At 46.6% G+C, this 72,089-nt stretch overlaps 1 protein-coding gene across 1 annotated transcript; it reads right to left on the bottom strand.

The window, feature by feature from the left end:
* Positions 1-29,657: 29,657 nt before the first annotated feature.
* LBH (LBH regulator of WNT signaling pathway) lies at positions 29,658-52,703 on the bottom strand. Its single transcript, XM_068232771.1, has 3 exons — positions 52,512-52,703; positions 42,134-42,230; positions 29,658-32,343 (listed from the first exon to the last, which is right to left on the bottom strand). Exons 1-3 carry the CDS (start codon positions 52,535-52,537, stop codon positions 32,155-32,157), a joined length of 312 nt encoding a protein of 103 aa, XP_068088872.1. The 5' UTR covers positions 52,538-52,703; the 3' UTR covers positions 29,658-32,154.
* Positions 52,704-72,089: the final 19,386 nt, after the last annotated feature.

Below are 72,089 nucleotides of genomic sequence, written 5' to 3'. Positions count from 1 at the left end.
GAGGTGAGGGAGAGGGAGGAACTACCCCTCTCCCCGCCGACTGTGGGCAAGGCTTTCCCCTCATGCTGCCACCCCTCCAGCACCCACAAAACGGCCGCGAGCGGGCCCCGGGGGGGGGGGGGGCCCGCTCAGAAAATCTGCAGGGGGGCCCGGTGGGGCCTAGTTACGCCCCTGGTCATCAGGATCTTCACATCTATACAGTGAACCTGTATAGATGTGAAGGGAACCTAATCACAGTAAACGGGACCCTGAAAAAAAGAGGATTCTCAACGACAACATCAGACAGTCTGCAGAGAAACTTGGCCTTGGGCACCAGTGGGCATTTCAGCATGACAATGACCCAAAACACACAGCAAAAGAGGTGAAGAGATGGTTAGCAGACAACAACATTAAAGGGAAGGTTCAGGGAGGGTGGGTAAAAAATAAAAATCAATTTCCACTTACCTGGGGCTTCCTCCAACCCGTGGCAGGCAGGAGGTGCCCTCGCCGCCGCTCCGCAGGCTCCCGGTGGTCTCCGGTGGCCGACCCGACCTGGCCAGGCCGGCTGCCAGGTCGGGCTCTTCTGCGCTCCAAGGCCCGGAACTTCTGCGTCCCACGCCGGCGCGCTGACGTCATCGGACGTCCTCCGGGCTCTACTGCGCAGGCGCAGTAGTTCTGCGCCTGCGCAGTAGAGCCCGGAGGACGTCTGATGACGTCAGCGCGCCGGCGTGGGACGCAGAAGTTCCGGGCCTTGGAGCGCAGAAGAGCCCGACCTGGCAGCCGGCCTGGCCAGGTCGGGTCGGCCACCGGAGACCACCGGGAGCCTGCGGAGCGGCGGCGAGGGCACCTCCTGCCTGCCACGGGCTGGAGGAAGCCCCAGGTAAGTGGAAATTGATTTTTATTTTTGACCCACCCTCCCTGAACCTTCCCTTTAACGTTTTGGAGGGGCACAGCCAGAGTCCTGACTTGAATCCAATTGAGAATCTGTGGATGGAGATAAAGATCAGGGTGATGGCAAGAAGACCCTCCAACCTGAAAGATTTGGAGCTCATTACTAAAGGTGAATGGGCAAAAATACCTGTGGAGACATGCAGGAAGCTGGTCTGCAATTATAGGAAGACTTTGATTGCTTTAATGGCCAATAAAGGCTTTTCTAATGATAATTGAGAAGGGTATGAATATTTTTGGACTGGACACTTTTTGCTCAGAAGTAAAAAAAAGCTGATAAATGTTTTTTTTCCCCACAATAATGGCTCTTGTACATCGTCTTATTATCTTCTGGGGGACACCTATGTCATTTCCCTTAAAAAAAAAGTACTTGCTGGTTGAATAAAAGTAACCTTAAAGAGACTCTGTAACAACAAAAACCTCCCCTGGGGGGTACTCACCTCGGGTGGGGGAAGCCTCCGGATCCTAATGAGGCTTCCCACGCCGTCCTCTGTCCCACGGGGGTCTCGCCGCAGCCCTCCGAACAGCCGGCGACTGTGCCGACTGTCAGTTCAATATTTACCTTTGCTGGCTCCAGCGGGGGCGCTGTGGCGACTTTCGGCACGGAAATAGACGGAAATACCCGATCTCCGTCGGGTCCGCTCTACTGCGCAGGCGCCGGAAACTTGCGCCTGCGCAGTAGAGCAGACCCGACGGCGATCGGGTATTTCCGCCTACTTCGGCGCCGAGAGGCATCAGAGCGCCTGCGCAGGAGCCAGGAAGGTAAATAATGACGTCACCGCTGCCCGGACTGCACGGAGGGCTACAGCGAGACCCCCGAGGGACGCAGGACGGTGTGGGAAGCCTCATTAGGATCCTGAGGCTTCCCCCACCCGAGGTGAGTACCCCCCAGGGGCCGTTTTGGCGTTACAGTTCCTCTTTAAGTCAAAATTTGCCAGGGGTATGAATAATTATGGGCCACACTGTAACTAGTGTAGCCACAAAATACCTGATCTGGAGTATTAGAGGGAGAGTAGGTTAGTAGTTGGGGCCCTCCCATACCTCTGGGCCCCCATGCAGTTACAGGAGCTCCCTTGTAGTTACGCCCCTGTAACCAAGGTTCTCCAACCAGAGAGAGTGGACATCCCAATTCCCCTGTGGTATCTTAAGATCATTTTCCTTAATCCCCACTTGCCTACAAAAAAACAGACCTCAAAACACATGCTAAAGTTTCTTCAGAACCAATATATAGAAGGGTCCAAGTTGAATTTTTTTGTGGTTTCAAGTTTTCAACTTCAAAGGATCTGGATTCCGCCTGGCTTAAACTATCTTCTTACTGGTAGTGGTGCTTGGAATAGCCCTGAGGTGACTTTGTGCTTCTCCATCTACTGGTTGGGGTTTCATCAGGGCCGGATTTCTGGAAAGGCCACAAAGGCCACGGCCTAGGGCGATAAAATCAGATAAGATAAGAAGGGCGGCATGACTTGGAGAGAGAAGAGGTCATATGTCAAAATTAATCACCTCTTCTGGTCCCGCAGCGCAGCCAGCCAGCGCCCTGCTCTGCACTAATAGCTAAATTCCAGAGTTCCCCAATTCCAGCAAGTCTCTCTCTCAATCAACATCTGCTGTCACCTCATCTGATGATCAATTCCTCTTATCATGATCATACAAGTTGATGTGAGAAATACCAGGGATTTACATTACAAAGCAGATAGAACTAAGTTCCGCTGAGTTTTAATGCAGGTATTCAAAGACATCAGTGAACCCTGATAATTTCTTCACTTTCTCCTTTACAGTTGTGACACTGACCCCAGCAGCTGTAAATTACTCTTTCTTATCTCTAGTCTACTTAAATTTATGGCTTTAGGGGTTTTTTTTTCTTCCTAGCCAGCAGTGGTCTCAGTTAACTCTTTCCTGGCTCATTTTCTGTTCCTACCATCTATGAGAGGAATAAAAATGCTGTTTGCTTTACTTTCATTGCTAAACTGTCACTGTCACCTGAGCTGTTACTACCTCTATGCTAGTCTGTATAGTTTGGCATCCTTCTCCTTTCCTGTAGCAGTAAAGCATTGTACCATTTTAGCCACAGCGAAAGCAGAGAGTTTTGAATGAGGATGATACTATTTATTGGCTTAAAAGAAAAAAAGTAATCTTTCTGTGAATAAGCCTTCTTAAGACTTTGTTCCTGTATACTGTCAATATGTTAGAGTACACCATCATATGTACTTTCAACATTCAAAAGAGATACATAGATTTTTCAAATATAAATAAATATCATTCAGATGCTTTAAAGTGGAGCTGAACTCTTGCACAGGACAGAAGGAAAACATAGAAAAATCTACCTTGTATTTTTTTAGAGAGCCTGTGTAATTCCCCCTCATCTGTGTCTAATCTGACGTTGTAATTTGATCTCTCCTGTGTCCCGTGACTGCCACAACATCTAAGCTAATTTGAAAGGACAGGATGTTAACAATATGTCTGCTTCCATGAAAGCAGGAAGTAGACACTGCCGATTTATTGCAGGATTTGTATCAGCTGTAACAAAGAAATGTTTTTTTTAAAGGTTATTATGTTATTGTGTATCTTTTGAAGCAGAGAGAAAGTTCTGAGTTCAGGTCCGCTCTAATTACAACCAAACATCCAAAGTGGGTATTGACAGGATGTTTGCTACTTACCTGTTCTCTGTTTCTCTCCATTGAGCTGTCCTGTCACCTGTTTGTGGCTATGACTGCAGCCAGTCACACAGAGGACAAAGAAGCAGCGCATGCTCTGGCCACTCACGCTCCCTGTCACCTGTTTGTGGCTCTGACTGCAGCCAGTCTCACAGAGGACAAAGAAGCAGCGCATGCTCTGGCCACTCACGCTCCCTGTCACCTGTTTGTGGCTCTGACTGCAGCCAGTCACACAGAGGACAAAGAAGCAGCGCATGCTCTGGCCACTCACGCTCCCTGTCACCTGTTTGTGGCTCTGACTGCAGCCAGTCTCACAGAGGACAAAGAAGCAGCGCATGCTCTGGCCACTCACGCTCCCTGTCACCTGTTTGTGGCTCTGACTGCAGCCAGTCACACAGAGGACAAAGAAGCAGCGCATGCTCTGGCCACTCACGCTCCCTGTCACCTGTTTGTGGCTCTGACTGCAGCCAGTCTCACAGAGGACAAAGAAGCAGCGCATGCTCTGGCCACTCACGCTCCCTGTCACCTGTTTGTGGCTCTGACTGCAGCCAGTCTCACAGAGGACAAAGAAGCAGCGCATGCTCTGGCCACTCACGCTCCCTGTCACCTGTTTGTGGCTATGACTACAGCCAGTTGCACAGAGGACAAAGAAGCAGCACATGCTCTGGCCATTCACGCTCCCTGTCACCTGTTTGTGGCTCTGACTGCAGCCAGTCTCACAGAGGACAAAGAAGCAGTGCATGCTCTGGCCACTCACGCTCCCTGTCACCTGTATGTGGCTATGACTGCAGCCAGTCGCACACAGGACAAAGAAGCAGCGCATGCTCTGGCCACTTGCGACTTGCGCAAGTTTTCTGCTCCTGCCCAGATGTGCACAGCAACCAACGCCAGTATAGTGTTATGCATTCTTGACAAGTACATATATATCAGCGTCATTTCTCAAGTATGCATTCCCAGAACACTATTGGCTGCTGTGCACATTCGGGCAGGAGCACAAATTGCAGGAATTATTGAGCAGACAGAGCATCCTCTGATTCTTGGCTGAATGGGAGGCAGAGCAGCACAACTGAAATGAGCCCATTCAAACCAATGATCGATAGTCAGTGTTGGTCAGAATGTTTTTGGTAGTGGTGGTGGTGGCGGGGGGGGGGGGGGGGGGGGGGGGGTAGATGACAGCAGGCCTAGGGCACTGGAAAGTACAAATCCGGCCCTGGGTTTCATAGAATTCTAGAAGCTGACAATCTGGGGTAACTATGAGTAGCAAAAAATGTTACCCCTCCTCACGCCAACATTTGCCAACAGTTCCTGTATATACATCAGGAAACCCTTTGTAACAGAAGCATCTTGATATTTCTGATGTGAATACTGATGATGGTCTACATGCTCCCACTGGGCAAAATAATCCAGAACTATGGCCTAGGATACCATTGTTATGCAGATGAGACACAACTGTCTGTCCTTCAAGCCTGGCACCCAAGACCCATCAGCATCCATAAATGCGTGTCTAGTGGATTTACAAAATTGGATGAACACCAGCTTGTTGAGGCTGAACTCTGACAAAACAGAGGTGTTGGTGGTAGGTGGTCCACACATGATGGATAAAGTTCAAAACGCTCACCACCTCAAACTAGCAATTGGGGGAGATACTGTACAGTATAAAGACTCTGTGCGAAACCTTGGGGTGATCCTGGATGGAAATCTAAAATTCAGACAGCAGGTATCAGCTGTCGTCGTCTCCCTTCTTCCATCTTCCATCTAAGAAATATAGCGAAAATCAAAGACCTTATCCCATCTGAAGACCTACCTGCCCTGGTTCATGCATTTGTATCCTCCCGCCTAGACTACTGCAATGCCCTGTTCATCGGATCTACAGATAAGGTTCTGCGCCCCTTACAACCAGTGCTGCTCAAGGCCGGACCCGGTAGACATCCGGATAGTTCTATCTGGATATCTTCCAGCTACCTTCTTCAGTCCATCCCTCGGCGCCTCCCACGATGCGGTCCAAGCGGCGGTCACGTGATTACAAACACTTCCTCCTTCCGGGTTGAAGGAGGAAGTGTTTGTAATCACATGACACGCGTGGAGCGCATCATGGGAGGCGCCGAGGGACGGACGAAGAAAACGTCAGACAGGTAAGATTGACCCCACCGCCCAGGTTTACTGGGAGATATCCGGATAGCAACTATCCGGGTATCTCCTGGATCCGGATTTGAGCAGCCCTACTTATAACTAGTACAGAATGCAGCAGCCAGACTTCTAGCCAATGACACCCTCAGCTCACACATCACCCCAGTACTGCAAATGCTTCACTGGTTGCCAGTAAAATGGAGAATTCATTTTAGGATCTGCCTGCTGACATTCAATTCTCTAAACCACATGGGACCCAAATACATAGCGGATCTATTGGAACTTTATGCCCTCCCACACACCCTCCGCTCTGCCAACAAGATGAATCTGGTTATTCCCAGGAAACACTTAACATTTGGTGCTCGGGCCTTTTCCTATGCAGCCCCCACTCTATGGAACTCACTTCCACAATCAATACGAGAGGCTCCTTCTCTGGACAGCTTTAAAAAAAGGCTAAAAACTCGCCTCTTTTCCCAAGCCTTTTAGACTGCATAATGCAGGGTCACAGCGCTTTGACTCCCCAGGGAGAAAAGCGCTATAAAAATATTGTTGTTGTTTCTAGATATCACCTACTCAGAGGAGAACGGGTACAAAGTGACTGTAAAAACTCACCATTTGTTCTGTGGTTTGGTGGTCCCATTATGTCCATATTAGGCGGCAAGTCAAGTGGCGACCATTTACACAACCAATCCAAGTCCCCGTAGCTCAGAAAACACCACTCAGCATGCTCTAGGCCTGTGTTTCTCAAAATTGTAGCAGCATGTATTTTTTTATGAATAATTGTATTGGCCAAGTACTATTTTACTAATTCACATATTTACTAATTTTACTGTGGTGACATCAACTCATGAACCCATTAATACATATATATGTATTAGAAGTTAGAAGTATTCCATCATCCTACCAGATAAAAGCCCTGGGATCTGCGCCCATGCGCTGCGCCCTTGTCAGCCTGAGAGGGCAAGCGCAGAGCTATGGCTGCTTTCTCACGTATGGGCGTCGCAGGGGCGTTCATGGGCATAGGCATGAACTGGCAGTCACAGGCATACATTCTAGTGCCCGTTTTCTAAACTGGCCTAATTGTCTATAATAGTTTAAAATGATTTTTGCTTTCAATTACCATAAACACTTACTGTATATACTCACGTATAAGCCTAATTTTTAAGCATAAAAATGTGCTGAAAAGTTACCCCCTCGGCTTATATGCGAGTCAGTGGAGCAAAACAGATGGTGGAGCAAGTCTTGTTAATGGCAGAGGAGCGAAAGAATTGTGCACTAGTGATCCTGCTCTTACCAGCTTGTGCCCTGCTGTGTCCGTGCCCCGCATCCCCTGCAACATGGTGTGCAGAGTGCACTGCTATCTGTGTCCCCGGCTTGTGGAGCACTCACGCTCTGTGCAATGTGTCAGCGGAGCAATGATCTGGGATTATTCCTGTGTGGCAAACGCTGTGTATCATATCTATAATGCCATCTAGTGGCTTCTTCAGACACAGCTGTATCATCCTGGGGCACATCTGGCTATGGGGAGGGGGGCTGACTTGTACTGGGCGAACATCTGGCTACTGTGGAGGGGGCTATACTGGGGGGGCTTATACTCGAGTCAGTCGCTTTTTCCTGGTTTCTGAGGGAAAAGTGGGTACCTCGGCTTACACATGGGTCAGCTTATATGCGAGTATATACGGTATTCAAGTTTGTTTATAGAGGATTTTTTTTTTAAATCCCAAAACATTCTACAGGATAATGATTGACTATGATTAGTTCACGTACCCCCTGAGCCCAACGAAAGCACACCCTGGTGGGGCACACACAGAATGTGTTTGAGAGCCTAAGCGTGAGTTTTTAGATATATTTTAGCACCCCCTGAATGGTGCAAAGATGTGGATAATACATTGTCCACTTTTACTCACCCTATAGATTTTTAAAGAGTGTTGGTAGAGTCCTGTTATGGTAATTTCAGCAGTAGAGTTGCTGGAGTGGAGCAGAACTCAGTACAATATCATATCACGTGACCAGTGTGATCAGGTGACAGATCTGTAAATCTCCAATTTGTGTTCACTACCTGTTTCAGCCCACACAAGAAACAGATGTACAACATGCTAATGACTATCAAATCAGAGCCTTACAAATCTATTGCCAGATCACATGCTTGTTAAAGGCAACCCCTACAAAGCGATCTCTGTGTACTGTGCATGCACAGAGCACTCCTGGCGGCGGCCAGGGTGCACGTGGCTTGGGGCCACGTATGCGCAGTAGCCACCGCATATGAAGAGATGAAACCGGCACCATCGATGTAAATATAAGCCCTTTTATTGGCACATAACAGCTATCATAACGACGTTTCAGGGCAGCCGCCCCTTTATCAAGCTAAGCTGTTTGCCATGATTGCAAACAGCTTAGCTTGATAAAGGGGCGGCTGCCCTGAAACGTCGTTATGATAGCTGTTATGTGCCAATAAAAGAGCTTATATTTACATCGATGGTGCCGGTTTCATCTCTTCAATTCTACAAGTGAGCCAGTGTGCAGTTGGCTTAACCGAGGCACGTTAAAGATATTTTGAGGAGTACTCCACTACTACTACTACTCAGTGGCCACCGAATGGCGGCGACAGGCCAACTTTGGGAAACGGAGGAAGCGGCCCTGGTGTTGCTACCACAAATACATGTATATACACTTTTTGGCCACATTTTTTTTCTTTAATGGATTTTGCTACCCAGGATATTCTCGTATATCCTCTTCAGGACTAAAAATGGAAAGCATACACACCATACATCAGATTTGAATCTTGGCCAAGACACTGTCTGATGTTTTTACATTACATAGTTACATAGTTATCTCAGTTGAAAAAACAGGGATCTATGAAAGTTCAACCTCTTGAGCTTCACTGCACCTTTATTCAGAGGAAAGAAAAGCCACAGAAACGATGTCCCTGTCCGGATCGTGGCATCACCTTCCTATCTCTGACAATCAGAGCTCAAAATGTCTTTCAAGGAAAATATCTTTTCCTTGAGCTCTTTTATTTATTAACTAGTAGACCTAAGCCCATTTAAAAACGGGCTCTAGGTCTATGTCAAAACCCTGCCTCACCTCTCCTCCCTTCCCCTTTCTTCCCTCTCATGTCCGTGTCCGCCGCACGCCTGCCGCGCACACACATGCCCGCCCCTTCTGGCCCCGTCCTCCCGCAACTCTCCTCAGTCTCTGTGTCCCTCCCTGCACATGCGCTGTAGTGCAAAACACACACAGGAAGTGCAGGGATGGGACACAGAGACAGTTAGGTTTTATTATAGAAGATATGTTTAGAATTTTCCACAAGTCTTCTATGTTCACTACTCTTATTGTGAACAACCCCTTTCTAAACAGGTGGAAAAATCTCCTTTCCTCCAGACTCAGTTCATGCCTTCTTATTCTTTGCGCAGACCTGAGGATAAGAATCTAAATGGCCACGCTTATATATTGCCCTTGCATGTATTCATCCATTTTAATCAAGGTAGGTCTAGGCTGTTAATTTCCCAAGCTAAATGAGCACAGTTTGCTGTCAGAGTCGGGTTACTGGAAAGGCCACAAAGGCCCGGGCCTTGGGCGGCTGCAGCCTAAGGGGGCAACCGGGCATGCAATAGGGGTTGCTGAATATTGAATGAGAAGGCTGCAAATGGGTAGCAGCACATGAAAATGTAAGTTGAAGCTCAAGGGAGCGAGCTGTACATAAAAGTGTGGGGTTGCAGTACATAAATGTTACACATGGAATGGGAGGGGCTGCAGTACATAAATGTTACACATGGAAGAGAGGGCTGCACATGGAATGGGAGGGGCACAGCTGCACATGGAAGGGGAGCCACAACATACTTGGCCTAGGGGCAAAAAAAAGTATAAGTCCGGCCTTGCTTGCTGTGTGGAAACCATCGCTGGGAACGTACAGGTCAAGCACAGTTCAGTTGGTTTCTAAAATGTGCATGCTCGGGAGGCTATTGGCCACGGCTGCTGTGCACAGGCTTATGGGAGCGCAACGCATGGGCGCACAGAGTGAAAAGCACGTCAGGCTCTGACTAGTCCCAATTGGAGCTACAACAAGGGCTACAGCAGCATGAGGGAGGGGAGGCAAACATTTCTGATTGCGGCTCTGATTTAGTCACTGTAGTTACCAATTCTGTATTTTGTACATTGTATTATTCTGTACACCATGTTTGTTGCTTACTTTGTACAGTATCACAGAATATGTTGGCACTTTATACAGTAAATCAATAATAATAATAGTTTGACAGTGATGCTACATAAATTCCAAAGTTCCACTACAGCCTCCAGCTCGCAGATGACAGGATCATTCCCATGATGCTCTGGGAGAGTGGCAGGATCTGTATGGCTGCAACGAGCAATGGGTAGCATCTCCTAACATAACAAATAATGGGGGGAGGTGGGGGGGGGCAGTGGGTGATGTTGTGTTCCAGACGCTCACGCTGCCCGCAGGATGGATGAAAGCGCAGACTGACCACCAGGGGCCAGGCAGAGTTTACATTCCAGAGCCTTGATGAGTTTTACAGGGTCTCTCTATGGAATGATATTTTACCAAGTATGGCAACAAAGGTCTGCATGGCGAGACTCCAACTTGACCGCAGTGTATTCATCACAGCAGGCTGTACAAATAATATACAGGTTGAGGCAGAACTCCAGGTAAAATATTAACTTTTCTGGCCGTCTGATTCTTTACGGATTTTAGGGTCTAAAAGCGGTGCAATTTTTTGCATGCTTTTAGACCATAAAACTGGGGATGGGGGGGGGGGGGGGGAATCACACCGCAGAGAGCTCTGCAGCAGCGCCAGCACTAATTCACCTCCCTGGGATCCAGTGCTGCAGTTTTATCTCTGACCTCCAGGTGGCGCTGTAACCCTGTAGTGACATGACAGACTCCCTGTGCCACCTCTGCCTCCTTCTGTCCCCCTGTGCCTCCATATGTTCCCTTGTGCCTTTCTTAGCCCCCCTGTGCTTCCTCTGTCCCCGTTCCTCCTTCTGTCCTCATGTGCCTCCTTCTGTCTCCCTTTGTGCCTCATTCTGTCTCCATCTGCCTCTTCAGTCCCCATGTGCCACCTCTGTCCCCTACGCCTTCCTCTGTCCCCCTGTGCCTCCTTCTGTCTCCCTGTGGCTTTCTGTCCCTCTCTGCCTCCTTCTGTCTCCCTGTGCCTCCTTACACCCCCTCTGCCTTCTTTTGTCACTCTTTTGTGCCTCCTTCGGTCTCCCTTTGTGCATCCTTCTGTTCCCCTTTGTGCCTCCTACTGTCTTCCTGTGCTTCCTTCTGCCCCCTTTGTGTTTTTTTCTGTCCTCCATTGTGCCTCCTTCTGCCCCCTTTGTGTCTCCTTCTGTCCTCTGTGTACCTTCTTAAGTCCCTCTGTGTCCCCTTCTTTCCTCCTGTGACTCCTTTTGCCCCCCTTTGTGCCTCAATCTGTCCCCATTGTGCTTCCTTATGCCCCCCTTTGTGCCTCCTTCTGTCCCCCTGTGCATCCTTCTGGCCCTCATGCCTTCTGTCCCCCTGTACCGCCCGCTGCCCCTGTGTACCTCATTCTGTCCTTCTGTGCCTCCTCCTGTCCTACTTTGTGTCTCATTCTGTCCCCCATTGTGCCTCATTCTGTTCTCCTTTATGACTTTTTCTGACCCTCATGCCTCCCTATGTCACCCTGTGTGCCTTAGGCCCCGTTCACACTTGCGGTTTTGCGAAAACCGCACCGGATGTCCGGACCGCACCGGAGCGGACCTGAACCGTACGGTTCCTGTCCGGATCCGGTCCGGATCCGGTCCGGTTGCATACGGTTTCCGTGCGGTATGAACACGGTTGCGGTCCGGATCCGGATTCTTAAAGAGATAACAACCTGTATAAATACCTGGGGTTCTGGGAGGTCAGCAGAAGCTCTGGGGTCATTGTTGGAGACAGCTGGACGTGTGGAGACCATCCTTGGATACAGAGACAGCAGTTGGGACCATGGATCCAGTCATTTTTTACGCTTATTACCTGGGAATTCTCTCCTTCCTGTTGTTTACCTACTACTATGTGGGGAGAAGGCGTGCTCCTCGCAGGAGATGGTGGGTGCACCCTCTACTAGCCAGGAGGCAGAGGAAGGGAGAGTTCCAGGCCCTCTACCGGGACCTCAGACGACACCCACAGAAGTTCTACAGCTACACTCGGATGTCTATTCCCCTGTAAGTATATAGGCCTAAATACACCAACCCCCACCATTCCTAAACACCCCACCCTCACCCCCACAACACCTCATCCCTGTATACCTAGCTAAACACACCACCCTGACCCCCACACCCCTGTATACCTAGCTATACACTACACCCCCACCCTCCACAACACTCCCAAACCTCTGTAAACACACCTCCCCCATCCTCCACCCAACACCTTGTCCCACAACATACTTTACAGCTTCTTCCTTTACATCTCCTGACAGGTTTGATACCCTTTTGGAGATGGTGAAGGATGACCTTAGGAAGAAGGATACCACGTTCAGGAGAGCAGTCACACCACAAGAACAACTACTCATCACACTGAGGTATGTAAAAACAAATTTTTTTATTGCAAAAACAACCACTTTCCAACTTGGAAACATTCTTCCAACATGGAAGACAAAAAAATAACATATCTATGGTATAGCCCGGTCAGTTTTAAGGAACACCAACCACCAACTTTGTGCTGGAAGAGTTGCAGGGCATAGCTGCCCAAGTGTCTTTCGGGGACACCAGGCCCTAATAAATTGAAGTGCTTTAAAAACCTAACCACTGGCACATGACCCTCTGAGCCATGGATGAAGGACACAGGGCAGTGAAAAGGCTAGGCCTCTCACCGACCAGTCAAGGTGTCCTTCATCCATGGCTCCAAGGGTCTTGTGCAAGTGGTTAGGAACAAGAACAAAGTGAGGAGCAAGAGGAACCGATGGCAGAGGTGCATGACTACAGGTGCAGTGCAACAGGCACAAGGTTGTGACCCAGGTAGTGTCTTTCGGGGACACCAGGCCCTAATAAATTGAAGTGCTTTAAAAACCTAACCACTGGCACATGACCCTCTGAGCCATGGATGAAGGACACAGGGCAGTGAAAAGGCTAGGCCTCTCACCGACCAGTCAAGGTGTCCTTCATCCATGGCTCCAAGGGTCTTGTGCAAGTGGTTAGGAACAAGAACAAAGTGAGGAGCAAGAGGAACCGATGGCAGAGGTGCATGACTACAGGTGCAGTGCAACAGGCACAAGGTTGTGACCCAGGTAGTGTCTTTCGGGGACACCAGGCCCTAAAATTGAAGTGCTTCAAAAACCTAACCACTGGCACATGACCCTCTGAGCCATGGATGAAGGACACAGGGAAGTGAAAAGGCTAGGCCTCTCACCGACCAGTCAAGGTGTCCTTCATCCATGGCTCCAAGGGTCTTGTGCAAGTGGTTATGAACAAGAACAAAGTGAGGAGCAAGAGGAACCGATGGCAGAGGTGCATGACTACAGGTGCAGTGCAACAGGCACAAGGTTGTGACCCAGGTAGTGTCTTTCGGGGACACCAGGCCCTAAAATTGAAGTGCTTCAAAAACCTAACCACTGGCACATGACCCTCTGAGCCATGGATGAAGGACACAGGGAAGTGAAAAGGCTAGGCCTCTCACCGACCAGTCAAGGTGTCCTTCATCCATGGCTCCAAGGGTCTTGTGCAAGTGGTTAGGAACAAGAACAAAGTGAGGAGCAAGAGGAACCGATGGCAGAGGTGCATGACTACAGGTGCAGTGCAACAGGCACAAGGTTGTGACCCAGGTAGTGTCTTTCGGGGACACCAGGCCCTAAAATTGAAGTGCTTCAAAAACCTAACCACTGGCACATGACCCTCTGAGCCATGGATGAAGGACACAGGGAAGTGAAAAGGCTAGGCCTCTCACCGACCAGTCAAGGTGTCCTTCATCCATGGCTCCAAGGGTCTTGTGCAAGTGGTTAGGAACAAGAACAAAGTGAGGAGCAAGAGGAACCGATGGCAGAGGTGCATGACTACAGGTGCAGTGCAACAGGCACAAGGTTGTGACCCAGGTAGTGTCTTTCGGGGACACCAGGCCCTAAAATTGAAGTGCTTCTAAAACCTAACGACTGGCACAGGACCCTCTGAGCCATGGATGAAGGACACAGGTCAGTGAAAAGGCTAGGCCTCTCACCGACCAGTGAAGGTGTCCTTCACCCATGGCTCCAAGGGTCTTGTGCAAGTGATTAGGATCAACAAAGTAAGGAACAAGAGGAATCAAAGGCACAGGTGCAGGACTACAGGTGCAGTGCAACAGGCACAAGGTTGTGACCCAGGTAGTGTCTTTCGGGGACACCAGGCCCTAAATTATTAGTGCTTCTAAAACCTAACGACTGGCACAGGACCTTCTGAGCCATGGATGAAGGACACAGGTCAGTGAAAAGGCTAGGCCTCTCACCGACCAGTGAAGGTGTCCTTCACCCATGGCTCCAAGGGTCTTGTGCAAGTGATTAGGATCAACAAAGTGAGGAACAAGAGGAATCAAAGGCACAGGTGCAGGACTACAGGTGCAGTGCAACAGGCACAAGGTTGTGACCCAGGTAGTGTCTTTCGGGGACACCAGGCCCTAAAGTTCAAGTCCAGCAAAACCAAAAGTTAAAAAGCCCTGTGATGGTATCCTTCCTCCGAGGATCGGAGGTATTCAGAGGAGCATGTCCAGGAACAATTTGACTTTTTTTTTCAAATTGTATCGGCACCACTACTAGAAAAGGTGGGAGTTGCTGCCTGGAAATCTGTACTCTCTTGGGTGCTGGTCGTGGATGAGCTGGACCCTGACAGCGGTGGCCCATATTGACTGCCTCTGTAGCCGGTGTACATCTGTGATGATTGCCAGGTGGGCACCGCTGTTGGTTGTGGGGGTCTAAAAATTGGTGGTTGCAATAATGGCGTGTCCATGTGCTGTTTAATCACCTCCAGCAAATTGGAATGGCACGCCATCAGGTTTTGTGAAGGCACCTTTTCAAGATATGGTATTAGAGACATCACAGTGTGAAAACACGGGTGTGCCTGCAATTTCAGTAGTTCCTTGCTTTGTTGATGCATTTGCTGCATCATGTTCTGCAGCTGGCCCACCGACTGATGATGCTGCGCACGCAGTTGGTCGATTTCTCCTCTGTGCATCTCATGCATCATTTTAAGCTCGTCCCTGTAGTGCCCATGTACAGCGTCGAGCTCACATTGCAGTGTAGTGATGTGGGACTTGTACTGCTCCATGATATGACCCCTGTCCTCATCTTGCAACTGCCGGGTTATGAGAGTTTGGTGGCTCTGAAGAATCCCGAGAAGTCCGGAGACAGCCCCGGACATCTCGGACTCTGTCTCTCTCCTTGTTGGGGGGAGGGTACCTCGACGCCTCACTGGTGTGGTGGTCCTCACTGGTGGTGTGGCAGCATCTTCCCGTCCTCTGGCCTGTGTCGGGGTTGCCCTGCGCGCTGGTTGTGCTGCAGTCTCTCGGTGCTCCTCACTTTGTTCTTGTTCCCCTGGAGCTTCCATAGCGGTCGATTGTGGAGGTTCAGCTTCTTCCACACTCGGTCCTGCAACCTCAACATCCAAGCTCTCTTCTGCCAAGTCATCATCAAAGGACGGAGTTGTGATTAAGGACTCCCTCCTCCTACTCCTCGCCTCGGGGCAATAGGTTACATCGGCGACGTCATCATCCACCAAGCTCTCCTCACTGCTGAACCGTGCCTCCTGGGTCGGTTCCTCTTGCTCCAAATTGTCTTCAGTCCTGTAGATAAAAAAAATATTTATTGGTGTGCCAAACAGCATGTGGCGTCAATTCACAGAGCTAGCAAACACTAGCAATCACTTTATCACCCGTTTCTACCCAACATTTGATAAAGCTTGTGAGAAAAGTTCGCTAGCCATGGGAATTGAGGCCATAGCAATACATGGCCGAAGTCATGGTAAATGAGCTCTCAGTTCCTGCCCACAGTTGTGGTACTTACAGTCTAGGTTCCAGGCTTGCATTGATGAAAGACAATTGCTTGGCAAATTGGTAGTCTTTTTGTCGCCTTCCCCCGCCACTGCCACTTCGTTCGGCAAGTTTTTTCTTCCGTAGCCATTTCACATATGCATCCCGTATATTGCGCCACCTTGTCTTGTACCTTTCTCCTGTAACGACATGAAAAATTGATTTCGATTATTTCTCTTGTAGGTACATCGCAACTGGACAAACATATACATCGCTACATGTGACATTTCGTATTGGGAAGAGCACGGTGGCAGGCATCGTCGTGAGGACTTCGAGGATCCTTTGGACGCGACTGAGGGCCAGATACATGCCTGTGCCGGACACCACGAAATGGGAGGAGATCGCCCAGGGCTTCTGGACCGAGTGCAAGTTTCCTAATTGTGTTGGCGCACTGGATGGGAAACACATCCGGATTCAGAAACCCGTGGGGAGTGGCAGCCATTATTTCAACTATAAAAAATACTTCAGCATTGTTCTAATGGCAGTGGCAGATGCGGACTACAAGTTTGTGTACGTGGATGTGGGGTCGTACGGTAGTTCCAATGACTCTGGAATTTTCCAGCGTACGACCCTTTGCCGGCTGATGGAGGAAGGCAGACTGCGTCTCCCCCGTGACAGACCCTGGCCTGGGACAAGGGCACCGGCCTACCCCTATGTGTTTGTGGGGGACGAGGCCTTCGCCCTGTCCGACCATGTAATGCGTCCGTACCCAGACAGGGGACTTGATGCCAGCCAGCTACACTTCAATGCTCGGTTGAGCCGTGCAAGGAGAATGGTGGAGTGCACATTTGGGATCCTGGTGTCAAAGTGGAGGGTGTTCCACACGCCCATGCTGCTGAAACCGGGCAACGCAGTTGTCGTGGTGAAGGCAGCATGCATCCTCCACAACTTTGTGCGGCAGGAGGAAAGAGAGACTCCGGAACCCCCGAATGTGCTTCCACTAATGCCCCTGCGGAGGTATGCAACCAGGCCAAGGGTAGTGTCACTGCGGAACAGGGACCAACTGAGACTTTATTTTACCACACCACCTGGACGAGGGTGAATGTTTGGTTTTTAATATGTTTTGTTGAAATGTGTTTATTTTGGAGTTTCAAGTTTGAGTGATTTTAAATGTATTAATTTTTTACAATAAATTGATGTATAATAATTGGTCATTGTGTATGTTTTATGTGCACAGGTGGGGTACATCGCAGGTGGGTGGGATACATCACAGGTGGGTGGGATACATCACAGGTGGGTGGGATACATCACAGGTGGGTGGGATACAGCACAGGTGGGGTACAGGTGGGTGGGATACATCACAGGTGGGATACATCACAGGTGGGGTAGAGGTGGGTGGGATACATCACAGGTGGGGTACAGGTGGGTGGGATACATCACAGGTGGGGTACAGGTGGGTGGGATACATCACAGGTGGGGTACAGGTGGGTGGGATACATCACAGGTGGGTGGGATACATCACAGGTGGGTGGGATACATCACAGGTGGGATACATCACAGGTGGGATACATCACAGGTGGGGTACTGGTGGGTGGGATACATCACAGGTGGGATACATCACAGGTGGGGTAGAGGTGGGTGGGATACATCACAGGTGGGGTAGAGGTGGGTGGGATACATCACAGGTGGGGTACAGGTGGGTGGGATACATCACAGGTGGGGTAGAGGTGGGTGGGATACATCACAGGTGGGGTACAGGTGGGTGGGATACATCACAGGTGGGGTACAGGTGGGTGGGATACATCACAGGTGGGTGGGATACATCACAGGTGGGTGGGATACATCACAGGTGGGTGGGATACATCACAGGTGGGATACATCACAGGTGGGATACATCACAGGTGGGGTACAGGTGGGTGGGATACATCACAGGTGGGCTAGAGGTGGGTGGGATACATCACAGGTGGGGTACTGGTGGGTGGGATACATCACAGGTGGGATACATCACAGGTGGGGTAGAGGTGGGTGGGATACATCACAGGTGGGGTAGAGGTGGGTGGGATACATCACAGGTGGGGTACAGGTGGGTGGGATACATCACAGGTGGGGTAGAGGTGGGTGGGATACATCACAGGTGGGGTACAGGTGGGTGTGATACATCACAGGTGGGGTAGAGGTGGGTGGGATACATCACAGGTGGGTGGGATACATCACAGGTGGGTGGGATACATCACAGGTGGGTGGGATACATCACAGGTGGGATACATCACAGGTGGGATACATCACAGGTGGGGTACAGGTGGGTGGGATACATCACAGGTGGGATACATCACAGGTGGGGTACAGGTGGGTGTGATACATCACAGGTGGGGTAGAGGTGGGTGGGATACATCACAGGTGGGTGGGATACATCACAGGTGGGTGGGATACATCACAGGTGGGTGGGATACATCACAGGTGGGATACATCACAGGTGGGATACATCACAGGTGGGGTACAGGTGGGTGGGATACATCACAGGTGGGATACATCACAGGTGGGGTAGAGGTGGGTGGGATACATCACAGGTGGGGTACAGGTGGGTGGGATACATCACAGGTGGGGTACAGGTGGGTGGGATACATCACAGGTGGGGTACAGGTGGGTGGGATACATCACAGGTGGGTGGGATACATCACAGGTGGGATACATCACAGGTGGGTGGGATACATCACAGGTGGGATACATCACAGGTGGGGTACAGGTGGGTGGGATACATCACAGGTGGGCTAGAGGTGGGTGGGATACATCACAGGTGGGGTACTGGTGGGTGGGATACATCACAGGTGGGATACATCACAGGTGGGGTAGAGGTGGGTGGGATACATCACAGGTGGGGTAGAGGTGGGTGGGATACATCACAGGTGGGGTACAGGTGGGTGGGATACATCACAGGTGGGGTAGAGGTGGGTGGGATACATCACAGGTGGGGTACAGGTGGGTGGGATACATCACAGGTGGGGTACAGGTGGGTGGGATACATCACAGGTGGGTGGGATACATCACAGGTGGGTGGGATACATCACAGGTGGGTGGGATACATCACAGGTGGGATACATCACAGGTGGGATACATCACAGGTGGGGTACAGGTGGGTGGGATACATCACAGGTGGGGTACAGGTGGGTGGGGAACAGGTGGGTGGGCCACGGGTGGGTGGGCAACACGTGGGTGACACAAATCCATAGCAAAAGTTGAATACATCACAAGCTTAAACAACAAGCCCCCCCCCAAAAAACTTCTAGTCAACATACCCTCTGTGCCTTGCTGTCTCTTGCTCAAGTTCTCAAAGTCCTCCACATACAGCTTGGCAATTTTTTTCCACAGGCCTCTGCATTTTTTGATGTTGCTGTGGTCCGCATCCCCCTTGTCCCACAGGGCTGGTACCTGCTGCACCTGTAGGATGAGGTCTTCTGATGTGTAGGGCCTCACCCCCTCGCTATCAGACAGATCCTGCTCCATATTGCTGCCAAAGAGCTCCAGCATGAAGTCACTGCTGCTCCACTCTGTGAACGCTGGTGCCATGTGGTCCCCATCCAAAATGGCCACCATACCATAGAGTCTGCATAGGAAGTGTGGTACAACATCCGGTTTTTATAGCCAGTGTGTTGTGCGCTCTCCGGTTCTCATTGGTTTCCATTGGCCGGATGCAACATTCCGGCTCCGGTCCGGATACGTCAGCCGGACCAGCCGGACCAAAAAATAGCGCATGTTGGAACGGACGCCGGAGTCCGGATCCGGTCCGGCTCCGGTCCGGACGAAACGGACGCATGTGAACGGTCGCATAGACTTTCATTGCTATGCCGTGCGTCCGTTTCGTCCGGTCCGCATGCGGTCCGGCTCCGGCACGGCGATTCCGGATAGCAACCGCTAATGTGAACCGGGCCTTATTCAGTACCCTTGTGCCTCATGAAAGTGGAGCCCTGCGTATGTGTATTTTTTGGTGAAACGCTGCCGCAGTAAGTGTAATTTCCGATGAAATGCTGCCGCATTACGATAGTTTTCTGGCAAACCGCTGCTACATTACAATGATTTTCTGGTGAAACGCTGCCGCATTATGATTATTTTCTGGTGAAATGCTGCTGCAATATGATTATTTTCTGGCAAACCACTGCTACATTACAATGATTTTCTGGTGAAACTCTGCCGCATTCTGATTATTTTCACATGGGGGGCGCCAAAGGGATGATGGGGGGGGGGGGGGGGGTTGGAGGGGGTAGTTGCCGCCATGTGGGGGGGGGGGGGGGAGGCACTACAGGCTTTCTCATCTGGAGTGACAAAATGGCTAGAGACGCCCCTGTTTGGGAGGTACTGAGTGAGAATAGCTGGTCTCCATGTAGATATGGGGTAGGCTGGTACAGCAGGTGTCTATCTAGCGTTTGGAGGCCTGTGAATAACAGGTCTCTATGTAGAGTTGGGGGAGGTAGGAACAGTAGTTGTCCAACTATGGTTGGAGGAGGCAGGGGCAGCAATTGTCCATCTGTGAGGAGGCACTAGGAACAGCAGGTGTCTATGCAGAGTGTGTGTGTGGGGGGGAGGTGCAAGGACAGAAACAAGTAGGAACGTTCAGCATTATGTCTGAAAACAAACTGCAACTTTATTGATACAGGCCAGGCAGCTGACACGTTTTGGACACAGGTCCTAAATCATAGCACCCCACAGTGTGCTATGATTAAGGACCTATGTCTCTGCCTGGCTGTACGGCTTTTACCTGTATCAATAAAGTTGGAGTTTATTGTTTCCAGACATCATGCAGAACTTTCTTCCTCGTTTGTGTGGGTCTAAGTCACCCGGTTCCACACTGTCTGGATGGCTAGGGTTGAACAGCATTCACCTTGCTTACAAGGAGGCAGGGACAGTAGTTGCCCAACAATCAGTGCTAGACAGTGGAATTGCAGCAGTGATGAAGGAACCAGACAGGGTTTTTGTTGGGCTGCCCTCCCAGTCAGTTTGGCCATTTTCTTTACCAAACTGAAGCTGAAACAGCCCCCTCTAGCTGCATACAATGTCCTGACGCAGGGAAGAGAAGTGTACTCTTGGCATCTCGATTTCGGCCGTCCCTTCTCAGCCTTTCACACGTCAGAGGAGATTCATCACTGAACTAATCTTCTCGTAATACCCGTTGCCACCTAACTGCTTTTATTTTGCATATTTTAAATAGTTCTCAGGATTACGCTACTCTGGAGAGGAATTTGTTGGCAAGCTATTACACTATTTACACAGTACCAGCACATTGTGCAATGCTTCCATTTACAAAAATGTGGAGCCTGCCATTACTGACCTTATGTTTTCCTGGACTTAAAGCAAATCTAATGCAAAAATAAACTTATGAGATAATAAATTGTATGCATAGTGCAGCTATTGGCAAAGAAAAGAGTCTTCTATTATTTTCCAGAACAGGCAGAGTTAAACTTCAGTTATCTATGCAAGAGGTTCTCTGAGCTATTCGACCCATTGGAGTCTAATACAGTCCTGTTTTCTGAAGCACTTAAAGTGTACCCAAGATGAAATGTGATAGACAGGTGGAAACAAGCTTCACAATGGTAAAAAGAGTGGCACTCTCTCCAAGGGAATGGCGTGCCTAAGCCTCAATGGACCTCCGCACCTTTCATGTGTTGATAGACAGGTGGATATACAGTGGCAAGAACACAAAAATCTATGCTGTGTTCCTTTTCTTTTTTTTTTTTCCCTGTCTGAAAGAGTAAATATCTAGCTATGCATCCAACAGTTTTTCTTCAGCTGGAACCCAGTTGGGCTATAGTGTCCCTCACTGATAAATTACAGCTATAAAACCCTTTCCTACGCAAATAACTGGGCTTCTGACTAAAGCGATAGATAAGGTCAATAGTTCATGTATTTTCCGCTCTGGGACTCGAGACGCTGCAAGTGAGCAGAGAAAATAAATCTACTGTGTCAGGGGCTCAGGCACACTAAGCGCTTTTCTGAGCACTTTTTGAGCATCAGAGCTTTCGGGGAGCTTTTTAAAAAACGTTCCCATTAACTTACATTAAAATTTCGGAAAAATAGAAGTAAAATCTTGTGATTTTACAGCTATCGTGATTTTAATGCAAGTCAATGGGAGTTTTTTTTAAAAAGCTCTCATGCCCAAAAAGCGCTCAGAGAAGCGCTTAGTGTGTCTGAGCCCTAAATGTTTACACATAATACTTTTTTCACTTTAGGTTTGCTTTAATGCTGGCTCTGTCTATAAGACCTCATTATCTTAGGACCAGTATGCAGATCCGGCATTCAGATGTGAACCAGAAAGCATTAAGGGCCCTTTTCCACTAGCAGTCGCTAGCGTTCGCGCTGAACGCTAGCGATTGCTGAATCGCAATTCCGCCATTTTCCCGACGTTTGCAGCCGCGATTTTGCTATGCTATGCACTGCATAGCAAAATCGCGGCAAAAGTCGCTCCGCGGCGCGATCGCGATCAAGTAAAAAACGAATCGCGGTAGTGGAAATGACCTACCGCGATTCCTATGTTAAAAAGCAAACCGTAGCGATTGTAAAATCGCTAGCGGTTTGCGGTTTTGCGATTCAGCTAGCGCAAACGCGCTAGTGGAAAAGGGCCCTTAAAGCTGAAAATGATCACTGCATCCAGGTAACTAGAATGGCCATTAAAATGCTAATTACAACTTCATGCAAATTTGATACAAATTAATGCGGCTTGGAAACAGACCAACCAGAAACAGGTCCCGAATAGGGATGATCGGATATGAACATTTTTTCAAGTTTATGCAAATGTATGCAAAGTTTATGCAAATATATGCAGTTTGAAAATGGACCAATCAATTTAAACCCAGGTTTAAAATGATTGGTCCATTTTCAAACTGCATATATTTACATAAAAATTTGCATAATTTCAGAAGCATTTGCATCCCATTGATCATCCCTACTCCCAAAGGTGAGGTACCGTGTATACTGGCGTATAAGCCAACCTGAGTATAGGCCCACCCCTCAACTTTTACCTAAAAAGTGCAGAAAAAAAAAATAGATTTAAATATAAGCGAGGGTAAAATGCAGCAGGAACCTGAGACTGCGGGTGGCTGGAAAAAGCCACAGGTAAGCAAACTGCAATTTTTGGCAGGGCAGGCAGAATGCAGCAGTGATGGCAATGTTCTCTCTCTCCCTCCCCCCCCCCCCCCCCCCCCCCCCCCCATATGCAGTGAAGTTTTACAACATTTATTGTACTTGTGTGGGCTGCAGTTTGACACCATTCCCTTCTCCCGCAAATCAGGGTCCTTGCATGGCACAGATGGGTCAGGAGGCTCCCCTTTCCCCAATTTCCTTCAAGCCTGGCTGCCACTTCTTTTGCCTTAAAGAGACTAACAACAAAAATCTCCCCTGGGGGGTACTCACCTCGGGTGGGGGAAGCCTCCAGATCCTAATGAGGCTTCCCACGCCGTCCTCTGTCCCACGGGGGTCTCGCTGCAGCCCTCCAAACAGCCGGCGACAGAGCCGACTGTAGCTTCAATATTTACCTTTGCTGGCTCCAGCGGGGGCACTGTGGCGACTTTCGGCACGGAAATAGACGGAAATACCCGATCTCCGTCGGGTCCGCTCTACTGCGCAGGCGCCGGAAACTTGCGCCTGCGCAGTAGAGCAGACCCGACGGCGATCGGGTATTTCCGCCTACTTCGGCGCCAACAGCCATCAGAGCGCCTGCGCAGGAGCCAGGAAGGTAAATATTGCGTCGCGGCTGTACGGAGGGCTACAGCGAGACCCCCGAGGGACGCAGGACGGCGTGGGAAGCCTCATTAGGATCCTGAGGCTTTCCCCACCCGAGGTGAGTACCCCCCAGGGGCCGTTTTGTCGTTACAGTTCCTCTTTAAGGGGGCCATACTCTAGGCGACCAACCGACAAAAATTGATGCTGCCAAGTGCATGCCTGACAAAGCGACCAATTTCGGGACAGAAATTGGCCGCACAGTCAATCGCGCATGTTGGAAAACGTCGGGCCGAGGTTGGTTGGGTGTGCAGCGATACGGCGGCCAAATTGCGAACTAGCGACGAGACGACAAACTCCGCCACTGCAATGTATAAATGCATGTAGTGTAGTGCATTTATACATTACCTGTCCGGTGTCGGCCTCCACGCAGTTTCCGGCCATCTCCGGGTTCCGCATACATGCCGGCGGCGCTATGTCTGACGTCACAAAGGCGCATAGTGGCTGACGTCAGACGCTATGCACCGCTAGCGTGTATGTGGCTTACCCGGCGAGATGGACGGATGGACCCGACGAACTGCTACAGGACAGGTAATGTATAAATGCACTGCACAACATACATTTATACATTTTGGGGCAGCGGCGGGGCGGACGCTTAGCCAATTCTCTGATTTCATACTGAAATCGGATGGGAATCGGCCTGCAGTGTATGGGCAGATTCGATTAAAGACAAATTTATCTCTTGGTTGAATCTGCCCAAATTCATTCTAATGTATGGGCACCTTTAGCAGATCTCTGCTGCAGCCTTAAAGAGAACCTGTACTGAGTAAAAATATTTAAAATTAACACATGAGGTAACTGTCAGGTTAGCTGCTCCCAGCCCCTCCTCCTGAGTTTCCTGTTTGCATGATAAGTAGTAGCAGATTTGCATACGATTTGTATCTGAATTGAATGCGGAGTGTGCAGAAAATCTATTTAGGTGCTTCACACTGAGCTGGTGGTCATTTCAGATGCAGCCTTAGTGGTATGCGCTCGCGTTTTCCTCACTGTTCAAACAAATGTAAGTTACACTTTTTTTGCTTAGCTGCTCCCAAGGTTTTAAATTTAGGTTAGGTCACTTGCCCGGAGGTTTGCCTCACCGTGGTGCAAGTGTCTAGTATAATATACTTTGCATGCAAACCATATTGGAAGCTAAAGTTCCTCCTAGTTTAATAAATGTTAGCACTTGTCTTGGATGCAGGGCATGCATTTTTCAGTCTGGCAGAGGCGGTGTATGCCTGTGCGATTAACCATTCAATTGCAACATGTGTTTAGGGATGCGCAGCCTTTCCCCCCACCTTTCCTAGCTTTGTAACTGTCAGGTTAGCTGCTCCCAGCCCTTCCTCCTGAGTTTCCTGTTTGCATAAGTAGTAGCAGATTTGCATATGATTTGCATCTGAATTGAATGCGAAGTGTGCAGAAAATCTATTTAGGTGCTTCACACTGAGCTGGTGGTCATTTCAGATGCAGCCTTAGTGGTATGCGCTGGCGTTCTCCTCACCCCCCATTATGTGCACCACTGCAGGGGTCATAGAGATAAGACTGGGACAGGGGCTGAAGAGGAATTCCAGTGGCATGGACCTGTATGTGAAAGAAGCCCGCTACATCATGCATTGCTCTGCATGTCCCGGGGACACCGAGTTACAACCTCCACAATGCTGCATTTGCCGGGCACCACTCAGGGGAGGGGATTCTCAGCCACCACCTACACCACACTGTATATATGCCAGGGGCCACTGTGGGGATTCACAGCTACACTGCATCACAACAGACTGTGCTCATGTGCTGTATTCCATTTTTCGTATTCCGGACGTTTCCATGAAAGTTCTGTCAAGATTAGCATCAGGCTTGTTTCAGGTGTGTGATTCAGACACTACTGCAGCCAAAGTGATCTATATTTTATTTTAATGTCTGAATAATACCAGAAACAAGCATGCAGCTAATCTTTTCAGATCTGATCTGCTGCATGCTTCAGTGTTCTCCCCAGGCTCTTTTAGCTGGGTGCTCCACCCGGCTAGTTTTGGTGAGCACCCGGCTGTCATCAGCTCACCTCCTCCTCTGCTCTAAGTAGAAATGCACACAGAAGCACCAGCCCTGCATTCTCTCATCTCACCCACCCGGCTACTTTTTCATGCCGCCCAGCTGGAAATAATTTCTGAGGAGAACACAGTGCTTGTTCAGGGTCTATGGCTAAAAGAGAGCATCAGTAAGGTTGCCAGGCAACTGGTATTGTTTAAAAGGAAATAAATATGGCAGCCTCCATCACACTCACCTCGGGTTCACTTCAGACTGCATTTCCACTTGTGCAGTGCGAATCGCCGCGGTAAAAATACGCATGCGGATGCGAATTTCGCATGCGGGTGTATGCGACTTTTCATGCGAAGTCGCATGCGAAATTCGCATGGTTGACGATGTATGCGAATTTAACCATGGCAGTGCTGGTGTGCTGTTTCCATTGTTTCTATGCGAATTCGCATGAAAATTCGCATACCCAAACCGCATGCAAATTTCCTATTAACCACCCTGGCGTTCTATTAAGATCGCCAGGGCGGCTGCATGAGGGTTTTTTTAAATAAAAAAAAAAACTATTTCATGCAGCCAACTGAAAGTTGGCTGCATGAAAGCCCACTAGATGGCGCTCCGGAGGCGTTCTGATCGCCTCCAGCGGCCAAAAGTAACACGGAAGGCCGCAATGAGCAGCCTTCCGTGTTTTGCTTACTTCGTCGCCATGGCGATGAGCGGAGTGACATCATGGACGTCAGCCGACGTCCTGACGTCAGCCGCCTCCGATCCAGCCCTTAGCGCTGGCCGGAACTATTTGTTCCGGCTGCGCAGGGCTCAGGCGGCTGGGGGGGACCTTCTTTCGCCGCTACTCGTGGCGGATCGCCGCAGAGCGGCGGCGATCGGGCAGCACACGCGGCTGGCAAAGTGCCGGCTGCTTGTGCTGCTCCTTATTTCATCAAAATCGGCCCAGCAGGGCCTGAGCGGCACCCTCTGGCGGTAATGGACGAGCTGAGCTCGTCCATACCGCTAAGGTGGTTAAATGCATTGTATGCGATTCGCATAGCGGTATGCAAATTCTGAATTTCTGCACAGAAAAACGCACAGGAATCCTGACAAGTGGAAACAGTCCCAGTCACTTGTATTGCTATGCGAATTTGCATGCGAAAAACGCATGCGAATTCGCGATAGTGGAAATTGGCCCTTAAACACCACCAGTGTGGCATCCTGCTGATCTCTTTGGCTGTTCCTGATGCCAAATCCTAAACCCCCCTTCCTAAACTTATAATGTTCAAACCGATACATTTCAAAACTTTTCAAAAATGAATAAATTTTTAAATACAAAAAATGTCAAAAACTACAATGTTCTATTTTTCAAAACCATTAAAAATGTCAAAAACTATATTGTTCTAATTTTTTTTAATTATGGCCCAAATTCCTGTTTTGAGCACCTAATACTTGCATTAGCCCCTATGGGGCGGCCAAAATGTCCATTAGCCGCTAGGCGCCCAATTTCCTGCTTCCCAGGTGCTAAAGCAGGATGTGGTCACAGCAAGTCATAGGTTTGCAAATCTGTCAGCTGATCAAACAAATCACGTTTCTCCATGAGTTCTCGACATGACCCATCGCCACTTAAAGGATGGTGACATGTGACATGATGAGATAGACATGTGTATGTACAGTGCCTAGCACACAAATAACTGTGCTGTGTTCCTTTTTTTCTTTCTCTGCCTGAAAGAGTTAAATATCAGGTATGTAAGTGGCTGACTCAGTCCTGACACTGGGCTGGTGCACCTGTGGAAACGCTTGGCTAATGTATCTCAATGGGATGGTGCACACCAGCGGTTTGAGGTTTTTAGCAAGCGTGGATCTTTCAGCATTTTTGCTGTTTGCAGGAAGCGTTTCTGCCTCAATGTGAAGTATAGGAAAATCTCTGAAACGCTAGATCAGAGCAGTTTTCCAGGCGTTTTTGTTACAGAAGCTGTTCAGTAACAGCTTTACTGTAACAATATATGAAATCTGCAACACAAAACGCTCCAAAAACCACTAGGCATGTTTAGAAAATCTCTCTAAACATGCCTAGAGTCACTCTGAAAATCTGCTTCAAAAACCTTTAGCGTTTTGCAGATCTGCTACAGGTGATTGGTGTGCACTGACAGGAAGTGACTACAGTGTGACCCTCACCAATAAGAAATTCCAACTATAAAACCCTTTCCTAGCAGAAAAGGTCTTCTGAGAGCAGGAAAGATAAAAAGGGTCAATAGTTCCTAGACTTTAGCTCTTGCATACTTCAATGAATGTGTCATTGAGCAAAAACAAAACAGTAAAAACTTAAAAAGTAGATTTAAACATAAAATAAAACCGTGGAATATCTTAAAGTCATTTTTAGGAGAAGGAAGATCGATTCAATCATTTCTTTCATTATTTTATTTTCGCCTCGGGTGTCCTGTAAATGTCACTCTAACGAGGAGGCCCTGCTATAGACTGACTAATGCTAGGTGCACAAGATGAGTTTCTGGCATATTTACTCTCAGTTAGATTTCCAGCATGTCACATCTGATTTCTGATCAATTTTCCATAGAAGTGAATGGAAAATCGATTGGAAATCAGATCAGACATGTCGGAAATCTGGCAGTAAATCTGTGTACCTAGTAGAGCCATGACCATGTGTCTGGAGTATACCATGAAGAAGATCAGGATCTATTAAGCGTTATTTTTGTTTTGTTTTTATAGTACAATATTCCCCCACACAAAAAAAAAAAAATGTTATGCCTAATTTTAAACCACTCTATTAAAAAGAGACTCCGTAACAAAAATTGCATCCTGTTTTTTATCATCCTACAAGTTCCAAAAGCTATTCTAATGTGTTCTGGCTTACTGCAGCACGTTCTACTATCACCATCTCTGTAATAAATCAACTTATCTCTCTCTTGTCAGACTTGTCAGCCTGTGTCTGGAAGGCTGCCAAGTTCTTCAGTGTTGTGGTTCTGTGATGCATCTCCCCCCTCCAGGCCCCTCTCTGCACACTGCCTGTGTTTTATTTAGATTATGGCAGGTTCTCTCTGCTCTATTATCTTTTACAAGCTGGATAAATCCTCCTCTGAGCTGGTTGGGCTTTCACATACTGAGGAATTACATACAGGAAGAGCTGTCTGCACTCTGCAGGAAGAAAAAGCCTGACACTTCAGTGGAAGATAGCTGCAGGGGGAAAGAAACACAAATGATCTCTTGAGATTAAAAAGGAAGGCTGTATACAGCCTGCTTGTGTATGGATGTACTTTCTATGTGTGGACATACTGTACATCAACCTACTTCCTGTTTTGGTGGCCATTTTGTTTGTTTATAAACAAACTTTTTAAAACCACTTTTAATGCGGCGAGGAGCGGCGAAATTGTGACAGAGGGTAATAGGAGATGTCCCCTAACGCACTGGTATGTTTACTTTTGTGCGATTTTAACAATACAGATTCTCTTTAAGTGTTTTTACAAAAAGAAAATAAAAAAAAAGAAAAAGAAACTATCCACTGACTGCACAATCTTGATTGTACAACTTGCCCACTTTTCTGCATCCGTGGAGCAGGAGGGCGTACCGAAAGTATCTAAAAGTGCGTTAAATTTACCATTCCACTACATACATTTGGTAACTGACAAACCTGTACAATCAAACTTGCATAGTGTATGGGCATCCTCTGACTTTAAAGTACACCTGAAATGAGCCTTAAGGAGGCTGCCATATTTCCTTTTAAACAATGCAGATTGCCTGGCAGTGCCTACATTTTCCAATCAAGTCAGGTGTGCTTTAAGCCCACCGTTATGGGCGCTGCCTATAACTCACTTCTCAGTGAGTAGCGTGTACCCCATAACCCATGAGATGCCAGTTCTGGCTTGCATGAAAATTTGATGCAAATACTGTAGTATGCAGCTTGGCGTTCACGTCCCGATTTTGAATGGCTAGAAGTTGCACACAATCTGTGTGGGAGATAATCTCATTGACCATGCGTACCCAGAATAGATGCTTGCGTGACTGTGCAGACCTACAGCCTATGCCTCGCACCAGTCAGACTAGCACTGGCAACTGATTGATGAGCTGCACTGGGCAGCCACATACCAATTCACAAGCACCGTACCGCGGATGGAAAGCAGACTGACAGGCAGGAAGTGGGGTGGGTGCCGAGCCCCCCACTCCTCCTTAGCAAAAGATTACTCAAGGCTGCTGGTCTGGAAAGCAATTTCAAACGTTTATTTACAAATGTCACAGTGACAAAAGTTTTTTTGAAAAAAAAAAAAGCTAGCTTCTCCCTGAGCCTCAAAAAATTACAGAAATATATTTATATAATATATATATATACTATAATACAACAAGAGTTGACGAGTGCCTTTGTTCGTAGACATTGTAACAACCAGAAATATAATACAATACTTTCAGAGGAAGAAAAACAAAAAATAATCCAAAAATAGGCGATTCCACCTCGAAAGACCTCTGCTGTGCCCTAAAGGGTGGGGTGCAAATCCTGCTGGGTCTTCATCTCTAGATGGTTAAAGCGAGTTCATGGAGTCCATCTGGGGTCTTTGGAGACCCTATCCTGTGCCCAAACGTCTATGTAACACTGAAAGAACCCATGACGAGAGGGGATCCACAACACAAGTCCTTGGGACGGAGATCAGATGTGACAAAGATGGTTCAAAGAGGACGACGCTTACCCTAAAGATTACTTTTTTTCCCCCATGAATTTTACATGTGTAGCCAGAGAGATTCACAGACGGAAAAAAGCTGTACGCTTCGCATTGACAGTTCAAAGCACAGACGAGTTATTGCTCTATATTCAGGAACAGGAAAGCAAAAAATACGCAAAACAGACCCCAGGGAACCAGCTAATGTATATGTAGGCAATCTTTCCTCCATAGCCAACAGTATTTTAAAATGAGGCATTTTTCAATTCAACAGACAGGGAAAAAAACAAAACAAAAAAAACAAAACTGTTGTAATTGTAAATCGCTGGTACTGTGCAGGGCATGAGGGTGTCTCGCTGAAAGACTACTTCTGTCCGGTGAATTCAAGGCCCTGTGGAAAGAACTGAATGGATCTATTTTTAGAGCTGTCATACTTTATCAGATTCATCTACCAGGGCAAGAAAAGGGGGGGGGGGGGGGGGGGAATATGGCCAGGCTGTGAATTGCAGACATGGTTGGCTGAATTTGGAAAATGTGGTCTTGAGGCAGACGTAGCCAAGTTCTATACATATCCCCTGTAGGTAGAAAACCTACTGTGGAGAGTTATGTTTGGATAGTACATCTACGGTAAGTGTACAATTAAGCATAGGTCCACATACAATAAATCAACACAGTAAAGATTTACTTATGGCTAAAAAGGGATCTGTGTCATGGCCATCAAGAAAACTGGTGAAGGTAGCATTGTACTTGTAGGCCAAGGGCTGGGAAAACTAAGAAAAACTGGGTGAAGTGGATACATTTAATGATTTTAAGAAGACCAAAGGGCTCTTGGTTGCTTACATCTATACTCTGACATTTCACTCCTACTCTGCCAATTCAGTTGGTTGACTTAAAATCTTCCTATTCATATATTTTTTTTAATTAACTCCTTTTCCCCAACACTCCAGACATACCAACCCAACTCAGAAATTGGTGTCGAGGTCCCTTAGAACAAGGATTTTCCCAAAGGAATCAATCACTCCAAAACTCTTCAGCGAGTACATTTCAATTTCAAAGCAGGAGTTCTGAGAACCACAAGTGGTGCAAATCTGGTTCTTGAGTTTTAAATTCAAGACCCAGACGTGAGGAAGGGGGTGGAGACCTACTCCTTAAGTTTATACTTCAAGGAAGAGAAGCAAACCGAGGAAGATAAAGAAGACACCCTGTGTAGAGAACAAGTTGGCGATCATTTCGCATTATGATCTTTCTGCTTTTCAAACTATTCTATTCCATTCTAGTGACCCTGTACCATCTCCTACCCTCTACCCACCATTGAAAGCTGCAGAGATCATGGTGTTCACCTTTCACCGGAAAAAGGAAGATCAGACATGGCTGTTATTACCAAACAATCCTACAACACTGCTCTAAGATGACTACATTGGAGAGGTGGTCTACAGCGGGTCGAGCAACACGACATGTAATAGCACAGGATACAAATAAGTGACAACAATGCTTCCCTGTACACTGATGAAAAGTTGTCAGACACAGACAAAATTCCACTACTTCGTCAAATACAGAGATACAACACTTATCGATGAGACCACAACTTGTTGGAGTGGAGTCACGGTACACAGCCAGTCCACCAGATCACTTTGGTTGATGTAGACTAATGGATATTGGACTAGGTCAGTCTTTTCTGGACTCCTGTTGCTAGACACCACATATTAACATTCAGACAGATAGAGATGACTGGCTGGTCCTTTCATTTGCGCACAAAAGGCAGTTTCCATTTGAGTGTCTTTTCCTTCATACAATGAGTGATTTCTTCTGTTGTCGCAACAAACAAAGAAACATTACCGGGTGCTTCTAGCCTCAAAAAACTTCAGATAATCTCTAATGGAAAGAAAACGCAAAACACTTCTTCGTGACTCCATGCTTTTTGATCACATCGAAGGCTGGATTCCTTCACAAGGAAAAATAAAAATAAAGTCTCACAGGTGCAACTTTGAATTTGTCATCGCTAACAAGTTTCCTCCCTAACAAACTCCTAGTCGAAAACCATGGATCGACCTGATCTCTTCCAAAGAACAATTTATTTATTCTAGCCACAGTGTTACTGCTCCTTGCTCTCTTTCTCTGTTGGGTCACAATTTGATTCTTTTTCTTCCTCCACCAGGAATTCCTCTGGAGGCCATCTCAACTCCCCGCTCTCTACATCTCCTTCTGTGGGTTCCACCACAATGGAGGGGAGTCTGTCCTTGAGTTTACAACAGCGCTCAAAGTCTGATGGATCTGGGAAGATCTGGAAGAGAAGAACAGAGAAGGTTTAATTTAACCTAGTGACTGAAACATCTGAGAAAGGTTTTACAAATATCTCATGCAACTCATAACAAAGGTCAACAGCAGGGGTGTAACTAGGGGGGGGGAGCAGCCCCTGCAACTGCAGGGGGACCCAGAGGTGTGTGGGGCCTCAACTACTACACTTTCCCTTTCTCTAATACTCCAGATTAGGTTTTTGTGGTTACACTTGTTATGGGTGTGAAGATCTTTACGTCCACACTTTGAGCCTTGGACTCCCAGATTGTGAGGATCACCAGGGGTAGGCAAGGGAAAGGGTATGAACATTGAGGGGGCCTCCAAGGTTTTGCTGGGGGGGGGGGGGGGCACCTGATTTGTAGTTATGCCCCTGGTCAACAGCAGATCAATATAATTATCAATGTTAAATTCTGCAAGCTTCCATGTCTGTTTTGAAAACACTGGGTCCAATTCACTAATTTTACTCCTAGGAGATAATTCATCTTTGGTTTAAAAGAGATAATTTGAAGACCCCTCTGCAACTGAAAGATACCAAAAAGTAGTAGAAAAAAGTACTGTCCCAAATATACTGCATATTTTCTTACTTGCTGGTGGCTCAAAGGGCATTTTGAGATGTGAAACTATCACCTAGGAGAAAAAGGAAACCAGAGCTGAGATACCCGGTACGGAAGAGGCCCTGTAACTTCCGCCAATTACAGCCAAGCAGCCGCCAGAGAGATACGTAGAGGGCGCACTTTTGCACAGACTGGCTGAAGTTACGGGACCCGGTACCAAAGAGGGAGAAAAGTGAGGATGGCGGCGTGGGAGCGATCCGTGCGCATGGGGCTGGAGGAAGCCCCACGTATGTATAAAACTTAGTTTATCGCAGCTCTGGTACACTTTAAGAGAAGAAGTAAATTGGATCGGGCCCATTTCCACCCGCTTCCCGATCCTCCGACATTTGGCACAGGAAAGCAAAGCAAGAAGAACTCAAGCTGTTTCCAGAACAGGAGTTGAGGATAAACCTCCAAATGGGGGCTCTACTGAAAGTTCTTTATGAGATCTCCCTCTGCAGAACATTCTACGGTTTTAGGTCTGTAGCAGCAAGTGAGGAGAAAGGCCATAAACAGGCTGACAACCTAAAGTACCCATTGAACTTCTTTTCACTTAGTTTACCCTCCTACTACATACATATGGCATGATTGTACAATAACGATCGTATCGCTGATGGGCACCTTAAAGTGCACCTAAACTCTTGCACAGGACAGATGGAAAGCATAGATAAATGTGCATTATGTGTACTTAGAGAGTTTAGCTTCTCTAATTCCCCCATCTGTGACTAATCACAAGTTGTAATTTGATCTTTTAGCTGTGTCAGCTGGTTGCCATGGCAGAGAATGTTAACCCAATGTCTGCTTCCATGAAAGCAGGAAGTAGACACTGCAGATTTATTGCAGGATTTGTATCAGCTGTAACAGTTTTTTTTTCCTTTAAAGTTTTTAATATGTTCACTTTTAGAGTAGAGAGGAAGTTCTTAGTTCAAGTCCTCTAAATTTGGCTTTTAATGGGCGGGGTTTTGGAGTGCACAGGTACTCCCCATTCCATGAGTCAACCAGCCACCAGTGCTTCTCTGCTGTGCTCTACACCTTTAGGGCCATCCACAGTCTCTCACTGGAACTACGTAAATAGTAACTGGATGGTGGTCCTGTCAATCAAGGCTGCTCTCCTTTAATCCTCCACGCAGGGATGTCCACCTCCAGTCCTCATGGGACATAGCCATGCCAATCTTTAGGATGGACAGAAATGATGAAAGGTGTTCTACTAGATGAGCCACAAGTTTCCTGAATCCTTTAAATCCATTAATTTGAGCTGTGCCAAAATGTGTGAGGGCCTCGACCTCGAGGACTGGAGTTGGACATCCTTATGGAACAGGGGCAGTCAGTGTTCCTCTTGGGAGAAGCACACACACTTTACTTGTCCAGGTCGGACTCAGATTTAGTCCTTTACTTTCTGGACGAGGAGTGAAATACAATTTTCAGATGGGTGCAAAGGTCGGCGATAAAAACACCCAAGAAGTTCCTAACCAAACCCTTCATTCTAGTATCCAAATCCAAAGTTACAATAGCCTAATTCCTGGAGTTAAACTTAAAGAAAACCTGTAATAAAAAAAAAGCCCTCTGGGGATACTTCCCTCGGGAGGGGGAAGCCTCTGGATCCTAATAAGGCTCCCCCCCCCCTGCTCCGTCCCTCTGTTCAGCCTGCCGGGACCCCCGGTGTGCGACAATGTAAATATTTACCTCTCCACGACCCTGCGCAGGCGCACTAGCCGCTCTTTTTGTGTTAAGGTGAAAATAGCGAACCTGATCGATCCGCTCTACTGTGCTGGCGCGACTCCTTTTGTGCCTGTGCAGTAGAGCGGACACGATCGGGCTTGGCCATTTCCACCTAGCCCGAACGAAGAGCCGCTACGGTGCCTGCGCTGGATCCTGGAGAGGTACATATATCATCCCTTGTCGGGGGAAGGATTTACTACAGCTACAGGGTTGGGGAAGCCTCATTGGGACCCTGAGGCAAGTACCCCCCAGTGGATTATTTTCTATACAGAGTATCTTTAAAGGACATCCAAGGCGAATATAAACAAACCATTCTATCTATCCTCCTAAAAGGACTTTAGATATCCCAGTTTTACGGCTTCATTGTCTCTGCTCAATGACATGTATGCCAGAGCCAAAATCTATGAAGCATTGACCCTTTTTCTTATCTCTTTCCTGCTCTCAAAAGCCATTTTCTGCCAGGAAAGTGTTTGACTAATTATTAGTGAGGGTAAAGGTCCGTACACACGCCGGACTGGAGGCAACGACAGGTCAGTCGTTTCCTCCCGCTGGGTGGGCGTTCCAACGACAGTCCGGCATGTGTACGCACTGTTGGCGGACTGATACGGCTGTTTCTGAGCGATCCGTACACACGCCGGACTGTCGTTGGAACGCCCACCCAGCGGGAGGCAATGACTGACCCGTCGTTGCCTCCAGTGCGGCGTGTGTACGGACCTTTACACTATAATCTGCCTAGATCCTGGACAGAAACTCAATTGCATACCTGATTTTTTTTAACTTTCAGGCCAAGAAAGAAAAAAAAATGCGCACAGCATAGTGTGCTTGCCACTTTACATACACGTCTATCTCATCAGGTCACCTCAGATAAAAGTAAAAAAATGGTTAAAATACAGTGTGCAGAGGTCCATCTGTTGACAGTCTGCTCTGTCTGCTACAGAAACAAGAATCAGTATTAAGGCTGGAAGAGAGGCCACTCCTACAGCTACTTGTGCATCAACCTGTCCACCATACAGAACAAAGATGAAAACCTCACACACGACTATCATGTGTCAGGCTAGTCCAGGCATGGGCAAACGCAGCCCTCAAGTTGTTACGGAACTACAAGTCCCACAATGCATTTGCCTTTATGAGTCATGACTGTGGCTGTCAGTTTCCTGCAATGCATTGTGGGACTTGTAGTTCCTTAACAGCTGGAGAGCCAAGTTTGCCCATGCCTGGCCTAGTCACACTGAAAGTAAAACTAACATGTTTCTGTGCTTCTGATGGAACTATAAACCTGGAGAGCTTTAGGCCGATCTCCCAAATACCACATTCATTGGTGCACAAAGTGGTGCACACAGATACCATTACTGGAACAAACGCCTTGACTAAAGAGCCCTCCAATTATTGTGCCAAGTGTAAGAACTTTCTACAGAATACATGAATTTCTGCCCCATATAAGGTCACTCGTTCGCAAATTGTGCAAATCGCTGTGCTGACAAAGTGGTGGAAAGTGTTAGTCAGCGGATCGGTGAAATCGCTGAGTAAAGGTCAGGTGAAGCAGCTGCTAAGGAAATGGACTTAGCTACGCGATTTTCCACCAACTCAGGACTTTCGCATTGCAAGAAGAAAAAAAGAAAAAAAGCTACTCTGCAAGAAACATACAGAGCCAAGAAGGGCTGCGTAGAAACTATACATTCTGGGAAATGCAAGAAAAAAAATTAAACGCCAAATTTTAGAGGCTTTTTTTAACCCAGTTCCAACACCACCTGCTATACTTCAGCAAGCTACATACTTCCGATGTGTGGAGAGGAATACCTTGCTATACCTTATATACACTTTTAAAACAAAAAAGTTTATGCAGAAACAAACTCCGTGTTGACAAACCTAGCACATTCATATTTAGAGAGTCTTTAGCTTTTAACATTCTACATTTTCTCAAAGTTCCCTCAGTATCTACTACCTGGTTCAGAATTCCAAACGTATGACACCACTAACTACGAACTGCCAAATTTACTACAGTGGAGGCGCTCAGCTTTGATGTTACTAGCAAATGCTTTTTTACTCCTATCTGTATTGCCTGAGGAAGCAGGTTTAACCAGCGAAACGTGTTGCACTTTATTTTTGAGTACCCAATAAACGTTCGACTGAAAATCTACAGTTGTGTGTTCTGCTTGGAGGGTTGTACCCTTCCTACTACAGAGAGTTCTAAACCTCCTTGGCAGTAATGACGAGCTCAGCTCGTCCATTACCGCCGGAGGGCGCCGCTCAGGCCCTGGTGGGCAGACTCATCTTTTTTTAAAACATGCAGCTAGCACTCGGCTAGCTGCGTGTCAAACCTGATTGCCGCCGATGCGCCGCTACCTGCTCCGTTAGAGGGGGCCCAGAACGGGATTTCCTTATGGGAAGAGGCACTGGCGGCGATTGGAAGGGTGGAAAGGATGCGGGAGGGGGGGGGGGGGGGGAAATCATGTAGCTAGTGCCAGGCTCAAAAAATAGTGCTGCGCATCCACCCTGGCACATTTAATAGAGCGCCAGGGTGGTTAATCCTGAGTGGGGTCAGGACAATCTCCCCACCTGCCTTGACAGTGGTTTCCTAATAGTAACCCTGGTTTGTGAGTATTACATTTTGAATTACTCTATAAATCTTCCATTATCAGTACATACTACACTATATTGGGCTCTTGGTGTTTTCTTCTTATTACTACAGTGGTGTCACTCTTGCTGTTGCATTGCAAAGCATGATGGGTGATGCAGCAGTGTGGCGTCCTCCCGCCCAAATCCTAGCATGCAGCACATGCAGGGGCTGAACACATTGTATCCAGCACAGGAGATTTGGGCGCAGCTGGCCCCACCATAATAGGAATTACAGCTATAGCGGCGCACAGTGAGTAACTTCGGTGCCGTCACAAGACGGAGCCGAAGTTACTATTAAAATACTAATTCGGCCGCCAGAAATGGCTGGAAGCCGAATTACATAATTCCCTACCATCCACATGGACCTGGAGGGGGGGGAATAGTAATTAACTCAGCCGGGACTTGTGCATGAGCAGGGTAAGCCATATTTCGGCTGTATCCTGCACCCAAGTCTCCCGGCGGCAATTTCATACGTACTCAGGGGCTGCCTGTTGACTGAAAATACAGTACACATGCAAGGCATGATGGGAGGAGTGCATCAGTGTGGTGTCCATCTGCCCAAGTCTGGCATGGGGTGATATGAAACTCACCTTGCTCACCACTGTCCCGCGTCGAGTCTTCATGGTAACGTGAAGTCAGGACGCCCCAGCGTATTACACTCTGGCAGCCAGCGTGTGATACGCTGGCACGTCCTGACGTCACATGATATTACCATGGAGACAACGCGGGACATCGGTGAGTCAAATCCCCCGGTGCCAGCCGCAACTTTGCAGGGGGAGGGGCATTGGAATCTAAGGAATGCGGCCCATGCCGCGTACATTTTTCCCAAGCCTGCCCTAGTGGCTGAAAACACAAAGTGATGACGAAAAGACAGGAAACTATGGCAAATGCTTTTCTGTTCGGTAGCAGAAAATATTTGCCATCAGTAAAATGGACTACTGGCAATAGTCTGTTTGAACCGGTCATGAAAAGCTGTCTGCCTGATATTTTCCCCTCAAACTACAAAACACTAAATATACATTCATTGTAGGAAGAATTTTCATCCAAACCTCCCCAAGGGAGATTAGATGAGACCATCCAATAGAAAAGGACGATCCCCTCACTCTGCAGAGACGTGGGAGACCAGTTTATATAGGAGATGGTTTTTGTGTCAATCTTTATGAGGTAATCCGTCTCTTTCACGCACAACAACCAGTGCGGCCTTGTGTAAACCAGGCGCTCCACTTACACGATTAGAAATGTCACTTTAACAACGCAGGCCTGATGACAGGTCAGCCCAAGCATGACTGGCTCCTGTCTGTGCTGAGGGGAGGAACATAAAATATCACACCACCGGATGGTCTGTCAGGAGAGTGCACTGGCCTGGGCAAACTTCCTGTCGTGCAGCAACTACTTCCTGTGCAGTGTTCTCCCCAGGCTCTTTTAGCCGGGTGCTCCACCCGGCTAGTTTTGGCGACCACCCGGTTGTCATCAGCTCACCTCCTTCTCTGCTGTAAGTAGAGCTGCTCACAGAAGCACCGGCCCTGCATTCTCATCTCGTCCCACCCGGCTACTTTTTCATGCCACCCGGCTGGAAAACATTTCTGGGGAGAACACTGCTGTGTATAAAAAAAGGCCACCTCTTCAAAAAGAGCAAAGCTGTATCATCGGCATTTACACTTGCATAAGTCCATTCTGTAGTCTTTGCCTGTAGACAGCTGTACCCCTTAGCTGCAGGAATGCTACCCCCTACTGCATGTATGCTTTGGGTACATTATTATGTATTTATATAGCACTGACATCTTCTGCAGCACTTTACAAAGTACATAATCATGTCACTGACTGTCCTCAAAGGGGGGGGGTCACAATTTAATCCCTACCATAGTCCTTATGTTCCTATCATAATCGAGGCCAATTTTTGGAGAACACCAGTTAACCTATCTGTATATGTTTGGAATGTGGGAGGACACTGGAGTACCTGGATGAAATGAAGGTAAGCACTTGGGAGAACAAACTCCATGCACATAGTGCCCTGGCCTAGATTTGAACCCAGGAACCCAGCGATGCGAGTTTAATAACCATTGTACCTCTGCAGTAAAATTTTAGTTTGCGCCCAGAGATAATTTCCACTGGCCGCGCATCTCCCGCATACATCTGCGTACACATTATTTGCAGGTAAAGCTGCTGCCCCAAGCCCCGTCCTGCCATGCTGCCCCATGCTCAGCCTGTTGCACTGCCCCAGCTGCGACCTGCTGTGCTGCCCCAGCCCCTTCCTGCGCCTGCTGCGCTGCCCCAGCCCCTTCCTGCGCCTGCTGCGCTGCCCCAGCCCCTTCCTACGCCTGCTGCGCTGCCCCAGCCCCTTCCTGCGCCTGCTGCGCTGCCCCAGCCCCTTCCTGCGCCTGCTGCGCTGCCCCAGCCCCTTCCTGCGCTGCCCCCATCCTGCTGCGCTGTCCCAGTCCCTTCCTGCACTGCCCCAGCCGCGTCCTGCACCTGCTGCGCTGCCCCAGCCGCGTCCTGCACCTGCTGCGCTGCCCAAGCCCCTTCCTGCGCCTGCTGCACTGCCCCTTCCTGCGCCTGCTGCGCTGCCCCAGCCCCTTTCTGCGCCTGCTGCGCTGCCCCAGCCCCGTCCTGCACTGTCCCAGCCCCGTCCTGCACTGTCCCAGCCCCGTCCTGCACTGTCCCAGCCCCGTCCTGCACTGTCCCAGCCCCGTCCTGCACTGTCCCAGCCCCGTCCTGCACTGTACCAGCCCCGTCCTGCACTGTACCAGCCCCGTCCTCAGCCTACTGCGCTGCCCCAGCCTCATCCTCTGCCCCAGCCTTGTCCTCGGCCTGCCGTGCTTGCCCCAGCCCTGTCCTGCTGTGCTGCTCCAGCTCACAGCTCTATGAAGCACATTACACTGAGCCTTGCCAAATATTTTATTACCCTGCGGTTTAGTCAGCCGTTCCAAATTTAGCATCTGTATAACAGCGACGCAACGTATGGAATGTTACTGCACGGCAGACAACAAATCCATTATCTGCTCCCAGAACGAGAAACAGACAATGCAGGGGGACTTAAAGGGGAACTGAAAATAAAAACCCATTTCAGAAAGAAAAAAAAAGGCATTTAAAGGGAAAAGAATCAAGAAGCTAAAAACAGCTGCCATTATCTGGCTCGCACGTTGCACTGCATCTGGTTCTGCTTTTGCAACTTTTGAAAATGCAGAGTCCGTACACCACTAGTTCACTGCTGTGTACATCCCTTCCTGGGCAATGCTGAGTGTCCTGCCTCATCCCTCCCTGCCTGCTTTGGTCACATGAGGGACCACCGACAGATCTTCTCACTGTAGCTACATCTTCCTAGAGACAGACAGCCATGATTGGCTATTGGTCAGCAGGGAGGCGTGGCCATCAGACCCAGACGTGGACATATGAATGGGCTTCCATCTGATTGCAGGGCGGAGGCAGCAGGATGCCTGACATGCATTATCTGAAGTTTTGTATACATGGGTGAGCTGCAGTCTAAAGGCACCCATATATTCCGCGACTTGGCGGCCGATTGACCATCTGATTCGACAATTTTCTAATTGGACGAAAATAGGTGCCGCCAAGTGCATGCCCCATTGACCATGCAACAAATTTTTGTCTGAACATGTCAATTGGACATGCTGCAAGAAGTGGGCTGTCGCGGTCGATCGGGTGCGGAGTAGTAACAGCGATAGATAGGGAGGCAGGTGACGAAACCCCCAGCGCTGTTCCCGCAGTGTATGAATGTAAATGTATGTGTGCATTTCTACATTACCTGTTCTGTGTCGCGGTGCCCGTCTGTCTTCCGAATCTGCTGCTCTTCCATTAGCCCCATACAAGCTTGGCTGCTTGTATAGGGCTAATGTAAAGATCGGCAGATTCGGAACACAGACGGGCACCGCTAAAATCAACTTAGCAACAAACCAGTAATAAATCTTATTCAACTGATCACATCTTCTCAAAAGGAAAAACAAACAGCCCTTTAAAAGTTATTAGCTGTGGAAGTCATCAGTAGGGATGATCAATAATTCCAATGTGGTGCAAAACGTATGCAAATTATGGGACTCAGAACTGGACCAATCTCACTGACCAACCCTTGTTGAAAGACACACAGTTTCTACTGTAACGCAGGGCGGCTGGGAAATGTAGTGTGGCATCTATTCTTCCTACTTTAGGTATCACGCTCACACCTGACTGACCCACCCACAGACTGAATCCAGAGAGGAGAGAAAGCAAACTGTACTACAACATGTGCATTTGGCCAATGAAGCCAGCATTACATCCCTTACAAGGCTGGATTTATACTTTCTTTCAGCTTCCCTTCCATGTTCAGCTCCCCTCTTCCATGTCTAAAACTCCTTCACTTCTATACAGGTCCCTTGGGCAGCAGCTTCCTATTTCCATGTGTTGCTCCTTATTTGCAACCTCTATACATTTGCAGAAATCCCTCTTCCACATCTAGCCGCCCCTTGGCCAACGGCCGCCCAAGACCCGGGCCTTGGTGGCCTTTCCAGAACTCTGACCCTGGTCTTTTGATTTCCTCCTATACATTTATATTCACACATGGCGATTAGAATAGGCTTCGTCCAGTCTAGACTACCATTTGGGGCATTTCCGTGGCAGACTGCTGCCTTCATCTGACCACTCCCTCAGGCCCTGGTATCGCGTATGAAGTTTTGGCAGAAGTACCCATAAAAGTAGCTGACAAATGCAGCTTTTTGGGTCCTTTAAGCTGCCTTAAATCAGAGCGAGGAGTTCTCAGCCAAGGTAGCAGCGTGGTTAATCCCATCTCAGCACACAAGCGTTATCTACAAAGACGGCAGATCTGCCACCGGGTGCCGAAGCCGCCATTCTGCAACATACCTGATAAGAATCTTTGCGGGGGCTGAGGCCGATCTCATCCATGGGCTGAGAACTCATTATTACCTCAGTCATTTCAGCGGATCGCAGGTAATCAGTGCTGCAAGAGAGGACAGGGCGTTAGAGGACTAGTCTACACCACACAAAAAAAAAAAATCCACACCAATACAAAAATACAATTGAAAACTCCTTAAAGGGAACCTAAACTGAGAAGGATGTGGATATTTCCTTTTAAAAAATACTACCAGTTGCCTGAATCTCCTGCTAATCCTGTGTGTCTAATACTTTTCGCCACAGCCCCTGAACAAGCATGCAGATCAGGTGCTCTGACTGAAGTCAGACTGGATTAGCTGCATGCTTGTTTCAGGTGTGTGATTCAGCCTCTACTGCAACCAAAGAGATCAGAAGGACAGTCAGGAAACTTGTATTGTTTAAAAGGAAACCTCCATATCCCTCTCAATTTAGGTTCCCTTTAAAAGTGACTGCAATCAAAATAATGCATAAAATTGCTTCTCTTGTTTTACAATATTCATTAGTCAGTAGTTGTCCATTGTAACATCTTTTCCCTCCCTAATTTACTTTGAGAAATTTATCACAGGCGCAACGTCTGTACTGCTGGCAGGTGCATCACTGTAGAATGTTCGTTTACTGAGAGTTTAGTAGTCAACATAACAGTCTAGGCTAAGCCTCAGTGGGTGGGTGGAGTTACACACCAACATACAACATAGCTATTGGACAGGTTTCGGATGCTAAAACCAGAAAAACTGAATGTAGTTACGGTTCCTCTTTAAAGTGGACCTGAACCCTTGCACAGGACAGAAGGAAAAGAGAAATGCACCCTGTATGTACTTAGTTTAGCCTGTCTAATTCCCCCTTATCTGTGATTAATCACAAGTTGTAAATTGTTTTCAGCTGTATCAGCTGGCAGCTAATTTATAAACATAGAATGTTAACCCTATGTCTGCTTCCATGAAAGCAGGAAGTAGACAATGCAGAATTGTATCAAATAAAGGATTTCCTTTAAAAGTTATGCGGTTTATCTTTTAGAGCAGAGAGGAAGTTCTGAGTTCAGGTCTGCTTTAAGAGATTAAAGAGAAAGTTTGATACTACCCTTGGATGGTACAGTGGCTTCCCCAGATCCCTGAACAACCCACTGTTCCAACGCAAGGACTCATCCTGGCCGTGTCATTCTGGACCAGCGCATACAGACTGGGCATGCATGAAACTTACTGGCAGAACGAATCCCTCATACAGAGCTTTTTTCCCTCAATACATGAGCGTTTCATTCTACAAGGTATGATCAGACCTTGTTTGCACATGCCCAGTCCACATGCACTCGTCCACAGTCGCTCAAAGCCAGAAGGAACCTATTTGACTCGCACTAGAGGTGCTAGAGTCTAAAGGTGGCCATACACTGATTTTCAGCAAATTCGACCCATCAGATTTCTGTCAGATGTCTGTCAGGTTGAATCCGACAGGAATCTGAGGTGTTCCACACACTAGGAACAGATTTCCAAATAGATTTCAGAATGAAATCTATTGGATATGATCTAAATGCATTTTTGGACCATTAGATCCAATGCAACTCCACGGGCCATAGATCTGCCAGCAGCAGATAGATCAAATTGGGCATAAATCGATCAATCGGCCGATCGAACGTGCATCGATTTGCACCTGACCGCTCAATTCGATCGATTGCTAAAATCAACCAACCAGTGTATGGGCCCCTAAAAGGTGCCCACTAATGATCTAATCTTGATTGCACAATATTACCATTTCTATGTAAGATAAGGAATGACCTGAAATATCCATTTAAAGTGGCCATACACTTCTAGATTTAGGGCAGATTCGACCATCAATTTCTGTCAGATGCCTGTCAAGTCGAATCTGACAGGAATTTGATGTGTGCCACACACTAGGAAGAGATGTCCAATAGATTTCAGAATGAAATCTATTGGAAATCTAAAATGCATTATTAGACCATTATATCCAAGGCAACTATGGGCCATCAATCTGCTGCCTGCAGCAGATCAACCTAGATTTTCCATCCTGTCAGATAGATAAAATCAATCTTAATCGTCCACAAAATCGATCAAAATCGTCCACAAATCAATCAATGGATGAAACCGACCAGTGTATGGGTCGATTTCGATGGGTGTACGTACTAGTATATTCACTGAGTTTACGTCTCCACTACATACATTTGTTAGGCTTGCACAATCAAGATTTTATCAGTCTCTGGGACCGAGGGCTGCAGGAGGATGCAGCTATTGAGGCAAGTATATTTCTACCACTTCAGGTATACTTTGAAACCCCTTCGGGTCACATCCAAAGATCGCTGGAATTAAAGTGGACCTGAATTCTCGCACAGGACATAAGGAAAACAGAGAAATACACCCTATATTTATTGTACTAATCACAAGTTGTAATTTTATCCATCAGCTGTGTCAGCTGCTGCAGCAGAGCAGCTAATTTGTAATCACAGGATATTAACCCCATGTCTGCTTCCATGAAAGCAGGAAGTAGACACTGCAGATTTATTGCAGGATTTCTATCCGCTGCAACAAATGTTTTTTATGTGAAGGTTATTATGCTGTTGCTCGTCTTGCATAGCAAAGAGGAAGCTCTGAGTTCAGGTCTGCATGACAGTTTACTTATAATATGAGCATGTAAACAGTGTCTACAGGAAGAGGAGGGGCTTGCTTGTCACAATCAGTGAGTGGTAAACCATTGATGAGCTAGCTATGCACATAGATTGCCACACGATGTAGAAAAACTATTGATCCCGCTCCAATCAGAATCTGATCAGTACGGGATTGAATCCTACCACACACAGCATATAAATATTCAATAGATCTCACCAGGAAATCTGCAATTTGATTGAACCGCAACTTTGCAATGTGCAACAGGCCTTTGCATCGATCGACCCACCTCACACCCCCGATTACCCGAAATTTGTTCTACTCCTGTCTGAGTGGTGATAATCCAGATCGATTGAAGTTCGACCACTTGGGACATGTTGGGGAAATAGATTTATAGCAGGTCCAATAAGCGTGTTCTAATCTGCCAGGAATAGAATGGAAAAATTGATACGGGTGTCATACTTTGAGTATTGATGAGTAGATTTGGCCAAGAGAGCTCTTTGTGATTGAATCTGATCAGATATATATCTGTTGGCTGCCCATACACAGCAGAGCCGATGAAATCCGCATAAAATCACGAATCGGCCTTGTGATGCCACCTCCTCAAATCTATAATGTGTATTTATGTACCATCTCCACAGCCCTGGTCAAAATTGGACTAAGGAGTCAGAGCAATTTTGGTTACCTGTAGTCTGAGTCGTTTGTTTCGTTTCAATAAACTGAGGAGTCTGAGTTGGATGATTGTTGTACCGACTTCCCTAGCCTGGGGCAGAAGGACAATTTTCAATGGATTTCATGGTGTCTGCAGTGTGCAGGCAGTAAATCGATCGCTCTCTGATTATATTCGATCAAAGAGGTATCTATTGCTCGATCTGGTCATACATGGAGCAGCGTATAGCCACTTTCAAGTCTTCTGAATAAAATATTCAAGTCTGTTTCTTATTGGAAGTTCCAACCCAACAACACTTCATGAAGGTATAAAAAAAACTGGATGGCGTATGACAAACTTACGCAGGCCAGCAAGGCATTCCATATTCACTCAGCTCAGAGGTTCTCAAACTCTAGGACGTAAAAGCAAACAACCCTTCAACCTCCTGTGTACAAAGTCAACGGAATCCAAAGAATCGTATCTTTCCAGATCTCGAGAAAAGCAAGAAGTCCATTCAACGAGGCCTTTGTTAAGACGATGGAAACTATGCAGGGCCATTATCAGACACCTCATCTTGACAGACACAACAATGCACAAAACCAGCCATCACTCAAAAAGTACGGCTATTCACACAGCTGAATGGTGCTGGGGTGGGAGGGGGGGTTGGTTGTCTGTTGGTACATTATAGAAATAGACCAAAGCCTACCGCCGAGAAGTACTGAAGGAATGGAAAATAAACAGGGGGTGGTGGACCGAAAGGACGGAGAGAGGACCGAGAAGACGATGGGATCTGGAGCCTTCCCTCACCATAGGAGTGTATCTAGCTCTTTTTGCAGCTGGATTCAGTATTGCTTGAAAGCAGGATTGTCACCTTACAAATTAAATTTAACAGCAACTGGTCTGAGTGCATTAACCTCCCTGGCGGTAAGCCCCACTGTCAGGCTAGCCGCCACAGGGGATCACATCGCCCCGGGAGGATTTTTTAAAATAAAATTAGTTACATACTGTTAAGCTAGCACTAGGCTAGCTAACTATGCGGCCCAAGCCCCTCCAATCGCACCGGTATACGTACCCCCCCAGGGATCTCGCGATGGCGCAGCCTCCCAATCAGCATCCGGCTTCGCTATGGGGAGGATCGGAACTGCGCATGACGTCATGTCCGATCGACGACATAGCGACGAGCGAAGCTAATTGGGAAGCTGCGGCTCTCGCAGGATCGCGGACAGGCAGCGAACGGGGGGGGGGGGGGGGCAGAGAGGTGCCAGGGGACTTGGGCCACATAGTTAGCTAGCCTAGCGCTAGCTAAAAAAAAAAAAAAAAAATTAAAATAATGCCTCCCGCGGACTGAAACTGCGTACCGCCAGGGAGATTAAGCGATAAAGATGCTAATCCGCCATTCAAAACATTTTTTGCTTTTCTGGTTTGGAGCCATCACATACCTTAGGAGCACTGGCCCTTTAATTGCCATTAGCTGTCAAAACAGTTGCATTCTGCGGCGTCTTTTTATCTATACTATATTCCTCCTCTTCCCTTTATTTCCCCCTCCTAATGACATAAGACCATGCACTTCCAAGTATAAACCTCAGTGGGAGGGAGACTATGGGAGGAGGGCAAGTAACGAATACCCAATTAGCAAAAGGAGAAAAAAGTAGTGAGAGGAAATGTCAGGATTAGCTTCATACAAAGGTAACCAAGATGGAAACTGTCTAGAATAGGATTCTATGCTTTTCCTTTATAAAAAAATTCACAGGAATCATAATGTGGACAGTGCAATACATCCGTTATGTAAGTAGAACTAGTATTTATCTACTGTGTTTATTTGTAGGTTAGAATGGGTGTCACTTTAGGGAAACCTGAAGTGAGAGGGATATGAAGGCTGACATTTATCTCTTCGTCCTGATCTTCTACCTCAAATACTTTTAGTCATAGACCCTGAACAAGCATGTAGATCAGGAGCTCTGACTATTTGCCAAATGCTTGTTTCAGGGTTGTGATTCAGACACTACTGATGCTAAAAGATGAACAGGACAGCCAGGGAACTGGTACGGTTTAAAAGGAAATCAATGTGGCAGCCTTCAGATCACACTCAGCTCAGGTTCACTTTAAAGAGGGGACGTTACCGACAACAATTTAAAAAATTAAAAAAAAGCATTTTTGCCATTATTTAATGTTTGCCCATTGTAAAATCTTGCATTGATATACTCGATCCCTGTTTCTTTACTGCTGCCAATGTAATACTAGTGTAGTTGGCAAGAACTTCAGTTGATCTCCCAGAGTGCAATGGGGCAGGAGGCTGCGGTGACAATTATCTAGGCTAAACCTCAACATGTCAGATAAAACACTTTGCCACATTACTGGTCGTGGAATTGCCTCAAAAGCTAGCTTGCTGGTTACACGTCCCTTAACACAGAATGGCTCGAAGCAACCTTTCAAAGACACAAGGTTGCTTTATGTGACCAGGAATGGCATTCTAAAGAGTTAAATCAAGAAGACCGATCACTCACTCATTCTTGCTGCCAGTGCAGCTCACAGTCTTAACATCCCCACCACAATCATACACACAGCAGGGCCAATTTACATGTAAGACGATTCAGCAATCTGTAGTTTCCTGGGTTGGGAGAAGGACAACAAAGCAATGTAGAATCCCATAGAATTGCAGAGAAAGCAGAATCCATGCTGAGAAGTCCTTGGTGGATATGGATTTCAGGAGGCAAAACTGAACGGCTTCACAACATCCAGACATAGGTTCCCAACACTTTGCACACACCAGCAAAATTCCCAGTTCTGTCCAATGCAATACTCCGATTAAGTCCATAAATATCACCTGGCAAGGCCTTAAACCAGTGGTTTCTTTTTTAGCACAGGTCCCTATGGTGGTCCAACTTCACAGAAGAATTCAGACTCTGAACACCAGATGGGATTTTAAGATCTTGCAAAACGTGAGCTCATCTTGGCAACCCCAAATGTGGCAGAAGGCAAGGGGTTAAAGCCATCTTCCTAAACAATAGTGAGCCTGAATGTTGCGTTACAAAGATTTGTAAGGTGCTCTCTATGTAACCGAAGTTTTGTAATGCCGTTGTACTCCTCATTTATCCACAGAATACACAGAACTACGTACAATAGACCCTGCACCCCAGAGAGAGTTTACAATATACGGCTCTCAGCACTGGAAAGAACACCTAAAAAATCTTCAAGGTTCAACCTGGTCAGAGTGTGAAGATTGCAGAGACTGAATGTGGGTACGCATGCTTTATTTCTGTAACCGATGGGCGCTTCAATATCAATGTCCTAACAGGTTGGTATCACATTTTACCAAGTGCATCCTATAAAAGATAACCCACCTTCCCAATGGGTTTCAAGAAGCCCGATTGTCTAGTGTCCCAATACCTAAACTGTCCACCAAAACATTCTGATAACACATGACTGGCAATGAAAATTGTGCATCAGTGTCTCCCCAAAGCGGTCCTCAGTTCCAACCAACAGTAGTACACATTCTGTGGATAACCACACAAGTAGTTAATCCACATTGCTAAGTCAAGTTATTGATCCGCCTACACAGATGGAAGTTTACCTTCAAAAAGCTGGTGAAAACGAGGACAGGTTTGGAGAAGATTTCATATAAATGTTATTCCTTGTATTGGCCAAATTAAACATTCAACTTAAAACATAGGTGGGAAAATTAAGATTGACTTTAAGAGCTAGTCTCATCCTTTTTAAATCCAGGAACCAGAAAGGGATCTTTAGGGTCCAGGTCTATTGAGAACTAACACGCTCAAATAGCCACCAGCTGTAATTCGAGATGCATTTGCTACCTAGCTTTTTGGTACGCCAACATCCAGCCTCACCATAACATAAATGTGACCACAGAGTGAAGACAATCTTTCCAATAGTATGTTAAAGAAACCTGTGTTCCTCCACCTCTGTACATGAAGATCAGGGCCACAAAGATGTTCAAGGTTGGTCAATTGAAGTCTCCGCTCTCCAAATCCCTTGGATGGGTAGGACTACCAATGCTTAATTAATGTGAACACTACCTGAACCAGCACAATCAGGACTATGACCATGTCAAATAGAACCACACAACCTGCAGCCATTATGACCGCTCTGATAATGGCTTGTGACAACCTCTACACCAGAGGTGCCCACACTTTTTCGGCTTGTGAGCTACTTCAAAAAAATTAGCAAATCAAAATGATCTACCCATGTACAATTGTAGGAGCACGTTTGCATTTACAGAATGGAAAATGTGGTGGGGTCGGGATCTACCATGAAGGCCTTTGCGATCTACCTAATGGGCACCCCTGATCTACCCAATCTTCAGACAATAGTCTACAGACATTTCCCATAGCAACAAGACAAACTACAGAAATTTTAAGAGCCGATAGAGGCAAAGGGAGGAAAAAATGCCATTGGTGGAGGCACAAGGTGATCATAGCATCACTCCAAAGGCAACAAACCAAATTTGATCACTGCTCTTTGGGAACAGAAACTTCAAGAGTCTGAACCCATGGGAAAGGAAAACAAGGAAAACTGGCACACTGGCGTTTCAGAAAGGGAACTTCAAGAGCCTGTCAATTCATTGGTAGAATAGTTGGAACACAACTGGAGTGGGCACAAGGAGAATGGGATAGCACTTCTATAACAACATGAATTTGAGAAAGAACAGGAACTTCAAGAGCCTGCAGAGGCACAAGAGGAACTGAATCAGGGCACTATTCAAATCTACATGCTTGTGCAGGCAGCTGTGCTTTTCATAGAAAATCGAGCCAGTTATCAGCAGCCGCAGAAAGCACAGAAGGCAGCAGCTCATTGAAAGCAGGGAAAAGTGATTCATCAATACAGTTTGTGAATGAGAAAACTGCCTGCTGCGTCCAATTGCCATTCAAGCCATCGCCAAGCCCAGATCTAGCCGAAGGCATGACATCATTCTCCGCTAGAACCAATGCAAAGCCACCCAGAGCCATCTTCACCGCCTCATCCGAGCGCACAGACCCCTCATTGACAAAACACGCGTACCAGCAGCCCTAAACACCCCACATCACGGCAGCAGAGAGGAGGACCAGTCACTCCAGCCTGTATGCATGGCCATCAATACCTCCCAAACAAAGGCCGCCAGGAGGCAGATCTCTCTCTCTCTCCTCCACGCCGCAGACTAAGCTCGCTGTCTGGGCTCCAGTTACAGCAGGAAGATTTTTTTTTTTTTACATTAAACATGCAGAGCACAGTCTGAACTGGCCAATTAATCCATCAACACCATATTATTGGCGTGAGATACACAGTGCTGCAGAACGCCTAGGGAAAATGCATTTAAAAAAAGAAACATGTTGGTCAAACGCAGCACTATTTATCGTGTGACCCTTCCTGTCATTCCAGCAGTTTCTCCAAAAATCTATAAATAAAGACTGCAGGAATATTCACCCATTCGATGCATGCCTAGCAGCAACATCTCGTACTTTGCTCTTGTACAACCTGCACTGTTGCTGCAACCCTAAAGGACAGACCCACCTATAGCTCGTTCAAAGCCAGTTTTTTCATATTCTATTTTTAGGAAGTCGATAGAAAGGAGAGGAAATGCTCACCTGAAAACAGAGGCAAAGTATCCGCTTTTATTGGAGAGCATCTCCGGGACAAATCGCTCAAGTCTTGAAGCCTGGCACACACACACCGATTTTTTTTATCAACCGATCATCCCGATCAATCTCCTGAGTCGCTCAACAACCAGGAACAACAACAACTGTTTATCGATCATTCCCCATCTGAAGCTGGATTCACATAAAACCAACACACAATCCAATCATTTGGACAGGATCGATGATTGGCTGGTGTGTATCAGATCCTCTTCCTTTGTCAATACACTGTACTCATCACCTCTGCACATTTGTAATCTCTACCATCGATTTGCATACACAAGCATTCCACAATGACCATTTTGGCAAACTTAAGCTCAACACACACCATACAATCTTGGTTGTTTAATCTTACCACTCGTTTAGTATATGTTCTTATGCAATCAATCAAGGTGGTTTCGATCTCTTGGACCTTAACCTGCATAGATTTGGTACATCTGTACAACCAAGATTGTACAGTGTGTGTTGAGCTTTAAAAAGACTATTTTGGCAGTCTTGCACAGATTGAACATTGCAAGACCATAGGTAAAGAAGGGCTTTTTTGCCTTTTTGTGTCAGGCATGTCAGCAGAAAGTCCTCAGCCATGCACACCTTGGCGTGCCTCCTAAACGCTATGCCTAACACCTGGTCCATCGCTGAACCCACCATGCACCAAATAAGCTCTAACATTGTCTGTAGAGCATAGAGGATTGCCTCATGGGGACTGATTATTATAATGCCTGGTACACACCATGCAATTCCCATCAAATAGATGGGTCAAATCGATTTCAAACAGGTCTGCTCTGATATCCAATCGTTTTTCTGATCAATTTTACAAACACTTCTATACAATCAAACCTGTCAGAAATAATCAATTCAACCCATCTATCTGAAGGTAAATTGCATATCAATCAACTTTTACCTAGGAAGCACAAACATGCTACAAAAGTTAAGGTGTCCATTCACTTATTGATTTGCAGCAGATTCAACCATCAGATAGATTTCTGTCAGATGCCTGTCAAGTCTGACAGGCATCTGATGTGTGGCGCACACTGGTAACAGATTTCCAATAGATCTCAGAATAAAATCTATTGAAAACCTATCTAAATGCATTATTGCACCATTAGATCAAATGCATCTCTTTGTGCCATCAATCTGCTGACAGCAGCAGATCAACCTAGAGCTTCCATCCTGTCAGATAGATTAGATTTGAAACAATTTCTGATCAATCAATTCAATAGAATCAATCAATGGCTGAAATCAACCAGTGTATTAAGGGTGGTACATAAAATTGTATCCATAACAAGCACAAACTATGACAGAAGAGGAGAAGTCAAACTGCAGAGCTGCATCATAACTTTTTAGGATAGATAAATATATAAGGTTTCTCTCTAATGCAGAGCTCTCAGATCCTCCCCAACACAAACTGCAAGCGACAATCACATAAGAAAGGAAATGAAAGCTGCAACAAAGAGGCCACTTACCAGGGAAGAGGATAAAAAACAGACATGAAGTCCTCAGAAGCTGGGGGGAAAGTCCTACTTAAAGGGGGTGACAACAAGCTGACCAGGAAGTCCCACTCAGAAGATACCCCGCGGCACAAAAAGCCCAGCGATCGGGATTTCAGGCTGGAATAAACTAATTTTACACTTCAAGAATCCTTCGGAGCACTGGAGCGCTCTGCAACAGACCGCCGCGGCTGCGCGGACTTTTATAACCTGGGGGGCGTGGCCCAGCCGCCCAGCACGGCCTCGACTGAGCTGACGTCATCAAAAGCATGAATGGGTTGTGCTCGCGGCTCATCCCCTGGATACAGTCTGCTTTGGAGTACATTCATGCTCAGTCATCCCTGCCATCCAATCAGTGCTCAGTGCTCACATCAACAATTACCTGCTGCCTCTTTGCTGCAGGCTGAGCTGTTTAGAGCTGCTTAATCCCTCATCTTTTCCCAAAGGTAGAATCTGTTTGTCTTTTTACAGTCACCCCCAGCAGCAGTAGAATCCCTTTGTTTGCCTCCCTCCATATAGAAAGGAATGATCATTCACTATGGACCAATAGCAGATGCTATGCAGTATATGGGTTTAATAACTGGAATATTGCAAATACCTTCTGTTATAAAGGCAGGGCCGGTTCTCTCACAAAACAAGGTGAAACATTTGCATCAGGTGCATAGATTAGGGCAGCATGTTTGTACTGTGTTTACACAAACAGCAAGCATTCAGAGTAGGAGGGGAGTGAGGGGAAGAGGTCATCATCAGGGAAAAGCAGCTTGTTGTGTTGTGTGAGGAGTCTGACAGTGAGTGGGGGGGGGGGGGGGGGGGGGCAGGAGAGTCACAGATAGCCAGTGTGCTATTGTGTTGAGCTGCAGCATGTCATGTAAGAACATTAAATGAATCAGAGTAAATTGTAGGGTGCTGTGCGATCATTCAAAATCGGGAAGGGGGGACACATCCTCAGAAGTTTTCCTCAGACAGCAAAATGTCTAGAACCTGCGCTGTATAAAGGATACTTTGTAACCACACTCCTGCTCTTGCATGTAGAAGGAGACATGTGGGGACACACGGCACCGACCTGACACTGTGCATGCACATCCATGTATGTCTGGGTCAGAGGAGGCTAAACGGAGGCTTTTAGAGAGAAACAGAGGGGGGCGCTGACACACGGGAGGTGCGGTAAGAGTCTGCACACCACCCCTGACACTAATACAGTGCCCATTTTTTATTTCCCATTCGATTCACACATCCTTGAAAATGAACTTGAGGTGAGAGTGATAGGGAGGCTGCCATATTTATTTCCTTTTAAACAATACCAGTTGCCTAGCAGCCCTGCTGATCTATTTGGCTGCAGTAGTGTCTGAATCACACCAGAAACAAGCATGCAGCTAATCCTATCAGATCTGACAATAATGTCAGAAACATCTGATCTGTTGCATGCTTGTTCAGGGATTTTGTCTGAAAGTATTATGCTGTGTAGACACAATGCAATTTCCTGCTCAATCCGCAGGATCGATCGATTATTTCTGACATGTTCGATCGGGTTTTGCATGTTAAGTATGAAAAATCGACAGCTGTATCGATCGATACCCGATCGAACATGTCAGAAATAATCGATCGATCCCGTGGATCAAGTGGGAAATCGCATCGTGTGTACCCAGCATTAGAGGCAGAGGATCAGTAGGATAGCCAAACAAAATAAAGATGGCAGCCGCCATATAACTCTCAGCTCAGGTTCACTTTAAAGAGGAACTTCAGCCTAAACAAACATACTGTCATTAAGTTACATTAGTTATGCTAATTTAAATAGGTAGTATAATCTCTTATCCACCCTGTTTTAAAATAACAGGCAATTGTTCGTGATTTCATGGGGACAGACATCTTTTTCATGGGGGCAGCCATCTTTTTGGTTGAAAGGAGGTGACAGGGAGCATGAGACACAGTTCCAACTGTCGTGTGTCCTGATCACCCCTTCCAGCTGCACACGCTAGGCTTCAAATCTCGAATTCAAAATTAAAAACAAAACAAATTGCACCAAAACAGCAGAACGAGATCAACAACATCAGAAATCCCATCATGCTTTGCACAGCATCAGGGAAAAAAATGCCCTGGCAGTTTTCTTCTGTGCAGCTAAAAATGAGGCTTGGGTAAGACAAACAAAGTTCTGATGCTGTGAAACTGTTAAAGAAACACCAAGCCTTTTCAGTGCTGAGTAGATTTTTAGTCTGGAGGTTCACTTTAAGAAGGCAGAATTACGTTAAGCATTGCTTTTTTTAGAGGGCTTTTTGATCTCTTTTAGCCCTAAAAGGGCATATTCATAGTGGGACGTTGCGTTTTAATGCGAGGTTAAAGTTGCAGCGCGTTTGCGTTTAGAGGCAACGCACTGCAAGCAGTGAGGTACCACAACGCTACATTTTTCAACGTGACGTTGACGTTGCACTGTGAACATAGGATTAGCATTGCAGTGCGGTAAGCTGCGTTATAAGACTTTATAACACAGCTCCGCAACGTCCCGCTGTGAATGTGACCTCAATCCATGTCATGCACTGATGAGGACCAGAAAGTCTGAAACAGGCTGTATGTATGTTGGATTGATGTGGCTCTGTGAAATGTATAAGCTATAGGCTCACTACCGTCTTTCCCCGAAAATAAGACGCCGTCTTATATTAATTTTTGCACCAAAAGATGTGCTAGGGCTTATTTTCAAGGGATGTCTTATATTTCTATGAACACACAAGTTCCTGTGCTGTGTGTCCTCCTGACTTCCCCAATGTGACACCTTTTCCTCTACTGGATCCACCTCTTGTGTGCCACTTTTTTCCGCTTTGTACCTTCAGAGTCCCCTCTGTACATGTGTCCTCCTCTATCCCCTGTCCTCCTGTCTACTTGCCTGTGTCTACTTGCCCGCATGACTATGGGCTCCAGTAATAACACACGTTTCCATATTTTTCCCCTTTACTGCCGCTAGGGCTTACTTTCAGGGTAGGGCCTATATTTTGAGTATGCTCAAAATTCCTACTAGGGCTTACTTTCAGGGGCTGTCTTAATTTCGGGGAAAGAGGGTATATACAACAGCAGGTCCGGATGTGTACCTGGCTTTCAAGGGCATAAAGAGAGGATTTGCATATTCAGCAGTGATGCATCCTGGGACACCATGTGTGCTCACTTAAAGCTGCATTATCACAACTACCTTTTGTTTTAACCATTTCCGGACCGCAGTGATAGAGATCTACGCCCTGTTTTGATGGGCTCCTGGCTGGCAAGGCGTAGATCTCTATCACCGGCGCCGCCGCTCCCCGCCGCGATCGCGCGCACCGAACCGGCTGCACTTAGCTGTCTTATGACAGCTAAGGCTTCCGGGTATCGGCAGGAGCCGTCACTGATTGGCTCCCTGCCGTGTGATCGCTGTGAGCCAATCACAGCGATCACCCTCCGAAAGGCAACATAGTTGCCGTTCCGCCTCCCTCTCCGCCTCCCTCTCCCTGTCACTGTGGATCTTGTGTGACAGGGAGAGACGCACAGCCTGCAGCCGTGACAGGCTGTGCGATTTTAGTGTAAAAATAAACTTTTTTTCCAGCTCTCCCCCCCCCATGTATCCCTTGATCCCCTCCCAACCACCTATATATAGATCTATATATATATATATATAGATCTATATATATATATATATAGATCTATATATATATAGATCTATATATATATAGATCTATATATATATATAGATCTATATATATATATATATATATAGATCTATATATATATATATAGATCTATATATATATAGATCTATATATATATAGATCTATATATATAGATCTATATATATAGATCTATATATATATAGATCTATATATATATAGATCTATATATATATATATATAGATCTATATATATATAGATCTATATATATATATATAGATCTATATATATATAGATCTATATATATATATAGATCTATATATATATATATATAGATCTATATATATATAGATCTATATATATATAGATCTATATATATAAATAGATCTATATATATATATATAGATCTATATATATATATATATAGATCTATATATATATAGATCTATATATATATAGATCTATATATATATAGATCTATATATATATAGATCTATATATATATATAGATATAATATATATATATATATATATATATATATTACTGGATTGTGATTTTAACCACTTGCCGGCCGCCCCTACCTAGGGGCGGCGGCAAAGTGGAGCCCGCAACGACCGCGCAATACGCCGATCGGCGGCGGCTCGTTGCGGACTAGCTGCCGGGGATCGCATGCTGGATGTGCCCACCCGCGACGTCAACCCGCCAGCCAATTAGCAGCGGCGGCGGGTTGTTAACCCCCGATCTTCCACATGTAAAGCGGATAATACGCTTTGTAATGTATACAAAGCGTATTATACAGGCTGCCTCCTGCCCTGGTGGTCCCAGTGATTGAGGGACCACCAGGGCAGGTTGCAGCCCTCCTAGTAAGTACCCAAGCACACTGATCCTGCCCCCTGATCGCCCACTGCACCCATCAGACCCCCCCTGCCCACCCCTGGGACACCTGTTTGCACCCAATCACCCCCCTAATCACCCATTAATCACTCCCTGTCACTATCTCAACGCTATTTTTTAGATTAGGTCCTAAACTGCCCCCTGGGGGCTCCTGAACACACCCCCCCCCACACCCTTAGATCCTCCCTAGACCCTCCCCCCTGTGTACTGTATACATCTATTCTTCCCTATAATCACCCACTGATCACCTGTCAATCACCCATCAATCACCCCCTGTCACCACCTGTCACTGCCACCCATCAGATCAGACCCTAACCTGCCTTTTGTGGGCACCTGATCACCCACCCACACCCTCAGATTGCGTGCAGACCCACCCTCAGATCACCTCTGAAAGTGCATTGTTTACATCTGTTCTCCCCTCTAATCATCCACTGATCACCCATCAATCACCCCGTCACCACCTGTCACTGCTACCCATCAGATCAGACACTAATCTGCCCCTTGCGGGCACCCAATCACCTGCCCACACCCTAAATTAGCCCCCCAGACCCCCTCTGATCAACTCGCCAGTGCATTGCTTGCATATATTCTCCTCTGTAATCACCTACTGATCACCTATCAACCACCCCGTCACCCCCTGTCACCACCTGTCACTGCTACCCATCAGATCAGGCCCTAATATGCCCCCTGCGGGCTTCTGATCACCCGGCCAAACCCTCACCCGCCCCACCGCAGTGACAGAAATTTTTTTTCTGATCACTGCTGGTACGACTTAATTGCCATGTCCAGGTCATGATTTGAGAACATTCCTGCACTTCAGTGCCAATACAACCTGTCATCTAAGAAGCCACCCTGCTTATGACCGGTTCCACAAAATTCGGCCCCTCATAGACCACCTGTCATCAAAATTTGCAGATGCTTATACCCCTGAACAGTCATTTTGAGGCATTTGGTTTCCAGACTACTCCTCGTGGTTTTGGGCCCCTAAAATGCCAGGGCAGTATAGGAACCCCACAAGTGACCCCATTTTAGAAAGAAGACACCCCAAGGTATTCCGTTAGGTGTATGACGAGTTCATAGAAGATTTTATTTTTTGTCAAAAGTTAGCGGAAATTGATTTGTATTGTTTTTTTTCACAAAGTGTCATTTTCCACTAACTTGTGACAAAAAATAAAATCTTCTATGAACTCACCATACACCTAACGGAATACCTTGGGGTGTCTTCTTTCTAAAATGGGGTCACTTGTGGGGTTTCTATACTGCCCTGGCATTTTAGGGGCCCTAAACCGTGAGGAGTAGTCTAGAAACCAAATGCCTCAAAATTACCTGTGAATAGGACGTTGGGCCCCATAGCGCACCTAGGCTGCAAAAAAGTGTCACACATGTGATATCGCCGTACTCAGGAGAAGTAGTATAATGTGTTTTGGGGTGTATTTTTACACATACCCATGCTGGGTGGGAGAAATCTCTCTGTAAAGGGACAATTGTGTGTAAAAAAAATCAAAACATTTTAATTTACAGAGATATTTCTCCCACCCAGCATGGGTATGTGTAAAAATACACCCCAAAACACATTATACTACTTCTCCTGAGTACGGCGATACCACATGTGTGACACTTTTTTGCAACCTAGGTGCGCTAAGAGGCCCAACGTCCTATGAGTACCTTTAGAATTTCACAGGTCATTTTGAGGCATTTGGTTTCTAGACTACTCCTCACGGTTTAGGGCCCCTAAAATGCCAGGGCATTATAGGAACCCCACAAGTGACCCCATTTTAGAAAAAAGACACCCCAAGGTATTCAATTAGGTGTATGGGGAATTCATAGAAGATTTTATTTTTTGTCACAAGTTAGTGGAAAATGACACTTTGTGAAAAAAACAATAAAAATCAATTTCCGCTAACTTGTGAAAAAAAAATGAAATCTTCTATGAACTCCCCATACTACTAACGGAATACCTTGGGGTGTCTTCTTTCTAAAATGGGGTCACTTGTAGGGTTCCTATACTGTCCTGGCATTTTAGGGGCCCTAAACCGTGAGGAGTAGTCTAGAAAATAAATGCCTCAAAATGACCTGTGAAATCCTAAAGGTACTCATAGGACTTTGGGCCCCTTAGCGCAGTTAGGGTGCAAAAAAGTGTCACACATGTGGTATCGCCGTACTCAGGAGAAGTAGTATAATGTGTTTTGGGGTGTATTTTTACACATACCCATGCTGGGTGGGAGAAATATCTCTGTAAATGGACAATTGTGTGTAAAAAAATCAAAAGAAATCTCATTTACAGAGATATTTCTCCCACCCATCATGGGTATGTGTAAAAATACACCCCAAAACACATTATACTATTTCTCCTGAGTAAGGCGATACCACATGTGTGACATTTCTTTTGCAGCCTAGGTGCGCTAAGGGGCCCAAAGTCCTATGAGCACCTTTAGGCTTTACAGGGGTGCTTACAATTTAGCACCCCCCAAAATGCCAGGACAATAAACACACCCCACAAATGACCCCATTTTGGAAACTAGACACTTCAAGGTATTCAGAGAGGGGCATGGTGAGTCCGTGGCAGATTTCATTTTTTTTTGTCACCAGATAGCAGAAATGGAAACTTTTTTTTATTTATTTTTTTTGTCACAAAGTGTCATTTTCCGCTAACTTGTGACAAAAGATAAAATCTTCTATGAACTCACCATGCCTCTTAGTGAATACTTTGGGGTGTCTTCTTTCCAAAATGGGGTCATTTGGGGGGTATTTATACTATCCTGGAATTCTAGCACCTCATGAAACCTGACAGGTGCTCAGAAATGAGAGAGATGCTTCAAAATGGGAAAATTCAATTTTTGCACCATAGTTTGTAAACGCTATAACTTTTACCCAAACCAATAAATATACACTGAATGGGTTTTTTTTAATCAAAAACATGTTTGTCCACATTTTTCGCGCTGCATGTATACAGAAATTTTACTTTATTTGAAAAATGTCAGCACAGAAAGTTAAAAAAATCATTTTTTTGCCAAAATTCATGTCTTTTTTGATGAATAGAATAAAAAGTAAAAATCGCAGCACCAATCAAATAGCACCAAAAGAAAGCTGTATTAGTGACAAGAAAAGGAGGTAAAATTCATTTAGATGGTAGCTTGTATGACTGAGCAATAAACCATTTAAGCTGCAGTGGTCTGAATGGAAAAAAGGCTCTGGTCCTTAAGGGTGAAAAGACTGCGGTCCTTAAGTGGTTAAAGAGGAACTGTAATCAAAATAAAATAATGAATAAAATTGCTTATTTTTTATAATATTCATTTGTAAATTATTTAGTCAGTGTTTGCCCATTGTAAACTATGTCCTCTCCTTGATATTCATTCTGAAATTTATCACAGGCAGCAATATCTTTAGTACTGGCAGGTGCATCACTGCGGAATGTTCATTTACTGAGAGCTCTAACGTCAGTAGAAAAAGATCTCTGGTCTCCCAGAATGCTCTAGGTGGGTGGAGAATTCTGCATAATTAACAGCCAAGGATAAGCCTCAGTGGGAAGGTGGGGCTATGTAGCAATGAACAGCAATATATGGCTATAGGAAGTAGTTCTGATGCTGAAACCAAGATATTTAACGTAAAAGTGGCTATCCTGAATAATATTACTGCATTCTACTGTGTATGTCATTACAGTTCCATTAAAGTGGACCTGAACTCTTGCACAGGACAGAAGGAAAACAGAGAGAAATGCACCCTGTATGTATTTAGAGAGTTTAGCCCAGGCATGGGCAAACTCGGCCCTCCAGCTGTTACGGAACTACAAGCCCCACAATACATTGCAGGAGTCTGCCAGCCACAGCCATGACTCATAAAGGCAAATGCATTGTGGGACTTGTAGTTCCGTAACAGCTGGAGGGCCGAGTCTGCCCATGCCTGGTTTAGCCTGTCTAATTCCCTCCTCACCTGTGACTAAGCACATGTTGTAATTTGATCTCTCAGCTGTGTCAGCTGGCTGCCTCTGCAGAGCAGCTAATTTGTAAACACAGGATGTTAACGCTCTGTATGCGTCCATGAAAGCAGGAAGTAGACACACTGCAGATTTATGGCAGGATTTGTATCAGCTGTATCAAAGAAATGTTTTGCTTTAAAGGTTATTATGCTGTTGCTTATCTTTTACAGCAGAGAGGAAGTTCTTAGTTTAGGTCCGCTTTAAGAAGGCAAAGTTTCATTTAGCATTGCTTTTTAAAGAGGAACTCCAGTGAACATTTTACTGTTGGCAGGTGATGTAGCTGCTGCATGGTTTTTGGCAGTTGGAAACAGCTGTAAACAGCTATTTCCCACAATGCAACAGGGTTCACAGGCAGGAAACTGCCAGAAAAAAGTACGTACTTTTCTTGTGGGAGAGGTTTCTTGTGGGAGGGGTTTCTTGTGGGAGGGGTTTCACCACAATATCAGTCATACAGCGCCCCCTGATGGTCTGTTTGTGAAAAGGAATAGATTTCTCATGTAAAAGGGGGTATCAGCTACTGATTGGGATAAAGTTCAATTTTTGGTCGGAGTTTCTCTTTAAGATAGAGCTTGCTTTTTGGTCTCTTTTAGCCCTTTATACTTCCCCAGTGGTTCTGGGTCACCCTGAGCTGTCTGGGTTCTCCTCGGCTATATATAGATGTGAAGGAGTCTTGTGAAGCTCACACCCAGCTCCCGCTATACAAAGCAATACCAAGTTGCCACTTTATGGCTACAATATAAACGGTTTGTGTATTTTGGGCCGGGAAGTTGTATAGCGAGAGGGACATTCTGCGGATGCCTGGGCGCCACAGTCACGGGCGTATATCTATGCTGTATGGAAAGGTATGTGTCAGCGATGACGTGGGAAAGTGGAGAAAATATATTATTATTGTTACAACTCGCCTGTATATATAGCTCTGACATCGTGCAGAATCTCATCCTGTCTGTCCACCGCTCGCTGTCTGCAAAGAGGCCTCGCGGTGTAAAGGTGCACATTGACGCTGCAATATTTTCCCTCGGATACAATAATTCCGTCAGATCAGCATGGTCTTAAAGCAAACCTTAAAGTGAACCAGAGGCGAAGTACCCTCATGTATTTTACCATATATATATCAGTAAGAACATTAGAGAAAACACTTACCATGCTCTCTGTTTCATCCTCACTGCTAAAAGTGTCTGTTATCAGCTGTGATAAGAATCCCTGACTGAGCATTCAGTCTGGCTTTGCTATAATGACTCATCTATAATGATTCCTGAGCAGAGCCACAAGGGGGCAGGCTTGGGCTTGAAAAGACACCAGAGAAGACAGACTCGGCTATAATCTTTCCATAGCAAAGCTAGACTGAGTGCTCAGTCAGGGATTCTTATCAGAGGTGATAACAGTCAGATTAAACAGAGTACAATGAAACAAAGAGAAGATTAGGTGTTTACTGTCATGTTCCTACTGATTTATAAGGTAAAATACAAGAGGGTGCTTCATCTCTGGTTCTCTTTAACCACTTCCCGACCGCCCACTACACAGGGGCGGCGGGGAAGTGGAGCCCTGCAGGACGGCCTCACCCACAGAGGCGGCGGTCCATTTAAGGGCATGGGCGGAGCGATCGCGTCATCCGTGACGCGATCCTCCGCCGGCGCCTGTCACCGCTCGCTCGCCGCAACATCCCGCCGGCTATACGGAAGCGCCGGCGGGATGTTAACCCCGCGATCGCCGCATACAAAGTGTATAATACACTTTGTAATGTTTACAAAGTGTATTATACAGGCTGCCTCCTGCCCTGGTGGTCCCAGTGTCCGAGGGACCACCAGGGCAGGCTGCAGCCACCCTAGTCTGCACCCAAGCACACTGATTTCTCCCCCCCCTGCCCCAGATCGCCCACAGCACCCATCAGACCCCCCCCTGCCCACCCCCCAGACCCCTGTTTGCACCCAATCACCCCCCTAATCACCCATCAATCACTCCCTGTCACTATCTGTCAACGCTATTTTTTTTTTATCCCCCCCCCCTGCTCCCTGCCCCCTCCTGATCACCCCCCACCCCTCAGATTCTCCCCAGACCCCCCCCAGACCACCCCCCCCCCCTGTTTACTGTATGCATCTATCCCCCTGATCACCTGTCAATCACCTGTCAATCACCTGTCAATCACCCGTCAATCACCCATCAATCACCCGTCAATCACCCCCTGACACTGCCACCCATCAATCAGCCCCTAACCTGCCCCTTGCGGGCAATCTGATCACCCACCCACACCAATAGATCGCCCACAGATCCGACATCAGATCACCTCCCAAATCCATTGTTTACATCTATTCTCTCCTCTAAACACCCACTAATTACCCATCAATCACCCATCAATCACCCCCTATCACCACTTGTCACTTTTACCTATCAGATCAGACCCTAATCTGCCCCTTGCGGGCACCCAATCACCCGCCCACACGCTCAGATTGCCCTCTGACCCCCCCTTATCAATTCACCAGTGCATTAATTACATCTGTTCTTCCCTGTAATAACCCACTGATCACCTGTCAATCACCTGCCAATCACCTATCACCCATCAATCACCCCCTGTCACCCCCTGTCACTGCCACCCATCAATCAGCCCCTAACCTGCCCCTTGCGGGCAATCTGATCACCCACCCACACCATTAGATCGCCCGCAAACCCGCCGTCAGATTACCTCCCAAATGTATCGTTTACATCTGTTATCTTCTCTAAACACCCACTAATTACCCATCAATCACCCCCTATCACCACCTGTCACTGTTACCTATCAGATCAGACCCTAATCTGCCCCTTGCGGGCACCCAATCACCCGCCCACACGCTCAGATTGCCCTCAGACCCCCCCCCCCCCCCCCCTTATCAATTCGCCAGTGCATTAATTACATCTGTCCTTCCCTGTAATAACCCACTGATCACCTGTCAATCACCTGCCAATCACCTATCACCCATCAATCACCCCCTGTCACTGCCACCCAACAATCAGCCCCTAACCTGCCCCTTGCGGGCAATCTGATCACCCACCCACACCAATAGATCGCCCGCAGATCCGACATCAGATCACCACCCAAGCGCAGTGTTTCCATCTATTCTCTCCTCTAAACACCCACTAATTACCCATCAATCACCCATCAATCACTCCCTATCACCACCTGTCACTGTTACCTATCAGATCAGACCCTAATCTGCCCCTTGCGGGCACCCAATCGACCGCCTACACGCTCAGATTGCCCTCAGACCCCCCTTATCAATTCGCCAGTGCAATATTTACATCTGTTCTCCCCTGTAATAACCCACTGATTACCTGTCAATCACCTATCAATCACCCATCAATCACCCCCTGTCACTGCCACCCATCAATCACCCCCTGTCACTGCCACCCATCAATCACCCGCTGTCACTGCCACCCATCAATCAGCCCCTAACCTGCCCCTTGCGGGCAAACTGATCACCCACCCACACCAATAGATCGCCCGCAGATCCGACATCAGATCACCACCCAAGCGCAGTGTTTCCATCTATTCTCTACCCTAAACACCCACTAATTACCCATCAATCACCCCCTGTCACTGCTACCTATCAGATTAGACCCCTATCTGCCCCTAGGGCACTCAATCACCCGCCCACACCCTCAGAATGCCCTCAGACCCCAGCCCTGATCACCTCGCCAGTGCATTGCTTGCATCCATTCCCCCCTCTAATCACACCTTGAGACACCCATCAATCACCTCCTGTCACCCCCTAGCACACCTACCCATCAGATCAGGCCCCAATTTGCCCCGTGTGGGCTCCTGATCACTCGGCCAAACCCTCAGACCCCCTTCCGATCACCTCCCCAGTGCATGGATTGCATCTATTTTCCCCTCTAACCACCCCCTGAGACACCCATCAATCACCTCCTGTCACCCCCCTAGCACTCCTATCCATCAGATCAGGCCCAATACAACCTGTCATCTAAAAGGCCACCCTGCTTATGACCGGTTCCACAAAATTCGCCCCCTCATAGACCACCTGTCATCAAAATTTGCAGATGCTTATACCCCTGAACAGTCATTTTGAGACATTTGGTTTCCAGACTACTCACGGTTTTGGGCCTGTAAAATGCCAGGGCGGTATAGGAACCCCACAAGTGACCCCATTTTAGAAAAAAAAGACACCCCAAGGTATTATGTTAGGTGTATGACGAGTTCATAGAAGATTTAATTTTTTGTCAAAAGTTAGCGGAAATTAATTTTTATTGGTTTTTTTTCACAAAGTGTCATTTTTCACTAACTTGTGACAAAAAATAAAATCTTCTATGAACTCGCCATACACCTAACGGAATACCTTGGGGTGTCTTCTTTCTAAAATGGGGTCACTTGTGGGGTTCCTATACTGCCCTGGCATTTTAGGGGCCCTAAACCGCGAGGAGTAGTCTAGAAAACAAATGCTTCAAAATGACCTGTGAATAGGACGTTGGGCCCCTTAGCGCACCTAGGCTGCAAAAAAGTGTCACACATGTGGTACCGCCGTACTCAGGAAAAGTAGTATAATGTGTTTTGGGGTGTATTTTTACACATACCCATGCTGGGTGGGAGAAATTTCTATGTAAATGGACAATTGTGTGTAAAAAAATCAAACAATTGTCATTTACAGAGATATTTCTCCCACTTAGCATGGGTATGTGTAAAAATACACCCCAAAACGCATTATACTACTTCTCCTGAGTACAGCGGTACCACATGTGTGGCACTTTTTTACACCCTAAGTACGCTAAGGGGCCCAAAGTCCAATTTAGGATTTCACAGGTCATTTTGCGACATTTGGTTTCAAGACTACTCCTCACGGTTTAGGGCCCCTAAAATGCCAGGGCAGTATAGGAACCCCACAAATGACCCCATTCTAGAAAGAAGACACCCAAAGGTATTCCGTACGGAGTATGGTGAGTTCATAGAAGATTTTATTTTTTGTCACAAGTTAGCGGAAAATGACACTTTGTGAAAAAAAACTATTAAAATCAATTTCCGCTAACTTGTGACAAAAAAATAAAATCTTCTATGAACTCACCATACTCCTAACGGAATACCTTGGGGTGTCTTCTTTCTAAAATGGGGTCATTAGTGGGGTTCCTATACTGCCCTGGCATTTTAGGGGCCCTAAACCGTGAGGAGTAGTCTTGAAACAAAAATGACCTGTGAAATCCTAAAGGTACTCATTGGACTTTGGGCCCCTTAGTGCAGTTAGGGTGCAAAAAAGTGCCACACATGTGGTATCGCCGTACTCGGGAGAAGTAGTACAATGTGTTTTGGGGTGTATTTTTACACATACCCATGCTGGGTGGGAGAAATACCTCTGTAAATGACAATCTTTTGATTTTTTTACACACAATTGTCCATTTACAGAGGTATTTCTCCCACCCAGCATGGGTATGTGTAAAAATACACCCCAAAACACATTGTACTACTTCTCCCGAGTATGGCGATACCACATGTGTGGCACTTTTTTGCACCCTAACTGCGCTAAAGGGCCCAAAGTCCAATGAGTACCTTTAGGATTTCACAGGTCATTTTGAGAAATTTCGTTTCAAGACTACTCCTCACGGTTTAGGGCCCCTAAAATGCCAGGGCAGTATAGGAACCCCACAAATGACCCCATTTTAGAAAGAAGAAACCCCAAGGTATTCCGTTAGGAGTATGGTGAGTTCATAGAAGATTTTATTTTTTGTCAAAAGTTAGCGGAAATTGATTTTAATTGTGTTTTTTCACAAAGTGTCATTTTCCGCTAACTTGTGACAAAAAATAAAATCTTCTATGAACTCGCCATACTACTAACGGAATACCTTGGGGTGTCTTCTTTCTAAAATGGGGTCATTTGTGGGGTTCCTATACTGCCCTGGCATTTTAGGGGCCCTAAACCGTGAGGAGTAGTCTTGAAACGAAATTTCTCAAAATGACCTGTGAAATCCTAAAGGTACTCATTGGACTTTGGGCCCTTTAGCGCAGTTAGGGTGCAAAAAAGTGCCACACATGTGGTATCGCCGTACTCAGGAGAAGTAGTATAATGTGTTTTGTGGTGTATTTTTACACATACCCATGCTGAGTGGGAGAAATATCTCTGTAAATGGACAATTGTGTGTAAAAAAAATTAACAAATTGTCATTTACAGAGATATTTCTCCCACCCAGCATGGGTATGTGTAAAAATACACCCCAAAACACATTATACTACTTCTCCTGAGTACGGCAATACCACATGTGTGGCACTTTTTTGCAGCCTAACTGCGCTAAGGGGTCCAAAGTCCAATGAGCACCTTTAGGCTTTACAGGGGTGCTTACAATTTAGCACCCCCCAAAATGTCAGGACAGTAAACACACCCCACAAATGATCCCATTTTGGAAAGTAGACCCTTCAAGGTATTCAGAGAGGGGCATGGTGAGTCCGTGGCAGATTTCATTTTTTTTTGTCGCAAGTTAGAAGAAATGGAAACTTTTTTTTTTTTTTTTTTTTCTCACAAAGTGTCATTTTCCGCTTACTTGTGACAAAAAATAATATCTTCTATGAACTCACTATGCCTCTCAGTGAATACTTTGGGATGTCTTCTTTCCAAAATGGGGTCATTTGGGGGGTATTTATACTATCCTGGAATTCTAGCCCCTCATGAAACATGACAGGGGGTCAGAAAAGTCAGAGATGCTTGAAAATGGGAAAATTCACTTTTGGCACCATAGTTTGTAAACGCTATAACTTTTACCCAAACCAATAAATATACACTGAATGGGTTTTTTTTTTATCAAAAACATGTTTGTCCACATTTTTCGCGCTGCATGTATACAGAAATTTTACTTTATTTGAAAAATGTCAGCACAGAAAGTTAAAAAAATCATTTTTTTGCCAAAATTCATGTCTTTTTTGATGAATATAATAAAAAGTAAAAATCGCAGGAGCAATCAAATAGCATCAAAAGAAAGCTTTATTAGTGACAAGAAAAGGAGCCAAAATTCATTTAGGTGGTAGGTTGTATGAGCGAGCAATAAACCGTGAAAGCTGCAGTGGTCTGAATGGAAAAAAAGTGGCCGGTCCTTAAGGGGTAGAAAGCCCTAGGTCCTCAAGTGGTTAAGCGAAAAATGATATAATGAATTGTATGTGTAGTACGGATAATGAGTAGAACATTAGTAGCCTCATACTTATTTATTTATTTTCTGTCATACAGCTTTTTATAACATTACATCATTCTGTCACATTTGCGCACTCTGTCTTTTTAAGTGGACCTGAACTCTTACACCCAGTGGCTAAGGAGCTGTGGGCCCCGATGCAAGTCTTACATTGGGGCCCCCCAAACACTCTATACATAACAATTGATTCGGCGCACCAAAGCCTACCAAAGACAGCCACAGTGTCAGAGGTGCAAGAAGGGAATAGGGAACAGTTTGTTAATGATTACCACTATTCAAAGCATCTATAGAAGTGATTATTATAAGCACAAGACCAATAGAGAGCTAATACTGTAGTTGAGGGAGGGCCCTGATGCAGTCGCAACCTGTGCAACCCCTATTGCTATGCCCCTGCTTGCACAGGACAGAAGGAAAACACAGAGAAATGCACCCTGTATGTATTTAGAGAGTTTAGCCGGTCTAATTCTCCCTCATCTGTGACTAATCACAACTGTAATTTGATCTCACAGGGCTGGTGCACACCAAGAGCGGTTCTGAGTGTTTTTTTAGGGCTCGTTTCCACTATTGCGGTGCGGAATCGCCTGGATTCCACCGCTGATGAAATTGCATGCGGATGCGATTCCGCATGCGGTTTTTGCCACGAATTCGCATGCGAATTCGCATAGGTGAGTGTATATGCGATTTTAACCATGTCACTGCCTGTGTGAATTTACATTGGTACCTATGCGAATTCGCAGCAAAAAAACGCATGGGGAAACCGCATGCGATTTCCCTATTAAATACATTGCATGCGATTCGCATGCGATTCGCATGCATTCCACTCGCAGGCGAATTCTGCGGCTCTTTTGTGCGTTTTTTCACCGCTGAAAAAAACGCACCTCAACAACGCTACAGTGGAAACAGGCCCATCCACTTGCATTACATGTGCGAATCCGCATGCGTTGGGCGCATGCGGATTCGCGATAGTGGAAACGAGCCCTAAAACGCTTGCAGGGGGAAAACCGCTTGGCTAATGTTAGTCAATGGGATGGTGCACACCAGAGCGGCTCGTTTTCCCCCCCCCAAACGCAAACTCAGGTCCTGCAGCATTTTTTAGATTTCTGAGGCATTTCTACCTTAATGTAAAGTATTGGAATTGTTTTCTTTTCTACTAATGTTCTATTTCTTAGCTTTACTACACATACAATTTATTATCTCATACGTCTATTTTCACTTCAGGTTTTCTTCGGAAGGTAATTGATTCCAAAATTGGGTCAATTAGGGGACTTTCTCTATTCAGAAACAATCGTACAATCCAACATTCCGATCGATAAAACTCTATATTTCAAATCAACCATAGAATCGTGTTTAAAAATTATCAGTTTTCTATACGATTTGATTGTAAAAATCTGATTGAGTGATCGCATCTGAGGAAAATATTGTACTGCTAATGGGAACATACTCATTCTCTGCAGAAATGATTGTTTGTGATCGTCTCGGGTGAAAATCTAGCATCAGTAAAGTTGTTGCATCACGTTGTTTAGGGGCATAAAGAAATGATTTGCATATTCACTAGTGATGCATTGTGGGAAGCTACAGTTGCTTGAAATCGGCCGCAAATCGATCGATAGATTTGAAAGAATCGATTTACGATCGATTCCATAATTGACCTGTTTGATTCCTGAAATTGACCAGTGTATGGAACCCTTTAGATAGGATAGAAGATAGATAGATAGATAGATAGATAGATAGACTTAGGCTGCTTACACACCAAGACGTTACAGGCGCACGTTAGTGCGCCTGTAACGCTCCCCCAACGCACAGCAATGTAACACAAGTGGGCTGTTCACACAGCCCACGTTGCGTTACATGTAACGCTGCACGTTCTGTGCAAAGTGCAGCATGCTACGGCGTTGGAGCGGCTATAGCCGCGTTAGACTGTTTGCACATGCGCAGTGGGGGGCGGAGAGGAGGCGGGGAGAGCCAGCTACAGTAGCCGCGCACATGGCTACTTAATATTCACTGCACTGGCGGGCGCTGATTGGCCGGCGGGACCACGTGATGCGGAGTGTCTCGCTCCGCATCACGTGGTCCCGCTGGCCAATCAGCGCCACTCTGGGAGACATTATAGGACTCGAGCCGCCTAACGCGGCTCACTCTACCGTCGGCTCTTGCAGCACCATACGTTGTGTTAGGTGCACGTTATGCGACCTTAACGTAGCACCTAATGCAACGTCTTGGTGTGCAAGAAGCCTAAAGCTGAATTATCGCAAATACCTTCTGTTTTAAGAAGACAAATTACACTCAGCCCTGCTTTTTAGTAGGAGGAGGGTTCTCTCTCTTTTATCCCCTTAGGGCTGGGACCCACCTACTAGGGAATTTCTGGCAGTGTTTTGGGATCGCCGAGAATGATTCCAAAAAACGATTTGCCAATTGATCTAAATGGGGCTGACCCCACTAGTGCGATTGCGATTAGGGTTATTCACAATCGCAGGACATGCAGCATTTTGGGGGAAGGGAGGGGGGAAGTCAAACATTTGTAAATTTAATTAATGTTATTTATACTTACTAGGTGTCCCGGTGTCTGGCTGTAGCCCAGCCCCCTAGCAGAAGAAGTCGCAGGTGCCTTCTCTGATCGGTCCTAGAGAAGCACCTATTATTAATATTATTATTGGATTTATATAGCGCCAACATATTACACAGCGATGTACAATAAATAGGATTACAGACAATGATAACAGGGGTGACAGCACAATACAGGTAATAGACAATAGATACAACAATACAGGTGATAAGCAATAAGATACAACACAATGCAGATAGTAATACAATGTCAGATCATACACTGGAGTGGTAGTGGCAAAAATACAAGTTCCAAATTCTGGTTAAAGTGCATACAGTCAAGTACGATACACAAGGGGAGAGGGCCCTGCCAAAGGCTTACAATCTAGAGAGAGGGGTTGGTGACATGAAAGGGGGCGGGACTACAGACGGAAGCAGGACATCGGGACACCCAGTAAGTATAAGGCAGAATCGCATAAGCCTTTTCCACTATGTGCTATGGAAAACGCATATGGGATTCTGCCTAGTGTGTTTTAACCACTTGAGGACTCAGCCTTTACCCCCCCTAAGGACCAGCGCTGTTTTTTATGATCTGTGCTGGGTGGGCTCTGCAGCCCCTAGCACAGATCAGGTTGCAGGCAGAGCGATCAGATCACCTTTTCCCCCTCTATGGGGATGATGTGCAGGGGGGGTCTGGTCGCTCCTGCCTGCCTGGGTGTTGCAGCGGGGCACCTCAAAGCCCCCCTTCGCGGCGAAATTTCCCCTCTCCCTCTCACCCCTGGTGATCTGGGCTGCACAGGACGCTATCCGTCCTGTGCAGCCAGTGACAGGCTGTCCCCTGTCACATGGCGGCGATCCCCGGCCGCTGATTGGCCGGGGATCGCCGATCTGCCTTACGGCGCTGCTGTAGCAGCAGCGCCGTTCAATGTAAACAAAGGAGACAAACGTCTCGTGCGTCTAAATTTAGTCTGCGAGCCGCGATCAGCGGCTCACAGGCTATTCACGGAGACCCGCTCCGTGATCTAACAGGAAACGGCCGCTCGCGCGAGCGGCCTTCCCTGATTAATTAGGGAGGCACCTGGCGACGCAGATGTGCATCGCTGGTCCTCCAGCTACCACTTTGCCGCCGCACGGTATGAGTGTGCGGTCGGCAAGTGGTTCAATAAGGTTTATTTAAAAAAAAAACAATGGCTAATCAGAAAAGGAGCAAAATGCGATCGCAATCGCCCTAGGAATTGCTGCACACAGCGCTGCCACGATTTTAAAGCGCTGCAGCCATTCCTAGTGGGCTCCAGCCCTTATTGAATTGAAGCCATTGTGCCCTTTTGTGTGACACTGCAATGCAGGAGGAGAAGGAGATAAACATCGG

The sequence above is a fragment of the Hyperolius riggenbachi genome, chromosome 4 (assembly GCF_040937935.1).
Source record: "Hyperolius riggenbachi isolate aHypRig1 chromosome 4, aHypRig1.pri, whole genome shotgun sequence".
NCBI lineage: Eukaryota > Metazoa > Chordata > Amphibia > Anura > Hyperoliidae > Hyperolius > Hyperolius riggenbachi.
This window is presented reverse-complemented; position numbering and strand designations above follow the sequence as displayed.

Bases quoted from the DNA above. Each gene is read 5' to 3' on its own strand.
- LBH (XM_068232771.1), bottom strand. From the start codon at position 52,537: ATGTCTGTTTTTTATCCTCTTCCCTG. The intron at 42,231-52,511 runs GTAAGTGGCCTC...CCTCTCTTGCAG, and splicing joins GTTTTTTATCCTCTTCCCTG to CACTGATTACCTGCGATCCG. The intron at 32,344-42,133 runs GTATGTTGCAGA...CTTCTCTTCCAG, and splicing joins CCCGCAAAGATTCTTATCAG to ATCTTCCCAGATCCATCAGA.